The 72,089-nt window shown below is 46.6% G+C and overlaps 2 protein-coding genes and 1 pseudogene across 2 annotated transcripts; 2 read left to right on the plus strand and 1 right to left on the minus strand.

The window, feature by feature from the left end:
• Positions 1-19,000: 19,000 nt before the first annotated feature.
• Positions 19,001-44,885, plus strand: LOC123428693 (ER membrane protein complex subunit 7 homolog). The gene is made up of 5 exons (XM_045112876.1): positions 19,001-19,098; positions 19,592-19,659; positions 44,298-44,413; positions 44,558-44,666; positions 44,881-44,885. Exons 1-5 carry the CDS (start codon positions 19,001-19,003, stop codon positions 44,883-44,885), a joined length of 396 nt encoding a protein of 131 aa, XP_044968811.1.
• Positions 44,886-45,489: 604 nt separating this feature from the next.
• Positions 45,490-56,692, plus strand: LOC123428694 (annotated as a pseudogene).
• A 1,300-nt stretch (positions 56,693-57,992) lies between these two features.
• Positions 57,993-59,357, minus strand: LOC123430687 (expansin-B5-like). The gene is made up of 4 exons (XM_045114534.1): positions 59,192-59,357; positions 58,987-59,099; positions 58,706-58,896; positions 57,993-58,578 (listed from the first exon to the last, which is right to left on the minus strand). The coding sequence occupies exons 1-4, from the start codon at positions 59,325-59,327 to the stop codon at positions 58,233-58,235; spliced, it is 786 nt and encodes a 261-aa protein (XP_044970469.1). The 5' UTR covers positions 59,328-59,357; the 3' UTR covers positions 57,993-58,232.
• Between the last annotated feature and the right edge of the window lie 12,732 nt (positions 59,358-72,089).

Genomic DNA, 72,089 nt, shown 5'->3' on the forward strand with positions numbered 1-72,089 from the left:
GACAGAGACGTGATCGACTTCCGAGGTGAAGACCGTAACCGACGCCGAAGACCGTGCACCGACGACAAGAGAACGAGTACCGTCGACGTGACCCGAGTACCACGACGACCACGACTTCCACGACGTCCGCGCTGACTCGATCCCCTCCGATTTGCACGCCTCGAAGGTATACCGATGAGACGTGTCGTGACCATGTGCATGTGTTGTATGAGATGTATCGTGTGTTTGCACCATATGTTGCCCGTTGCACGTTGTCCCTCTTATGTTGTGCCTCGACACATGGGAACCCGGTAACCGGGATCACCCCATCCTTATTTAACGTTCCCGCACACGCTCCCTATACGTTGGCACCATATCTTGACGAGCTATCGGGATAGGAACGTTGCCGTGGCATCATTTTCGATTTGCCGCCATGGTCCCCTTTCGCTCGCCGTGGCGACACTTGTTTCTATCTCTTCTTGCCCGTGATGTTTGAACTCGCATGCATGACGCATTCATGGCATAATTATCTTGTGTTGCATGTTCTTGTGCCGTAGCTCCGTTCTTTGTTCCGCGAGTTAAACCGTCTAGGATGCCATGTAGGATCACTGCTTCACCCCTTGCCATGATAACAACAATTTCATATTGCCGTGTAAATAATCGGGAATGAATTAAATAATTAATTGTGGAGTTTCGTCGATATGCAACCCGTTGCATATCGAGCTTCACTTAATGTGTAGTGTTTTCGTGAGGTGATTCGCCATGCCATGCCTTGCATCTTTGAACTGATCATGCATCATCTTAGGTTGTGCTGCATGTCGTGCAATTGCAGTGGTGAATATTTGTGTTGATGCTTGTTTCCGGTTTGCTTCGTCTCGATAGAGATCCGCAAGCGTGTCAGATTGTGAGGACCCGTTCGACTACATCGGTTCGTCTGCTTCACGGAGTCATTCTTCTTCCAAGCGGGATCTCAGGCAAGATGACCATTTCCCTAGATACCATTACTATCATTGCCATGCTAGTTTTACCGCTTCTATCGATTATGTCTCGTTTCCTACCACATGTTAAATATCAGCCTCTCAATCATGCCATGATAACCTTCAACCTGTTCGACCTAGCAAACCACTGGTTGGCTATGTTACCGCTTGCTTAACCATGTGTTAGCGTTGCTAGTTGCAGGTGTAGTTGCTTCCATGTGATAACATGGGTTCCTTGTTATATCACCATATTAAATGCTATTCATTTTAATGCACCTATATACTTGGTAAAAGGTGGAAGGCTCGGCCTTTCTAGCCAGGTGTTTTGTTCCACCTTTGCCCCCTTAGTTTCGGCTACCGGTGTTATGTTCCATAAACGAGCGCTCCTAACACGATCGGGGTTGTTATGGGACCCCCTTGATAATTCGTTTTAGATTAAAGCTGGTCTGGCAAGGCCCAACATTGGTTCTACATTTTCCCAACATAATAATTCTATTAACACTGAAAAGCATAGGGCGTCATGAACTCGAGGAGTAATTTCAGATAATACACGGGGCCAGTGCTGTTGGTACTGGTCCAAAACTAGAGCCGTTTGCGGGGCCAACCCGGGGCAACTCGGGAGATTTCTATCAGGCCACCGTACGTTGTGCTTATCCGTCGTGTCCTGAGAACGAGATACGCGGCTCCTATCGGGATCGTCAACACGCCGGGCGGCCTTGCTGGATTAGTTTTACCTTTGACGAGATATCTTGTGCATCGGGATTCCGGTGATGCTTTGGGTAATCTCAGAGTTGAGGTTTTCCACTAAGGAATCCGACGAGATCGCGAGTGTCGTGATCGTGGATTTCTATGCGGCTTGTGGTAATTTGTGATGGACTAGTTGGAGCACCCCTGTAGGGTTAAATCTTTTAGAAAGCCGTGCCCGCGGTTATGTGGCAACATGGAAACTTTGTTTAACACTGGTTCTAGATAACTTGAAGTTAACTTAATTAAAATATGCCAACTATGTGCGTAACCGTGGCTGTCTCTTTCGTGATTTCTTTCTCCAATCGAGGACACGGTGGGGTTATGTCTGACGTAGGTAGGTGTTCATGATCATTCATTTGATCAACCGTAGTTCACGTCCGCTATGCGTAGATCTTCCCCCTCTTTATTTCTCGTACTCGTAAGTTAGCCACCATATATATATATGCTTAGCCGGTGCTGCAACCTCACCACTTAACCTTACCTCACCGAGTAAGCTTTGCTAGTCTTGATACCTTTGGAAATGAGATTGCTGAGTCCCCTGTGGCTCACAGGTTACTACAACACCAGTTGCAGGTACAGGTAAAGGTTACTTGACGCGAGCGCGTTGATTGTTCAATTGGAGTTGCTTCTTCTTCTTCTTCCTCGTCGATCTAGGATGGGTTCCAGGCCGGCAGCCTTGGATAGCAAGGATGGACGTCGTTCTTCTTTTCTTGTTTTTGTTTTCGTCCGTAGTCGGACCCTGCTCTTTTTCTTGATGAATATGTAATGTACTGTTGTGACTCTGATGTAGCTTGTGGCGAGTGTAAGCCAATTCTATATATATATATCTCTTCTTATCAGTACATGTACTTGTAACGATATCCATTCTTGCGACGACGAGATGCGCTTCTATCCCTGACGAGGCCCCCATGCCAAATTGAGGATAGGGTTGCATCTTCGGCGTGACAAGTTGGTATCAGAGCAGTACCGACCTAGGACCCCCTTGATTGATCGAACTTGGCTGAGTCGAGTCTAGTGAAAAAACTACTTTGAGTCTAGTTATATATCAGAGAGTAGGATTCTTTTTTCTCCTCTTCTATGCTCTGGTGAGGAATCTTGACGTAATAATTTATTCTACTCCTCTTCTCACTCAAATTTTTTTTAGGATCACGCGGATATTTTTGGAATCTATATGATGCCGATGTGACGGAGTTCTGTCTTGGTGCCTCATCTGCTTTGATTTTCAGGGGAGTTGAGTTCCTGGGGATTCTTGAGCACATCGTTATCATTCAGATTTCTTAATATCTCAGGACGAAGGATGTTCGTAATTTCTTTAATACTAGTAGTGGCGAGATAACCCCGATGTCCTCAGTACTGGTGCAGATTGTTCGGGAGTACTGCCATACTTTGTATCGTTGTGATCACGAGGGTCTGTTGTAGATGAAGGTCCGAGATTCTGGCCGTGTGTTGACGGATGTGATACAGGTGACGGGTTAGTATAGGAGTTGTGTGATTATTACTCCTTGTATCCGTGTACCAGATTGCATGACTAGATATTTCGGGAATTCATAGGTGGGAATTCAAGTAGTTACTTATAGGACGATCTTCCAACAAATTCGTGTTGCTTCGATGTCAAGTGGTGATTTCAGATCTTTTCTAAGAGGTGTTCTCATATTTTTATGAGAGTATTAATTCTTTTGCTCTATCAATTGTCTTATCAATTCCTTTCAACCGGAGTCATCGTATCAATTCCATTCAACCGGTGTGCTTCTCTTCAACTGAATTCAATCTTATCTAATTTTGCAAGATCATTCTCTCTTTTATACCGGAGTTCATCTCATTTGTTCCAAGTCGTCTTTGTTTTTCCCCGCCCTCCCACCCTTTTCTTCAGTGATTGGATTTTCATCCAAGAGTTTTCTTTTCATTGTGCTTCCGCTGTCTGTTCTTTTCTCTCTTATCCGATGATTCATTGTGAAGATTATCAGGAACTTCATGTTCATCTTTATTCAATTGTGTTATCTTTTCCGGTGAATTTAATTCAGCTATCCGTGTTCATTATATCCTATTCATCCTTGCTATTCTTTCCGGTGTTGGAGATTCTTATCAACATATCCTGTTATTCATTCCTCTCTTTTCTATCCTGAGTGTTGAAGATATCCCAGTAGTTTCTTATTTTCAATGCCTTAATTATTTCGGGGTGCTACCTCATCTAGTTCTCTTCATACCGGTGCAATATCAATCTTTCCAGCAATCTTTTCTAACGGTGGTTTCTTTGAGTGGGCCCATAACCCACAGGTTTTCCCAGGATCTTATCTGGCTCTTTTAATCTTTTCCCGGAGATCATTAATTCTTTTCAACTATGACGTAAGTATGATTTCTATCAGTCATATTACTTCTTCAAGATCTATTTGAATTAATTCTCATATTGGCTCAACATTTCATTCTTCTTTATTCCGGAGTGTCTCATTAATTCTTGGTGGTGTTCTTCTCATCATTCAATTCTTTCAAGACCGAAGGAGTGTTTCTCTCGAATCTTGGTCCATTCTCTTGCAGATTCTTCATTTCAGCTTTTTGGCATTATCTTATTTCTTCCAATCATGAGTAATCCCTTTCGTGCTATCCCGTGCTTCTCTGAGTTGTTTTTATTTCTCGTTCCTCCGAAGGCCATCATTTTAGAAGAATCTTCGTTCTCAGCTTTCAGCTTTCATCCTCAATTCTTCTTAATTGTTGTCTCTTCGTTCGTCTCTCGATTGTCCGGTGCCTTGTTTAAGTTTTCTTCTCTCAGGTGGATTATGATCTCTTCATTATCATGTATCTCCATTAATTCGTGGTGTTCCCATTCAATTGTGAATTCTTACCGGTGCTTCCTCAATTATGCCTCAAGTGGTGCTTATCTCTATGCCTCCTCAAGATTCATTTCTAGAAGAATAAGTGGTACACTAATCCGTTGCTTGTCATCAATTAAACTTGATGAAGGATAAGCATAACATAATTCTTATTCTTACTTCATCAATGGTTTCAATTCTTCGTCCGGAGTGGCTCATGATATCGATTCCTTTTTCTCAAGTGTTCTTATCTTTTATTTTCCGGAGTTCCAAGTTTTATCAAGTATCTCTTCGTGAAGCTTCATCGAAGACTTTGCAAGGCTTCAATCTTATTCTTTCATCCTTCATATCTTGCATCATCCTTTTGATACGAAGGCTCGTCATGGTGGTTCTTCAAGGATGTGATTTTTCTCAAAGTGTTCTTCAACATTCCTCTTGGAGTACCTCAAGTTTTCTTATCTTGCATTCGCAAGTGCATTTGTTCTTCCTTTATCCTTTGAGGTGGTACTATAGCCTTCTTGTTAGTGTAGGAGCCTCGAAGAGTTTTCCTTTCAATAATGAGATAATTAAATCCACCAATTCTTTGATCATGAGATATTTCAACCCATGATTTATTCGTTGAGCTATCTTGGTTTAGACTTCACCTAAAGTTTTTCCTTAGGATTGTGGCTATTATGGTGTTTATCATTGATCCTAGTTCTCAATGCACCCTCGGTGTAAGAAGTTTTGATATCTTTGCTTTCATCTATCCTTGTTTCTTTTAGTGGTTGGTTGTCACCTCATATATGTTGAGATGATCTTCATAAGCCCACTACTATCTTGTTCTTTTCGTTGTTGGTTTAACAACTACTATGCCAATTCTCTGTCCGGAGGCTCTTCAACTCTATTGTGATGATAGTTGTCATTATTTTCTTCATTCTCTTCTTCCGCTTGAGCTAGTTCCTATTGTATTGTTCCGGAGGCTTTGTGATATTGCTCTTTTGGGTCAATGTTGTTGTTCTATCAAGATCATGGTGTTCCCTTGCTCTACTTAGTTGTTTGTTGTGCATATTGTTTAATTCTCTCTTCTTATCGAATTTTTTGTCCCATTTTCCTACCAAAGTGCTGCCGAAATTTTCCGTGAATTCTTGCTTCTTTCTCATGTTAGTCCTCATCTCTTTCCAACTTTCAAGGATCATTGATGTCACTCGTTTATCAAAGAAGCGACTAAATTTTTACCTCTTGTTCTTTCTCATCCTCTTCCCCGTTCGTTCTTGGATCTCGGGTCGAGATCCTCTTGTAGTGTAGGAGAGTTGTGACAGCCCGAGACCGACGCCCAGAAGATTCCCCCTTTTATTTCCGTTTCCGTCGTGTGATTAGTTTTATTTGTTGCATCGTCATTTAGTCTGCATCGTCGCATCATGCATGGCATCTTGCATCGTCTGTCACGTGTGGTGTTTTGAGTGTTGTGCTTCGAGTGATCACCGAGTCGTAGTGCGATAGTAGCTCCCCCTCCTCTCCCTTCTTATTTCGTTTTTGTGGTTTTGCTGAAGCCTTCAATTAAACCCCTATTTAAAAAATGCGTCTTCTTTTAAAAACCCTTTTATTAAATGTGGGGCCACCCCTTGGGTTTCCTTTATTTTTCCCTTTTGTTTATTTTTCTAAAACCGTCTCATTTTCTTTTCTCCTTTAAAGAGCTCTTATTTTATTCTTTTGTAAAAAAAGGGTTTTATTTTATTCTTCAAAATGGTTTTAATATTTATTTATTCAAAAGATTTTATTTTATTCGTTTGAATAAAAATGCCCAATATATTTTATAGTTGGGGTATATTTTTCAAAGGAGCCCAAAAGCCTTTTTATATTTTGTTTAATCCTTTTTTTCCTTTCTTGTGTGTGTTGCTGTTTTTAAAAAAAAGGAAAAACCAAGAGTGGGGATGAGGAGCACCCGAGGCCCAAGGCCCACCTACTGGCCCAACCCTAGCCTTCCCTCGCTCGATCCCTCTGTGACCCTCGTGCGTCGTTGTTCTCCCCTCCCCCTCTCGATCCCATCTCTCCCTCTCGTCCTCTCGTGCACCGTCTCCCTCCTCCAGCCCGAAGCCCCTCCGGAGCTCGCCTCCCGATTCCCTCCCCAGCGCCCCTCGTCGCGAGCCGCCTCCAGCGCTCCACCCCGCCGCCAGCAGCTGGCCGCCCCGCCCGCCTGCACCGTCTGACCGCGCCGCTGCGCCGCCTCGCAGCTCGCCAGCCCCGCCGCCGTGCTAGCCTCGCCCCTGGCCTCCTGTGTCACGCCGCCCCGCGCGTCCCTTCCTCCTCTTGCCGGAGCCCGTGCTCCCCGCCGCAGCCTGTGCCCTCTCGCCGGCGCCGCCTCGCCATGGCCGCCCCTCGACCTCTCGCCGGAGATGCGCTGCCGCCCGCCTGCCGGTCCTGCGCCGCCCCGTCGAGCCGTAGCTCATCGCCCTGACCGTGCCGCCCATCGTGGTCTCCGCCTCCAGGACCCCGGCCTTCTCCTGCCGTAGCTTTCTGCTGCTTGCCTGTTTGCTGCAGGTTGCTGTTGTTATTGTTGTGTCGTGTTGTTGCTGCCTATAGTTGTTGCTAGTGCTAGTCGCTGCTGTGCTGTTGCTGTTTTTTTTCATGCTGCCTGATGCGCCGCTACTTGCCGTAATGATGTTGTTGTTGTGTGATGCCTGCGGGCCTTGCTCCTGCCATTGTATTGCTTGATGCTGCCGAGTTTGATGTTGCTGTTGGTCTGCTTGCCGTTGCCTATAGCTGCTGCTAGCTGTAGCGGCCTGCTAGGTGCTGTAGCATGCAGATGCTATCTATTGCTGTCGTTCCTGATGCCGGTTGCCGTACGATGTTTGCCTGCTTGCTGCTACCTGCTCCTAGGCAGCTTACTGCTATGTTGCTGCTATTGCATCGCTGGTTACCAACGCCGAAGGCCGTGTGCACCTTCCCCGCCTGCCGTGGTTCATCGACAAGTTCACCGGGAACCACGACATCCTCGACGAACCCCGAACATCGACGGAGACGTAATCGACTTCCGGGGTGAAGACCGTAACCGACGCCGAAGACTGTGCACCGATGACAAGAGAAGGACTACCGTCGACGTGACCCGAGTACCACGACGACCACGACTTCCACGACGTCCGCTCTGACCCGATCCCCTCCGATTTGCACGCCTCGAAGGTATACCGATGAGACGTGTCCTGACCATGTGCATGTGTTGTATGAGATGTATCATGTGTTTGCACCGTATGTTTCCCGTTGCACGTTGTCCCTCTTATGTTGTGCCTCGACACATGGGAACCAGGTAACCGGGATCACCCATCCTTATTTAACGTTCCTGCACACGCTCCCTATACGTTGGCACGATATCTCGACGAGCTATCGGGATAGGAACGTTGCCGTGGCATCGTTTCTGATTTGCCGCCATGGTCCCCTTTCGCTCGCCGTGGCGACACTTGTTTCTATCTCTTCTTGCCCGTGATGTTTGAACTCGCATGCATGACGCATTCATGGCATAATTAACTTGTGTTGCATGTTCTTGTGCCGTAGCTTCGTTCTTTGTTCCGCGAGTTAAACCATCGAGGATGCCATGTAGGATCACCGCTTCACCCCTTGCCATGATAACAACAATTTAATATTGCCGTGTAAATAATCGGGAATGAATTAAATAATTAATCGTGGAGTTTCGTCGATATGCAACCCGTTGCATATCGAGCTTCGCTTAATGTGTAGTGTTTGCGTGAGGTGATTCGCCATGCCATGCCTTGCATCTTTGAACTGATCATGCATCATCTTAGGTTGTGCTGCATGTCGTGCAATTGCCGTGGTGAATATTTGTGTTGATGCTTGTTTCCGATTTGCTTCGTCTCGATAGAGATCCGCAAGCGTGTCGGATTGTGAGGACCCGTTCGACTACATCCGTTCGTATGCTTCACGGAGTCATTCTTCTTCCAAGCGGGATCTCAGGTAAGATGAGCATTTCCCTAGATACCATTACTATCATTGCCATGCTAGTTGTACCGCTTCTATCGATTATCTCTCGTTGCCTACCACATGTTAAATATCAGCCTCTCAATCATGCCATGATAACCTTCAACCTGTTTGACCTAGCAAACCACTGGTTGGCTATGTTATCGCTTGCTTAACCATGTGTTAGTGTTGCTAGTTGCAGGTGCAGTTGCTTCCATGTGATAACATGGGTTCCTTGTTATATCACCATATTAAATGTTATTCAATTTAATGCACCTATATACTTGGTAAAAGGTGGAAGGCTCGGCCTTTCTAGCCTGGTGTTTTGTTCCACCTTTGCCCCCTTAGTTTCGGCTACCGGTGTTATGTTCCAGAAACGAGCGCTCCTAACACGATCGGGGTTGTTATGGGGACCCCCTTGATAATTCGTTTTAGATTAAAGCTGGTCTGGCAAGGCCCAACATTGGTTCTACATTTTCCCAACATAATAATTCTGTTAACACTGAAAAGCATAGGGCGTCATGAACCAGAGGAGTAATTTCACATAATACAGGGGGCCAGTGCTGTTGGTGCTGGTCCAAAACTAGAGCCGTTTGCGGGGCCAACCCAGGGCAACTTGGGAGATTTCTATCAGGACACCGTACGCTGTGCTTATCCGTCGTGTCCTGAGAACGAGATACGCGGCTCCTATCGGGATCATCGACACGCCGGGCGGCCTTGCTGGATTAGTTTTACCTTTGACGAGATTTCTTGTGCATCGGGATCCCGGTGATGCTTTGGGTAATCCCAGACTTGAGGTTTTCCACTAAGGAATCCGACGAGATCGCAAGTGTCGTGATCGAGGATTTCTATGCGGCTTGTGGTAATTTGTGATGGACTAGTTGGAGCTCCTCTGCAGGGTTAAATCTTTCGGAAAGCCGTGCCCGCGGTTATGTGGCAACGTGGAAACTTTGTTTAACACTGGTTCTAGATAACTTGAAGTTAACTTAATTAAAATATGCCAACTGTGTGCGTAACCGTGACTGTCTCTTTCGTGAGTTCTTTTTCCGATCAAGGACACGATGGGGTTATGTCTGACTTAGGTAGGTGTTCAGGATCATTCATTTGAGCAACCGTAGTTCACGTCCCCTATGCGTAGATATTCCCCCTCTTTATTTCTCGTACTCGTAAGTTAGCCACCATATATATATCCTTAGCCGCTGCTGCAACCTCACCACTTAACCTTACCTCACCTAGTAAGCTTTGCTAGTTTTGATACCTTTGGAAATGAGATTGCTGAGTACCCTGTGGCTCACAGATTACTACAACACCAGTTGCAGGTACATGTAAAGGTTACTTGACGCGAGCGCGTTGATTGTTCATTTGGAGTTGCTTCTTCTTCTTCTTCGTCGTCGAGCTAGGATGGGTTCCATGCCAGCAGCCTGGGATAGCAAGGATGGACGTCGTTCTTCTTTTCTCGTTTGTTTTCTTCCGTAGTCGGACCCTGCTCTTACTCTTGATGAATATGTAATGTACTGCTGTGACTCTGATGTAGCTTGTGGCGAGTGTAAGCCAATTCTATATATATATATCTCTTCTTATCAGTACATGTACTTGTAACGATATCCATTCTTGCGACACGACGAGATGCGCTTCTATCCCTGACGAGGCCCCCGTGCCAAATTGAGAATAGGGTCGCATCTTGGGCGTGACAGTTAGTCAAACTCATTGCATCTCGATGACTATTGTCGCTCTCTAGTTGGTCGCTTCCCAGTCTTTTGCTAGCCTTCACTTGTACTAAGCGGAATACTGCTTGTGCATCCACTTCCATAAACCCAAAAGTTTTTCCATGAGATTCCACCATACCTACCTATTTGCGGTATCTACCTGTTGTTCCAAGTAAATTTGCATGTGCCATTCTCTAAACCTTCAAGAAATAATCTGTTTTGCATGCCCGAACCGCTCATGTGGTGACAGAGGGCTATTAGTATCTTCCATGCTAGGAGTGTTATCCTCGACATGTGTTTATTCACAGTCATTCACGAGAAAGGGGCCGGTAATTGGAATGCCCAGTTCCATGCTTAAATCGAAAACATAACTGTAAAACAAGACTCCCCCCGGATTGATGTTAGTATGGATGGTACCCGAGGATTCGGCTAGCCATGGAATGTGATTGATTGGTGGTGGGGGAGTTAAAACTTTACTTTTCTGTTTGGGAACCGCCTATAGCATGAGTAGCATGGAAGATATTGAGAACTCTTGGTCATTGCGTTGACAATGAAAGCATGCCACCCAAAATTATTATCTCTGTTTTCAAAGCTTGAGCTCTGGCACCTTTGCAAATCAATGCTTCCCTCTGCGAAGGGCCTGTCTATTTATTTTCTTGTCGAGTCATCCTCCTCTTATATAAGCACCAATTAGAGAGCACCTCTGTCATTTTTATGCTTTGCTTTTGATTGATATTGAGTATGACTATGACTGGATCTTTGTTGCTATGAATCACAATGTTTAGTCAGCCCTTGATCTTTGAAAGTGCTCTGCATTTTTGTTTTGCGGTCTCAGAAAGAGCTAGCGAAATACCACCTATTCATATTGCTTCATGCTCGTTTTGATTGAAGTGTTGGTAGTTGAAACTCATTATTATTTGCTCGTTAGCTGATTATGCCATTGATATTAGTTTACCGTGAGACCTTTGTGTCATTTGCTTATGTGGTTAACTTGTGATCTTGCTGAAATTCTGGTTATGAGTTAGACATAGTTGCAACAACAAGATCAAACAGAGTTTGTCAAAGTTTTTCTTTCTCTCTCAGTTTGTCAACTGAGTTGCTTGAGGACAAGCAAGGTTTTAAGCTTGGGGAGTTGATACGTCTCCATCGTATCTACTTTTCCAAACTCTTTTGCCCTTGTTTTGGACTCTAATTTGCATGATTTGAATGGAACTAACCTCGAATGACGCTGTTTTCAGCAGAATTGCCTTGGTGTTATTTTTGTGCAGAAATCAAAGTTCTCCAAACGTCCTGAAAATTTACGGGGAGCAGTTTTGGAAAATAAGAAAAATATCTGCGCCAAGTTCCACCTCAGGGGGTGGGCCAGTGGGCCACAAGCCCTTGCTCCGCCACCGCCACCCTGGTGGCGGTGGGCAGGCTTGTGGGGCTCACACGGCTCTGCCGCCCCCAATCTCAGGTCTATAAGAACCCTTTCGTCCCAGAAAAAATTAAAAGAGAAATTTTCGTCGCGTTTTCGATACGGAGGCGCCGCCACCACTTGTTCTTCATCTGGAGGGAAGATCTGGACTCCGTCTTGGGCTCCGGAGAGGGGAAATCGTCGCCATCGTAATCATCAACCTTCTTCCCTCTCCAATTCGATGAAGCTCTTCGTCATTCGTGAGTAATCTATCCGTAGGCTCACTGGGCGGTGATGAGTAGGATGAGATCTATCATGTAATCGAGTTAGTTTTGATGGGGATTGATCCCTAGTATCCACTATGTTCAGAGATTGATGTTGCTACTACTTTGCCATGCTTAATGCTTGTCACTAGGGCCCGAGTGCCATGACTTCACATCTGAAATTATTATGTTGTCACCAATATATGTGTGTTTTAGATCCGATCTTGCAAGTTGTAGTTACCTACTATGTGTTATGATCCGGCAACCCCGGAGTGACAATAACCGGAACCACTCCCGGTGATGACCATAGTTTGAGGAGTTCATGTGTTCACCAAGTGCTAATGCGTTGGTCCGGTTCTTTATTAAAAGGAGAACCTTAATATCCCGTAGTTTCCTTTTGGACCCCGCTGTCATGGGAGGGATGGACAATAGATGTCATGCAAGTTCTTTTCCCTAAGCACGTATGACGACATACGGAATGCATGCCTACATCACATTGATGAACGGGAGCTAGCCACATATCTCTCTGTGTTATAGCTGTTGCATGATGAAGATCATCCAAACAAATCACCGACCCATTGCCTACGAGTTTGTCCTACTGCTGTTAGTTGTCTTGCTTTGCTGCTACTGTTGCTACTCTTGCTACTTGCTACTACTGTCACTACTGTTGTTCCTTGCCACTGCTGTTACTTGTTACACTGCTGCTACCTGCTACTATACTTTTTCGTTGACCGTTGACGGGAATTGACAACTTCCTTCAACGCGGCAACGGAGGCGCCATTGATACAATCGTTAGGAATAGTCTGCCGTCAACAGATCGTTTCTGACACCATTGTTATCATATTACTTTGCTGCTACTACTGTGCTTGCAGATACTAATCTTTCAGGTGTGGTTGAATCTGACAAATTCAGCTGCTAATACTCGAGAGTATTCTCTCACCTCCTGCCTGTCAAACCAACAAATTGGGTTGAATACTCTACCCTCGAAAACTGCTGCGAACCCACACGCTGGTGGGCCGTCAACAACATTCTTCTAGTTTCATTGCTGGGGAGTGCTAGTAGCATTCTTCTGGTGCCGTTGCAGGGGAAGGTTTGTTGTCATCAGCATTCGTCTAGCCATCGCCAGAGATTGCAATCAATAAGCAGTAGAGTCAACTATAGAGCACAAGAACAAAGATATATCTAGAATCCAAATCTTGAGGGGATTATATTGCTTAGTTTGGTGTATTTCACTAAGTTATAACCTTATTTTTACTTGAGCTTGGGTCAGAAATTCAAAGTCTAATCTCAAACATTGGCCTATTTGAGTAGCATAATTGGAACCCACATGTATAAAAAGAATTGAAAAACCACATGAAAATTTGACATGAATTGGTTGAATCGTAGAACACAAAGAGGAGAGCAATCTAAGTAACAACAATCCAACACCAAGTAGATTTATCGACACTTGCATTATTCTTGGCCATGATCCTACACAAAAGGAATAAAAATAAATGGATGCTAAGTTTCTTACATTTTTCCTATGAAATATCATGCAAAGAAAATCCTTGTGATTTCCCTTTGCTTCATTCATAAATCAAACGATACTATAGTGAGCAAATGGATATGAATTCTAAACCTCTGTTTTTGTTTGAAATCAAAAAGGCTCTAATAGGATGATCACGAGGCAAATTTCACCCTTCAATTCCCAAGGAAAGTTCACCAGCTTGGACGCTCTCAAACAACTTTGGACATTTAGAGTCCTCCCATTTATTGTTGGTGAAGAACTCGAAGTCAAATATAACATTGTCTTGGTTAGATCCGTGATTTGGGCTTCAATCTCACTTTTACCCACTTAAAGGAAGCTTGTGCCTTTAGTGGAGGAGTTCGAGCTAAAAACTGGCGAAACTATCAATAAGTCTCTATGCTATTTTCCCGGAAAAGCAATAACTTCTCAATCTTCGAGGACATAGCAAGCGTGAAATATAAAACATATAATAAGTAACACCAAAAAGTACTCCCTCTGGTCCCTTTCACTCTGCGTATAAGATTTGTGTCAAGTCAAACTTTGCAAACTTTGAACAAATTTATATAGAAAACATCAATATCTATAATACCAAATATCTCTACTATTAAAGGGGGATCTGCCATCTGCCGTGATGGTTCGACCTCCAGCGATCCCCCTCCTACCGCTAGCCTTTCCACCGTTCCACCGATTTTTGTCAACCCCTCCATAAACCAGGCGATAAACCAGCGATTAGTTCAATAAAAAACCATCTCGGCTCCTCTTATCTCGGCTCGAAAAGCCGGCCGGAAAAAGGACCAATGACCCACGCACCCACGTCCCAGCCCTCACCCACGTTGCTCTCGATCCCATCTTGTGTGAGGTCCCAGGGGCGAATCTGTCGTGTGCCGACGCTCATGAAGGGGATGTGGAGGAGGGCCAAGAGGGCGATGGGCATTGGCATCTGCGCACACCTCCCTACCATCACCGGCGACCGGGACAACTACGCCAGCGAGTGCCGCGCGTCCGACGCTTTCTCGCAGGACTCGGCAGTGATGGCGGCGGCCGCCACGCACGCGTTCGCGCCCAATATGCCGGCGCAGGCGGAGGCAGCCGACGCGCCGCACCACCACCCTCCGCGTCTTCCCCAAGTTCAGTTTGCCTCGAGCCCTAGCGCTAACCGCTTGCCGTGCCACAGAGAGAGAGCCCCGCCGTCGCCCCCCGCGAGTCCGGCGAGATGGTGCTCGCGCAGCTCGGCGGGAGCCTCTCCCGCGCGCTCGCGCGGATGACGAACGCCATGTTAGCAGATCCCTGGCAATGGCTAGAAAAATGATGTTCTCGATTGCTCAACAATTAGAAATTATCTTGCAATAGCCCACCAGCGCGTGGGATCGAGGCAATTTTCGAGGGTAGAGTATTCAACCCAAATTTGTTGGTTCACACGACGGGAAGCGGAAGTATATTCTCAAGTATTAGCAGCTGAATGTGTCAGATTCAACCACACCTGAAAGATTAGTATATACAAGCAAAGTGTCAACAGCAAAGTAGTATGATAACAACGGTGTCATAAACGATCTGTTGACGGCAGACTATTCCTAACTGTCGTATCAATGGCGCCAGAAGTTGCCCGTGGACGGGAAATATTCTTTCCCGGCAACGGTGCGAGAAAAAGTATTGTAGCAGGTAGAAGCAGTGTAACGAGTAACAACAGTGGCACGGAACAGCAGTAGCAAGTAGCAACAACAAGTAACAGTAGTGGCACCAGCAGCAGGGCAGAGCATGTAGCAGCAACAGCAAGTAACAGTAGTAACAGCAGCAGAGCAAAACAAGAACATCAGCAGCAAGTAACAGTAGTAACAGCAGCAAAGAAAAACAAGTAACAACAGTAGTGGGACAAACTCGTAGGCAATGGGTCGGTGATTTGTTTGGATGACATTCGTCTTGCAACAGTTATAACACGGAGAGATATGTGGCTAGCTCCCGTTCCTCAATGTGATGTAGGCATGCATTCCGTGTGTCTTCATATGTGCTTAGGGAAAAGAACTTGCATGACATCTATTGTCCATCCCTCCCGTGGCAGCGGGGTCCAAAAGGATACTACGGGATATTAAGGTTCTCCTTCTAATAAAGAACCGAAACAACGCATTAGCACTTGGTGAACACATGAACTCCTCAAACTATGGTCATTATCGGGAGTGGTTCCGGTTATTGTCACTCCGGGGTTGCCGGATCATAACACATAGTAGGTAACTACAACTTGCAATCGGATCTAAAACACACATATATTGGTGACAACATAATAATTTCAGATTTGAAATCATGGCACTCGGGCCCTAGTGACAAGCATTAAGCATGGCAAACTAGTAGCAACATCAATCTCAGAACATAGTGGATACTAGGGATCAATCCCCGTCAAAACTAACTCGATTACATGATAGATCTCATCCTACTCATCACCGTCCAGCAAGCCTACGAATAGATTACTCACCAATGATGAAGAGCTTCATGGAATTGGAGAGGGAATAAGGTTGATGATGATGATGGCGACGATTTCCCCTCTCCAGAGCCCAAAACGGACTCCAGATCTGCCCTCCAGATGAAGAAAAGGATGTGGCAGCGCCTCCGTATCGCAAACGGGACGAAATCTTCTCTCATTATTTTTTCTGGGACGAAAGTGAATTTATAGAGCTGAGTTTGGGGGCGGCAGAGCCTCGTGGGCCCCACAAGCTTGGTAGCCGCCACCAGGGGGGCGGCGGCTACAAGGCTTGTGGCCCACTGGCCCATCCCCGCCGGTGGATCTTTGCGCAGGTATTTTTCATATTTTCTAGAAATATTCTCCATAAATTTTCAGGACGTTCCGAGAACTTTCATTTCTGCACAAAAACAACACCATGGCAATTCTGCTGAAAACAGCGTCAGTCCAGGTTAGTTCCATTCAAATCAAGCAAATTAGAGTCCAAAACAAGGGCAAAAGAGTTTGGAAATGTAGATACGATGGAGATGTATCACGCCACGGTCGTTGACGAGAGCGTGGCGTTTATCTGGGGGCCAAGGCGATCCAGCTGTTGGAATTATGCCCTAGAGGCAATGATAAACAAGTTGTTATTATAATTCCTGTATCAAGATAATCGTTTATTATCCATGCTATAATTGTATTGAATGAAGAATTAGATACATGTGTGGATACATAGACAAAACACTATCCCTAGCAAGCCTCTAGTTGGCTGGCCAGTTGATCAAGGATAGTCAGGGTCTTCTGACTATGTACAAGGTGTTGTTGCTTGATAACTGGATTGCATCATTGGGTGAATCATCTGATAGACTAGACCCAAACTAATGGACGGAGCATGTTGATCATGTCATTTTGTTGCTACTGTTTTCTGCATGTCAAGTATTTATTCCTATGACCATGAGATCATATAACTCACTGGCATCGGAGGAATGCTTTGTGTGTATCAAACGTCACAACGTAATTGGGTGACTATAAAGATGCTCTACAGGTATCTCCGAAGGTGTCCGTTGAGTTAGTGTGGATCAAGACTGGGATTTATCACTCCGTGTGACCGAGAGGTATCTCGGGGCCCACTCGGTAATACAACATCACACACAAGCCTTGCAAGCAATGTGACTTAGTGTAAGTCATGGGATCTTGTATTACGGCATAAGTAAAGAGACTTGCCGGTAAACAAGATTGAAATAGGTATGCGGATAGTGACGATCGAATCTCGGTCAAGTAACATACCGACGGACAAACGGAATGACATACATGATTATATGAATCCTTGGCGCTGAGGTCCAAACGATAAGATCTTCGTAGAATATGTAGGATCCAATATGGGCATCCAGGTCCCGCTATTGGATATTGACCGAGGAGTCCCTCGGGTCATGTCTACATAGTTCTCGAACCCGCATGGTTTGCACACTTAAGGTTCGGCGTTGTTTTATGCGTATTTGAGTTATATGGTTTGTTACCGACTGTTGTTCGGAGTCCCGGATGAGATCACAGACGTCACGAGGGTTTCTGGAATGGTCTGGAGACAAAGATTGATATATAGGATGACCTCATTTGATTACCAGAAAGTTTTCGGCATTATCGGGAATGTACTAGGAGTGACGAATGGGTTCCAGATGTTCACCGGGGGGTCAGCCCACCCGGGAGAAGCCCATAGGCCTTAGGGGTGCCGCACCCGCCCTTAGTGGGCTGGTGGGCAAGCCCAAGAAGGCCCGCGCAGAAGATAAGAAAAATCAAAGAGAAAGAAAAAAGGGGAAGTGGGAAGGAAGAGAAGGACTCCACCTTCCAATCCTAGTTGGACTAGGATTGGAGGAGGATTCCTCCTGCCCCCCCTTCGGCCGACCCCTTGGGGCTCCCTTGAGACTCAAGGCAATGTCCCTCCCCTCCCTCCTATATATACTGAGGTATTAGGGCTGATTTGAGCCAACTTTGCCACGGCAGCCCGACCACATACCTCCACGGTTTTTCCTCTAGATCGTGTTTCTGCGGAGCTCGGGCGGAGCTCGGGCGGAGCCCTACTGAGATAAGATCACCACCAACCTCCGGAGCGTCGTCACGTTGCCGGAGAACTCATCTACCTCTCCGTCTCTCTTGCTGGATCAAGAAGGTTGAGATCATCGTTGAGCTGTACGTGTGCTGAACGCGGAGGTGCCGTCCGTTCGGCACTAGATCGGAGCGGATCATGGGACGGATCGCGGGACAGTTCGTGGGACGGTTCGCGAGGCAGATCGAGGGACGTGAGGACGTTCCACTACATCAACCGCATTTCTTAACGCTTCCTGCTGTGCGATCTACAAGGGTACGTAGATCGGAAATCCCCTCTCATAGATGGACATCACCATGATAGGTCTTCGTGCGCGTAGGAAATTTTTTGTTTCCCATGCGACGTTCCCCAACACCAACTCCATGCTCGAACCGGGCCAATCTGTTGGAACTGTCTCTGGGGTCTGTGCATGGACGCTTGATTGAAGCATGGCCGAGTGTGTCGCCGCTACCGATCTCTATGCTACCATGGACTTTGGACCGTTTCCTCGCCCCAACTTCGCCGTTGCTTACCTGGCGTGCTATATAGTAGTGACGGATTTTACCCTGTCTCATCTTTCGATTCTGAACCAAGATGGGATTGTCTTGTGGCTGTTGTTTATATGTTGTGTCCTTTTGTTCTAAAGTAACAGAACCAATCAACAGATGCAGGAAACTAATTATTCGGTAGCTTCCCGCGGAGAGAGGAGAAAGGGGGAATCATACTGGTCCACATGGCAAATCAAAGTGCCTCTCTCTTTCCCTTTGTTTGTTTTGAGCAAATGTGTTGACACGGGCCTCCAAAGCCCCAATGTTTCTTGGCCAGCACTGGGAGTATTTTAAAACGCGTTGAGGAATGAACATTGCATCATGTTTCTTTGACCAGTTCTTAGTATCGCCTTACTGGTACCATTTTTAGCATGCGCGCAACACATCGGGATTTCGGTGCCGGATTATTTCAGCTCATTGTGAATCACTAAGGCGGGTTACTATGTTGGTTTCTTTGCATCCAAATAACTTATTAGGATCTAAGACCTTGCATTTTGCTTCTTGAACTGCACTTAGAGATTAAGTTCTCAATATTTGCGGAGCTGAATGGTGCTAATGTTCTCCCGTGAGGTCCACCTGATGTTGTTTTTTTATGTGTTGTGCTTATAGCTGCAATGGGCATTGGTCTTCCAGCCAAGACATCAAACACGAAAGTGATACTTAATGGTGGTCACAAAGTTACGTTCGCTAGGCCAGACGGCTACTTTGCTTTGTATCCTATGAGAAACATGTTATACCAGGCCCTTCCAAATTCTATTTCGACTTCTCTTATGAGGGGAAATCTGCTTTTATTTTGATCAAATCAATTTAGTGTGTTCTTTCATGCATCATTGTTTTGAATTGTCCATTTTTATGAGGATGCTTTTCTTCTCGATGAAGATGGAAGTGAATCTTGTGGGAGTGCTATGTCAAGAATTTTCTGATGTCACTATGTGTCTATTATACTCCTTCAGTTCCTAAATATAAGCCTTTTTAAAGATTCCAATATGGACTACATATGAAGCAAAATGAGTGAATAACTGAATATACACTCTAAAATACGTTTAGTCCATATTGAAATCTCTAAAAAAACTTATATTTAGAAACGGAGGGAGTAGTTTATTGCGTTCGTATAAATGTTTTACTGTTGTCAGCCCATGGGCAATGTTAGCAGATCATCCTGTGCTTATTGTTACCCCTTGACCAAATATCCTAATATCCTTAAGTCACAACGTGCCTGCTGGGACTCATTTGATCGAAGTTTTCTCACTTGGCTACTTCTTCTCACCAGTGAGTATTTGTCGGTGAATACTCACAACATATGCCATAGGTAGGCTAAAGTCGGTGAGAACCAAAGGGACAAAGGTGGATGCTGGGAACGAGGTTGGTACATGCATGGGACGCACGATGTACCCAGGTTCAGGGCTCTCCGTAGAGATAATACCCCTAATCCTGCCGGAGTGTTTGATGTGTATGAACAGAGTACAAGGTTGCTCCTGGAGCTGTGTTGGGAGGAGGAAGAGGGGAGAAGCCGGCTCGTCTCTGCCTCTCTCTCTGTGGTTGGCGAGTGTGTAATGTTGTATGACTGTCGAATGATCGCCCCCCTGCATGGAGGGCGAACGGGGGGTTTTATAGACGAACCCGCCGGCCTACAATATGGATAAAGGTTACAGGTGTGGGACCCGGCTGACAGCCTCGCCAACTGGCCAGGGGGCCACTAGAGTCTTGTCTTGTCGCTTGAGGGGCCCGCCGACTGCATGGTCTCGATTGGCAGTGGGACCCGCCGGCTGGCCAATGAAGCTGTCGCGTAAGGTTGACGCCGAGCACGCGTTGTACGTCAAGTATCGCCCCGCGAGATTCGTCATGGGCAGGTAGTACGGCCGCCTCCACTGTTCCCCACGCCGAGTGCAGTAATGGAGTGGGAGTGTGACGGTCCGACACTATGCTAGGTGATGGATTAGAGCCGGGGTAGGTCAGCGGCGTGGACCCCGACGCTCGTACCTGCCGGGCGCCTCGATCCATTACCTTTGCTGACGCGTAGCTATCTTTAATCATAAGGTCTTATCCTGACCTACGATCTAATGTGGCTTGTGATCTTCGGCCGGTAGCATGCTTGGCTAGCCGGCTTGTGTGCGGCCGCCTCATTCCTAGCCGGGCTGGCGGGACCAGGCCGACTTAGAACAGGTAGCCGCCTCGACTCTAGCCGACGGGGATTGCCTGGCCGGCCAGAGGGATGGCCGCCTCGTCCTCTAGCCGGTAGGCACTGCATAGCCGGCCAGACGACTTGGGCCTTGGGAATCTGCATACGTTCATGTCCTTTGGGCCGGAAATGAAGGAACAGGCTTGATGAGCCTACCCCGGGGTTATTCCCCCCGACAGTAGTCCCTGAAGCTGGCGAGGCCTGCCGCCTGCAGGTGGGCGGCCTCACCGGCTTGTCGATTTGTCTTGATATTTTTGCCGCCACTTGCGAAGGGCGCCGGCTTCGAAACCGATTGGCTTCGAAATGACGCCTCGGTCTCATCGCAATTCGCTCGGAGAATGCCACGTGCCAGGCCCCGCCTGGCGTAATGATGGTGATTACTGATGACGGGACCGGGCCTGGGCCCTGGGTCCCGCCACGACGCCCCCTCGGCTTCCGCGCGGGAGATCTTCTGTGGATTTACTCCGTGACGGTTGGGCTTAGGGAAGCGTTACCGCCCGTAATACACAGAGTTAATGGGGGTCCGGTGCGCACCGGATCCCCCCCACGACGCTTTGTGGTGGTTTAAATGGGATGCGGGGGTTCCGAGGAGGCCATTCGCCCCCTTCTTGCCCCGCATCCGCGCTCTCTTCCTCCCTGCACCGAGAGAGAAAGAGCTCGCATCCTTCATGTTCTTCGTCTTCGTCGCCGCGAAGTCGTCGACCCCTTCGGGTTCCCGTCACCCGCAGCCATGGCCGGTGGTTCTTCCTCGAAGAATCCCTCGGCGCAGAAGGTGTCCTTGCAGGGAGCCTGGTTGGGCAGTGATGTCGGCGAGGGGCACATCGAGGCGCTCCGTCACCACCGACTGCTGCCCCCGGCCTCCCAAGCGCTGGTGCGACTCCCTGGCGCCGAGACCGCTCCCACACCCGCCGTGGGAGAGGTCATGGTCTTCGTCGAGCATTTCTACCGGGGCTTCGGGCTTCCGGCCAGCACTTTCTTCGCTGAATGGCTCCACTTCTTTGGCCTGCAGCCGCATCACCTGGCGCCGAACGCCATTCTGCAGCTGGCGGCCTTCGTGGTCCTGTGCGAGGGCTTCATGGGGATCGAGCCCCGCGTCGATCTGTGGCGCAACCTGTTCTTCTTCAAACAGCAATCCATCGCCATGGAGAAATCCGAGGTGTAGAAGCTCAAGGGGTCGCGCCCGATGATGCCGTGCGGGGCCGCGTTGGTGCATCATTGCTCGAAGTCTGGCTTCCCCCAGATGCCTTTGCAAGAATCCATCAAGCATTGGCAGAAGGGTTTCTTCTATGTGAAGAATGCCGACCCTGCCCTGGATGCCCTCAACATGCCCCCATTCGACATCGCTCCGCCGACGAAGCGGAACTGGGATGCGAAGACCCCCAAGCCGATTCCCGAGGTGGCGCTGATCTGCGTCCACCTTGATATTTTGGAGAAGGGCGGCCTCCTTGGCCGCGACCTGCTCACCACCATGGTGGCACGCCGGATCCTGCCCTTGCAGAGGCGGTCGCATCTGCTCTGCCAGATGAGCATCCGGTTTGATCCATGTCGGCTATCCACCAAGAGGTTCACCCCTAGCACAGTAGCGCGAAGGGTGAATCTGATCTCCACCGCCCGCATGGACGAGAGCGGGGAATGGACGTGGGGGATGTCCCCCTTCAACAGGACCCGTCCGCCTCCGATGGTAAGCGGCCTCTTTACTCTTTGTTGTTTGCTTTGTAGCCGGTCGTGTTGCTGAGCCGATGATCGAATCTCTTTCCGCAGCTGTACGAGAAGCTGCAGGGGTCCCTCCGTCCGCCTGCTCCCGACGTGGATGTGTCCGACGCCTCGGAGATTGAGGACGAGGGCATGATTGAGTCCCACTCGGACTCCTCCGCTGGCTCGGAGAATCCCCTGGAGTCAGAAGGGACAGAGCCGTCTGGTGAGTACGCACGGCCCTCCGTTGCAGACTGGACGGATGAAGACGAGATAGCCTCATTCTATTCTGGTGTAGCCTTCAAGGAGGACTCTGATGGGGTGGAAGAGGTCACCAGCCCGCCACTGACGCACGGCAGGCGCCAAAGGGGCGGAGCGACCGCTGCTAACGAGGCAGCCGGGAAGAAGGGCAAGGGTGCCGCAGCTTCCCGGCCGGCTCCTAAGCGGCCGGCGCCGGGTCCTCCAGCCGGACAGCGGGCAGGCGGCGCCAAGAGACGCCATGGTCCTGGTCGGAGGCAGGTCCCTGTGGTAGCGGGGTAAGATTTCCTCCTTGTTTTCTTTGTTTATCTTGCGAGGAACTTTGTTCCTTAGGAGCCTTGCTTGACAGGGAGGCGAAGGATGTGGAAGAGGACACCGCCTTCGCAGCCGAGCGGGCTGGCTGGGCAGCAGCCGATGCTGCACAGAGGGAGCTTGAGATGGAGTCCAAGCACCGTTTTGACGTGGCTGTGGGGAAAGCGGTCGTGGGCCAGTCTCGCCCCAGCCGGGTCGAGAGGCCGGTGGAGAAGCGTGCGAAGGCAAGACATGACCCCTTGATAGAGCATAATATATCTCCATATGTGGTTTTGGTAATTGATGACAATCCCTATGGACTAATGGTTGCCTTAAGTTATATTTATAGGATTTGTCCATAGGCACTTCTTGAAGTCCATCTGTTGGGTTCAAGGAGTTTATATGTTGACCAAGATGTTATTCAAGTTATTATCCAAAGAATGGTCATAGAAACACTAGGTTGATCAAGATCTCAGACAAAGAGTAAATCAAGATGATCAACACACAAAGCGTATAAGATGTACCGAGAGGGATAAGTGATCCCATGGTATGGTAAGCATTGTCCATTACGTGTTTTGTGTACTAACCCATGGTCTTTGTGAGACTCCTATGTGGGGGTTAGGTGCGTTTCCATTGGGCTTGCGTCAAAAGGAAGATCTCATACAACCCATGAAGGATGACGTCAAGTGGTGATCGTCATCAAGATTGTGGTGTGCAAGTTCAAATGGATCAGCATGAATATATCATTGAAACTATTGTCAATGATCATGTGCTAACAAGGACAAGATCAAGATAAGCATTCCTGAGCACTACATGCTTGATTCTTGTGGATGTTCACATGGTGGATAGGACAAGATCAAGATAAGCATTCTTGAGCACTACATGCTTGATTCTTGTGGATGTTCACACATGGTGGACAAATGAAGATAAATACATAAGCTAGGCTTTCCGCATTGTGTATGGGAAAGCTACTTGAAGACTTCATCATGTCTTGCTTTCAACTTGAGCCAAGAAGGAACAACAACATCAAGCTCAGGTGAAAGGGCTAACTCAAAGGTATCAGTTCCTTTGATGTTAGTTGTGCGGAGTGATGATCAGCGAATAAAAGTATACACTCAAGTATGGATCATCAGTACTCTTTTATGATTCTTGAGTCCTTAGGGATCCCGCACTATTAAGAGGGGATCACAGGTTTTGCGGTGAACTTGCTCAAACTACATCATCACTTCCTGCTCAGACCACATCTCCACTGTTTTGTTGTTATCTGAAAACAGAACCAGTGCCTCGGACATCCGGCTTTCTCCGAACGTCCGAGGACTGGACGACTGACTAGTTCGGAAATCCGGAATCCTATACCAGAGAAATCAGAGCCATATAACTCGGACTTCCGGCTACCCCCGGACGTCCGAGGCCCGGATGTCCGGCCAAGTCCCGGGAATCCAGAAGCCTGCACCAGTAGATGTTGAGTTCTATATCTCGGAAATCCGGCTCCCTCCGGACGACCGAGCGCCGGACGTCCGACACCCATCGGAAATCCGGATACTACCACCAGTAGAAGTTGAGCTGTATAACACGGACTTCCGGGCCACTCCGGACGTCCGTATGCTGATGAATTCAAATATGTTCAGGCACATCTACAGGCCTCGGACGACCCACCCCTGTCGGACGTCCGGCCGCTGATGAATTCAGAAGAGTTCCAGTCATGCCTAAAAGTCTCGGACGTCCGACCCCGGTCGGACGTCCGGCCCCTCACGGACGCCAGGACTTCCGACAACTGTCGGACGTTCGGACCCTGTGTGACTTAAAGTGTCCCCAACGGCTCTTTTTCTCTCCACACTATAAATACCCGCCTCCCACTTCGTGAGAGGGTTGCCCAACACAGCCTTATCCTCATAAGAACACATTTCCACCTCACACACATTTTCTCACTCCAAATCTTAGATCCCAAGAGCATTTGTGAGCCCCTTTGAGAGTTGTTCCAATCAAAAGATAGATCTTCTCCCTCTCCTTCTCTCAACCCAAGCTATTTGTGATTTGAGCAAGTTTTGAGCATTCCCGTGATCTTGTTACTCTTGGAGGTTGGAGACTCCTAGGCGGTAGGAGTTCTTCGGAGAGGAATCAATCCGTGTGATTTCCCCCGGAAAAGTTTGTGAGGGTTTGGAAGCCACCTCAAAGGCTTACCACTAGTGGTTGAGAAACGCCTTCGTGGTGTTATCTCAAAGGGAGAATAGGGTGAGCCTTCGTGGCATTGGTGTGCCTTCGTGGTAACATCCACCTCTCTAACGGTGACTAGCTTCCCTCCAAGGAAGTGAACATCGGGATACATCTTCGTCTCAGTGACCTTGGTTATCCTTAACCCTAACTCCTTACTTGTGGTTTACTTGTGTTATTTGAGCATACATACATTGCATATTGCTTGTGCTCATTATATTGTGTTGGCCATTTCTTGTACAAGATTAATCATTCAAGCATACCCTCTATATTCACACGTACATACTTGCAGCCCTTGATATATCGTGTGATATAGTGTGATCTAGTATCTTGTGTTGTTCACCTACTTGTCGTGTGATATAGCTCAAGTAAGTTTGTGTAACTTACTTGTGCTTGTTAGTAACTGCATTGTGTCCATCTTAGTAGATCGTGTTGCTGATACACGTTGCAGTGCCTAGTGCATTTAGGATTTGTGCTTGACAAGTACCCTCTTAGTTTATTTCCGCATCAGGTTCAAGCCAAATCTGAAGAAGTTTCTAAATAGCCTATTCACCCCCCCTCTAGGCGTCATCGAGGTCTTTTCAATTGGTATCAGAGCTAGGTCTCTCTTTAATTAGGTTTCACAACCTAGAGAGTATCGATGTCGACTATTGGATTAGTGCACAATGGCATCTTTGACTTTGATGGCACAAATTATACCCTATGGAGAATTCGTATGCTTCATCACTTTCGGGCCATGGGCCGAAATACTTTTCGAATTGTTCTTGTAGGGATTGCCGACAAAAGGGATGATGCATCTTCATCTACTAATGAAATGTATCTTGATTGTGAGGCCTTTCTTGCCATTCATCGAACCATAAGTCCTGAAGTGTTCAAGTCTATCTCGACTTGCAAGTCAGCTCATGAAGTTTGGACTAAACTTGAAGATATATATGGTGGGTCCAATCTTGATGAATACGGTATTATGATGAAGGAGTTGGTGCATGAGCTCTTCACTCTTTTCGATCTTAAAGAGTCCACCACTACTCCCATATCCGATTGCTTGCACACCTCAGCATCTTCAATCTCACAAGGTAATGACATGGTGAGTGAAGAAATATATGTTGATGAAAATGGCATAGCCTCTATGGACACGAGCATATCTAGCACCACACATAGTGTAAATTATTGTGCTGATAGGTCATGCATTTCACCTAAAGATTCCTTGACAAATGTCTGTGGTGATATGCCTGCTTCCTCGTGTCCTCTTGATCAAAATATCTTGGTTCTCCCTAGTTGCTCTATGACCAACCATTTAGGGGAAATCAAGAAATATGAAGTACTTTTGACTAATGAAGAATCTGATTCACCAAAAGAATCATCATCAACTCCTCCAGTTCACATGTGCCTCATGGCAAGAGGTAATAATGAGGTATCATCTTCCCTATGCAATAACGATGATATTTGCGATGAGGATGATGATGATGACTTGACTGAAAATATCTATGTGATCAGTAAAATTCTTCATAAAGCTAAAAATAACTCTCTTCAAAGGTTCCAAGATGTTCTTGCTTACTTTGAAAACTGTAATGATTCACTTAATCATGAACAAGCTAAAAGTGAACAACTTGAACATGAACTTGAGAAGAGTCATCAAGCATGTAGAGACTTAAGATCTTCAAAAGGAGAGATTGAAGTTGCTCATGATAAACTTAAAAGGGATTTTGAGGTCCTTCTCCTTGAATGCAATAATGTCAAGCGAGAGCTCATCAAAACCTCTAAGATCTATGAGGAGCTTCAATCTACTCATGAGAAGTCTCTATTTGCTACTTACTCCTCTCATATTGTTGATCATACTTGTACATCTAACTCTACCTCATTTGAAGTATCAACATTGAAGGAGAATGTTGAGCTACGTGCTCAACTTGATTTACTAACTAGCAATTATGGGAAGTTGGAAGAAAACCATGTAATGCTCACAAGCTCTCATGCCGATCTTCTAACATCCCATAATGTGCAAAAGTTAGCTTATGAGGCTATCATCACCAAGGTAACATCAAGCGAGCCTCATGTGGACAATGGCACTACTTCTAGTCAAAGTACTATATTTCCAGGTGCTAGTCCTCGTAATTCGTCTACTCATAATGTTGCTACCTCGTGTGATGAATTACTTTCCTTGCCTTGTTGCTCTAACATTGAAGCTTACACTTCCTCTAGTACTTGCATTGATACTAACCGTGCAGAGGAAATCAAAGAGCTCAAGGCCCAAGTCACTTCTTTGAAGAAAGACTTGGAACAGTGTCATGAAGGGATGCCCACACTCAACAACGTCCTGTGTGAGCAAACATCTCCGAATGACAAAAATGAGTTTGGAGTAAACTCAAACAAGAACAAGAGGGGCCTAGAACAAGTCAAGAATTCGGCCAAAATCATTTGCTTCAAGTGCAAAGTTAAAGGGCACCATGTTAGATCTTCCCTCTGAAGACGAAGTCTCAAAGTCACAAGCAACAAGGGAAGCGGCCACAAACTCAATCACATATTGAACTACAAGTTGAAGGAAGGCCTCTTCCCAATAAGACCCAAGCCAACACTCCCCAAGGTGAGAAATCAACTGGGAAGAAAACAAAGGGTAGATGTTGCTACTTATGTCGTGAGAAGGGTCACATCGCTTCGTCTTGCACGAAAGGTAACTTATCCAACCCAATCACTATTGATGATACATATTCCCTTGGTAAGGATAAGGTTGGCAATGTGTTTGCCAAGTTTGTTGGTACTCAAAATGGTGTCAAGAAACGAACCATTTGGGTTGCCAAGCCTATTTTGATTAACCTCTTAGGACCCAACGTAGTTGGGGACCAACAAGCTCAAACTTGATCAATAGGTGACTATGGAGGACATTAGAGACTTGGATACATAATGAAGAATTAAGGGGTCTTCATCATTCATATTATCTCAAGCCAAGTCATTTGGATTATCGAGTTTCTATCTTATATCCAATGTGCCTCCTTACGGTAACTTATACTTAAACTGTCTACATTGTTAGGTGCTTGCCCCTTTGCATGTTGTGGTTTTGTACCTTGCATGCGTTTGTATATGTTGTGCTTCCAACTTGCTTATCTTGAGTAATCGAGTATGGGTATGTTGGTTCGCATATCATGTACATATGAGTCTTTTATTGAGCCTTTTGTGTCTTGTTTGTATTTTTGTTGGCTCTTGTGAGAGATTAATGGATTATCCCATTGTGGGGGAGTGATGTGCTTTTCACACCTCTCAATCCTATAAATGTGTATACATGGGGAATACCACTTAGTTTTGATATTTCAAGATTATCTAGTTTCTATGTGGTATGTCTTACTCATGAGAAATTCAAATTCTATATGGTCCATTAATTATCTCTTGTTGGTTTCAATTTGCCACTTGTTAATATTGTTGGTTTATCACATTATGGGGGAGTAATATGCTATGTGCATATTACAAACCTAGAAAATGTGTACATTTGAGGTGTTGCCACTTAGCGTTGATATTGTAAATTATCTTGTTCCTAGGTGGCATGTTAGCTCTACAAGTGTCATTTGCTTGCGTTTTATGGGTAAAGATGATCTTGGATATATTTGTGATCTACCAATGAGTATCATTTCAAAATACTTCTTGTCCTTGACAATTGGTATTCCCATCATATGATTGGAATTGATAATCATCTTTACATTGGATTTTGTGTTTCGTTTGTCCTTCTTGCCTCTTATGAATCTATTTTTAACATGTCTAGTGTGGTTATAGATATAGAGAAAGTGATGATCCCATCGTGTGCGTTTGTATTCAAATGCAAATTCTATATAATGCACGTCCCTTGGGGGAGCTATCCTATTCCCTTTAAAAACACTCTCTTTATTCACCCATCATAAAACCATTTGATCCCCATCAAGTGTGTGTTGATGGGAGGCAAGTCTTGCTCTTTATGATGCTTTGTGCCATCATGAAAATTTGTAGAGGGCTTTGTTTGTTGGAACCTAGCTCTCTCTTAGAAACTAGATATCTCTATTTGTTTTTCTTCAATTGGTTTCTTGTTGCCTTCTATTTGACATGTGTCAATGGATATCTCATTCCTTGATGTATCTTTTAATTGATATCTTTCAAGTGATAGTTCTTTTGTTTTAGGATCTTATTGTCACTTGATATCTTGTCTTTTGATGACTTATCAACTTTGTGTTGAGTTGATTCTTGAGAGTCTTGAGCATGCATATCTAGCTACTATATACAACTTCTTTTGCTTGCTTTCCTCCTTTGACCCAATATATAAGGGAAACTCCACCCTGTCATAAATAGGCTAAAGTGTGCATGAAATTCAAATTCATATCTATGTGCACATATGTGTGTGGAGTTTGTCCTATGTATTGTTGGTTTTCTAACTCTTTGGTCCCAATGAGTTTGGGCACCATTTTGTTTGTTTTGTCGTTCCAGGAATAACTGGAGATGCATTGGATGCTCGGCTCACCTATAAGGAAGATGTTGAGACCATGTGATTATTGGAGCCAAGTTAGGATGATCAAAGAACAACTATCTACTACATCAATCCAATGTTGTCACGGTAACAAGTATCCACTTCATGCATTCTTTTCTTGCAAAGGACCCAACCTGTCTTTTCTTTTCCAGGTTGCATCATGGCATGAATCTCTTGATTTGTTCTCGTAGTACTTGTTTGCCTTCTCAAAGCATCCGAACGATGATGTCTTACTGCTAGTTGGGATGTCTTTGATGTTCGTATGTTGGAAGTTCATATTATACAATAAGAAAATATTAGGCCATGTACTATGCTTCCAAGCAAAAGATCTCATTGATATATTTATGACTTCCCTTTTTGGATATCTAGTGTTCTTCCTTCTTGTAACCATTTCGTGTGTACATCCTTCTTTGTGGATATATATATCATCATGATTGTCTCCTACTTAGAATCTTGGTCACATGAGAGAAGTTACATCTCTAATTGATATCCTCTTTTCTTTCACGTCCACCGCTTCATTTCCTTTTTCGGTTTTGGTGGCAACGTGAAAGGATTTGTTTTGAGTGTGTATCTTATTTTCCTACATCTTGGTGCACTCTTTGACCGTGAAGATTATTTTTCCTCATGCTTGTCTTGATGAGGGTTTTGCCATTCTCAATTAGTATCCCTCCTCTTGACAAGATTCTTACTTCCTATCTTCACAATGGGTTGTCACAAGCGTTGGTTCTTATTTTGTTTATTAGTAAGCTTGTGAACCCATTTTCTAGTATGTGTGTGTGGGAATGATATGTCTTGCACTTTGTATCTCATATTCATCAAGACTATGTTAATGAGCAATGCTCATCCTTATCTTAAGTCTTCTCAAGTGCTTTGCCATGACTCACACACATTACTTTGGTTGAGCTTATTCTTAAGTTTCTTCCTTTACATGTTGCTCAACCATTAGTTTTGTGCAATTGATATGCCTATTGTCTCATCTATCTTCTTGCACTCGTTGTGTGTGTCTATTAATTGTGGGGGAGCAACGATCCTATTTTATGCACCTGTGTCAAATACAAAAATCTCATATTAGTGCACAAATCATGGGGAGCTTCTCTAGTTTTTTGATAAAGAACTATGTTGCCTTTATCATAATATCTTTTACTCATGTGGTTCGAAGGACCATACGATTGTTTGTTCCATCTGGGATCTTTTGATTGCTTGCCTCTATCTTTGTATGTCTTTGTGGCATACGATTCTTATTGCAATCTTTGGGTCCTTAATATAGTTTGTTTTCCTCCAACTACTTATCATTGTATTTGTGTATTTTTCTGCACTCATTTGCTGAGAAGTACACACTTTTTGGAGGACCACCTAGTATATTTGCTTTCTAAACTTTTCGTCCATTTTGGCAATCGATGCCAATGGGGGAGAAGTTCAGAGAGTTTACTTTGGATATGTTTAGAGGGTTTTGCTTTTATTGCGTAAGCATTTACATCTTGCTCACATGCACTATTACCTTGTATGTGTGCGCTTGGTTATGCTTATTTCCTTATATAAACTCTCTTGAAGTGGTTGTCTTCAATTACCAAAATGGGGGAGATTGATAGAGCATAATATATCTCCATATGTGGTTTTGGTAATTGATGACAATCCCTATGGACTAATGGTTGCCTTAAGTTATATTTATAGGATTTGTCCATAGGCACTTCTTGAAGTCCATCTGTTGGGTTCAAGGAGTTTATATGTTGACCAAGATGTTATTCAAGTTATTATCCAAAGAATGGTCATAGAAACACTAGGTTGATCAAGATCTCAGACAAAGAGTAAATCAAGATGATCAACACACAAAGCGTATAAGATGTACCGAGAGGGATAAGTGATCCCATGGTATGGTAAGCATTGTCCATTACGTGTTCTGTGTACTAACCCATGGTCTTTGTGAGACTCCTATGTGGGGGTTAGGTGTGTTTCCATTGGGCTTGCGTCAAAAGGAAGATCTCATACAACCCATGAAGGATGACGTCAAGTGGTGATCGTCATCAAGATTGTGGTGTGCAAGTTCAAATGGATCAGCACGAATATATCATTGAAACTATTGTCAATGATCATGTGCTAACAAGGACAAGATCAAGATAAGCATTCCTGAGCACTACATGCTTGATTCTTGTGGATGTTCACATGGTGGATAGGACAAGATCAAGATAAGCATTCTTGAGCACTACATGCTTGATTCTTGTGGATGTTCACACATGGTGGACAAATGAAGATAAATACATAAGCTAGGCTTTCCGCATTGTGTATGGGAAAGCTACTTGAAGACTTCATCATGTCTTGCTTTCAACTTGAGCCAAGAAGGAACAACAACATCAAGCTCAGGTGAAAGGGCTAACTCAAAGGTATCGGTTCCTTTGACGTTAGTTGTGCGGAGTGATGATCAGCGAATAAAAGTATACACTCAAGTATGGATCATCACTACTCTATTATGATTCTTGAGTACTTAGGGATCCCGCACTATTAAGAGGGGATCACAGGTTTTGCGATGAACTTGCTCAAACTACATCATCACTTTCTGCTCAGACCACATCTCCATTGTTTTGTTGTTATCTGAAAACAGAACCAGTGCCTCGGACATCCGGCTTTGTCCGGACGTCCGAGGACCGAACGACTGACTAGTTCGGAAATCCGGAATCCTATACCACAGAAATCAGAGCCATATAACTCGGACTTCCGGCTACCCCCGGACGTCCGAGGCCCGGATGTCCGGCCAAGTCCCGGGAATCCGGAAGCCTGCACCAGTACATGTTGAGTTCTATATCTCGGAAATCCGGATCCCTCCGGACGACCGAGCGCCGGACGTCCGACACCCATCGGAAATCCGGAACCTACCACCAGTAGAAGTTGAGCTGTATAACACGGACTTCCGGGCCACTCCGGACGTCCGTATGCTGATGAATTCAAATATGTTCACGCACATCTATAGGCCTCGGACGACCCACCCCTGTCGGACGTCCGACCGCTGATGGATTCAGAAGAGTTCCAGTCATGCCTAAAAGTCTCGGACGTCCGACCCTGGTCGGACGTCCGGCCCCTCACGGACGCCCGGACTTCCGACAACTGTCGGACGTCCGGACCCTGTGTGACTTAAAGTGTCCCCAACGGCTCTTTTTCTCTCCACACTATAAATACCCCCCTCCCACTTCGTGAGAGGGTTGCCCAACACAGCCTTATCCTCATAAGAACACATTTCCACCTCACACACATTTGCTCACTCCAAATCTTAGACCCCAAGAGCATTTGTGAGCCCCTTTGAGAGTTGTTCCAATCAAAAGATAGATCTTCTCCCTCTCCTTCTCTCAACCCAAGCTATTTGTGATTTGAGCAAGTTTTGAGCATTCCCGTGATCTTGTTACTCTTGGAGGTTGGAGACTCCTAGGCGGTAGGAGTTCTTCGGAGAGGAATCAATCCGTGTGATTTCCCCCGGAAAAGTTTGTGAGGGTTTGGAAGCCACCTCAAAGGCTTACCACTAGTGGTTGAGAAACGCCTTCGTGGTGTTATCTCAAAGGGAGAATAGGGTGAGCCTTCATGGCGTTGGTGTGCCTTCGTGGTAACATCCACCTCTCTAACGGTGACTAGCTTCCCTCCAAGGAAGTGAACATCGGGATACATCTTCGTCTCAGTGACCTTGGTTATCCTTAACCCTAACTCCTTACTTGTGGTTTACTTGTGTTATTTGAGCATACATACATTGCATATTGCTTGTGCTCATTATATTGTGTTGGCCATTTCTTGTACAAGATTAATCATTCAAGCATACCCTCTATATTCACACGTACATACTTGCAACCCTTGATATATCGTGTGATATAGTGTGATCTAGTATCTTGTGTTGTTCACCTACTTGTCGTGTGATATAGCTCAAGTAAGTTTGTGCAAACTTACTTGTGCTTGTTAGTAACTGCATTGTGTCCATCTTAGTAGATCGTGTTGTTGATACACGTTGCAGTGCCTAGTGCATTTAGGATTTGTGCTTGACAAGTACCCTCTTAGTTTATTTCCGCATCAGGTTCAAGCCAAATCTGAAGAAGTTTTTAAATAGCCTATTCACCCCCCCTCTAGGCGTCATCGAGGTCTTTTCACCCCTCCGCACATGCTCGCGCGGAGGAGCCAGCTAGCGAGGCCGCTTCGAGGCTGGCCCCAAGGGCTGAGGTGGCCCTGGTGGACCTGGAAACGGCGCAGGTGGACCTCGAAACGGTCCCCGACTCCCCCACGGCCGAGGCGGCACCCGACGCGCCGGAGCTGGACCTAGCTGCGCCGGACACGGCCCCTGATGCACCAGGGGCGGCCATGGATGCGCCGGAAGCGGCCCATCTGCCTCCCGCCAAGGAGGTAGCGCCAACCGAGACGGCGCCAGAGCCGGCCATCGAGCCGGCACCAGGAGCCGGTGCCATCGTCATTCCCCCAGCACGGCCCTGTTGCGCCCGGAGCTGGGGGCCGGGCTGGGAGCCGGCCCATGAAGACATGGCGGGCGGCCAACCTGTCCCGCGTGCGACTGCCCGCCGGCATCGCGCTTTCCGGCGTCCCGGAGCTGGTGTCGATGTTTACCAGCAGCCGGTCCAAGGTGGAGCAGTCGGCCCGCGTGGTGTGCAGCGACATGGAGCGCCTGGAGGCCCGCACCCAGGTAGGTGTTTCCTCTTTGGCTTTTTGAACTTTTTTTCTTCCTTTTGCGTTAGTGGGGGCACGACAACGCACCCACTGGGTGTAGCCCCCGAGAATCGGGCCGGTCGATCGTCGACCGGTCCGAATCTCTTGGAGGTTCTTTTCCCTGTGATGTCTCTTTAGTGGGGGCACGCTAGCGCACCCACTTGGTGTAGCCCCCGAGAATCGGGCTGGTTATGTCTTAACCAGGCCGAATCTTAATCCTGTTCCTTTTTGCTTTCTTGGCAGGAGCTTTATGACGCTCAGGCGCAGGCTTACAATGAGCTACGGGCCCAGCACCTGGGAACTGATGGCCGGATTGCCGAGCTCGAAGTCTGGCTGGGCGAAGCCGCCACGGAGCGGGATGCCCTGCGTAGTGCCGGCAACCGGCTCCAGCAGCAGCTGACCCTTCTTCAGACGGAGAAGAAGGAGCTCGATGCGGCCAGCCGGGTCGAGCTGGAGCGACTGCGCGATACGCTGAAGGAGAAGGAGGCCTCCTACTCTGCCAACGTGGATCGCCTCGTGTTGCTTCATCTCGAGGAGATGAACGTCAAGGACGCCGCCTTGAGGGAGAAGGAGGAGGCCCTTGTCCAGAAGCAATCGCAGCTGGCCAAGGCCTTGGAGTCTGCGGCGAATCTCCAGGAGGAGGTTGCCCGCCTTACTCATGCGAGTAAGGTGCAAGAGCTCGAGGTCCTCGAGAGCTCCCACGAGACCGATGGCGCCTTCCATCGTGAGTCTCTCGTCTTGTTTTTGGTCTTTTTGGTTGTCTCCTCTTTTTACTGTACTCTTACGTCCTGGCTATTGCCTTTCCAGGTCTCTTTCTCGAGACCCAGATCGCGGCCGACACCGCCGTCGAGGTGAGCCGCGAGGAACGTCGCGCTGTCGGGCAGGAGGTGGATACTACCTCCGGCTGGAGCGTGGACGAGATTGGGGTGGCCCTTCGGGCCCGCCTGCGCGCCCTGGGTGAGTATGTGGTTCAACCCCAGATCACAGGCTCGTGGATGGTGGCGGCCTTGTGGCCAGAGGGCGTGGAGCCAACGTCAATGAGTCGGCTCGCCCGCTGGCTTGCAGCAGGCGGAGAACGCCTGGATGCTTGGCGCGCCTCTGCCGCGCGGGCTGGGCCTATATGGCCCTGCGCTTGGCCAAGTCCTGGTATCAGAACCTGGACTTGGGCAAGCTCGTCGCCCAGCGCAATGGCTCGGAGGCGGAGCTACAAGGCATGGAGGAGGCGCTTCGTGTGAGGGCCTGCGACATCGCCGAGTACGCATCCTGGGACGACTTTGTTTTGGAGCGGGGTGAAGATGGCGGTGTGATCGCTGAGGATCTGCACGGCCTTCAGCCCTGTGATCCTGACGGCAGCTCCGACGAGATGGCCCGAGCTAGGGAATCTGCTGCCGCCTCCGGTGGTGCGGCGTACGCCGACTCCGGTGCGGACGGAGCCGGGAGCCCTCGCGAAGGAGACGGGGCAACCGCCTCGGGAGCAGCCGGGGATGGTGATGCTACCACATCAGGAGCAGTGGCGGGGCGACCGATGAGGCCGTAGCCCCGTAGCCGGTTTCCTTTTGTGTATTGTTCTACCACCGGAGGAATGTAATGAACGTGGGCCGTGGTCCAATGCTTTTGTGAATGTATATGTTCAGCATTATATTCGTATGCCAAGCGTGCTGTCTTATGATCTTGTCTTTTGATTCCTGGTTGACTCCTTTTTCTCCAATCCGCGTATTCCTAATCTTCCACCACGCCAACCCGACAGCCGGTCTGTGGCTGGGTCGAGGTTTCTGACTTTAGAATATGAGACTTAGATTTTTCGAAGCCATCAGGACTTAAAGAACAAGACATAAACCAGCAGAGTCTGGCTTGAATGAGATTGTATATATGATCGAGCCAGCCCGAGCCGGCGACCCTTTGTAGCCGAACTTTGCATGTATCCGACCTGACCTGGCGTCACCTCGCCAACCAGGCGGCCGGAGCCAGCCCGCAGGCTCGTACGAGGTGACCAGGGATCAGCCGGTTACACTATGTGTTCTTTTACAATAGGGAAGGTGTCCGAGCGGCTAGCTGCCCCCGAGCTTGTTAAAGCCAGCAAGGGGCGTTCGCTGCGTAGCCTCCGAGCTTGATAAAGCCAGCAAGAGGTGTACGTGGTGTAGCCCCCGAGCTTATTGAAGCCAGTCAGAGGGCGTACACTGAGTGAAAACTCTCAATAAAAAGAAACATGAAGCATGCTCTTTTTATTGCATTTGTTGTTGACCCCTGAAATGGAGAAAGATACATGTGCATGCTCTTTCCCTTGCTTGACTCTTTCCTTTTAGCAATAGAACGGGCGAAGCAACGCCGCGTTCCACGGACGTTCCGTTTCTTGGCCGGAGTCGTCCCTCTTGCCCTTCCTTGGCTTTTGGGCATCGATCAAGTAGTAAGCATTGTTGTGCAATGCCCTACTGATGATGAAGGGTCCCTCCCATGGGGATGAGAGCTTGTGCTGGCCGGCAGTGCGCTGGATTCTTCTGAGGACCAAGTCTCCCTCCCTGAAAGAGAGAGGCTTGATCTTTTTGATGTGGTAGTATCTCAGCTTCTGTTGATAGATGGTCGTCCGGCTCAAGGCCAAGTCCCTTGCTTCTTCGAGAAGATCAACACCATCTTCTCTTGCCTCCTTCGCCTCCGTTTCTGTGTATAGGGTGACCCGAGGCGAGTCGAACTCGATATCCGTGGGAATAATAGCCTCGGACCCGTATACCAGAAAGAATGGAGTGAAGCCGGTCGAGCGGTTGGGCGTGGTGCGGAGGCTCCATAGCACAACCGGCAGTTCTTCAATCCAGCAGCCGGTTGATCTGACCAGTGGTGCCACCAGTCTTGGCTTGATGCCGGCCAGAATCAGGTCGTTGGCCCTCTCTGCTTGGCCGTTCGACTAAGGGTGTGCCACTGATGCCAAATCGAGCCGGATGCCTACCTTGGAACAGTAGAGCGCTAGAGCGCCTTTGGCAAAGTTGGTGCCGTTGTCGGTGATGATGTTGTGGGGAACGCCATGTCGGACAGAGATGTCTGTGATGAAATTGACAGTGGTGGGGCCGTCAAGCTTTTTGATAGGTCTGGCTTCGATCCACTTGGTGAACTTGTCGACGGCCACCAAAAGATGTGTCATCCCACCGCGAGCCGTCTTGAAGGGCCCTACCATGTCCAGTCCCCAGACGGCGAATGACCATGACACGGGAATGGTTTTGAGGGCCGAAGGCGGCATATGGTTGTGCGTGCTGAAGCGTTGGCAACCTTCGCGCTTGTCGACCAGATCCACGGCCTCCTCGAGGGCCGTGGGCCAGTAGAATTCATGGCGGAATGCTTTGGCCACCAGGGTTCTGGAGGCGGCGTGATGCCCACACTCCCCCTGGTGGATGTCTCTGAGGATCTCTTGTCCCTTTTCTGATTCGACGCAGCGTTGGACACGCCGGTCACGCTGCGCCGTACCAGTTCGCGATTGATGATGGCGTAGGCGATGGACCTGCGCTGGATCTGTCTCGCCTCCGCCTCGTTCTGAGGAAATTCGCCGCGAAGGAGGAAGGCCAGAATAGTTTGAGCCCATGATGGAGCCGACACAGGGGTCGCCTCCGCTCTGTCTTGACTGTTGGGGGCTTCTGCAGCCCCCGAGCTTGATGGTGTCACGGTTGTGGGCTCTAGACAAGGTGTCTCTGGTGCTGCCGCGGCAGCCGGCTCACCGTCTACCTCCATGACGTCCACCCACTAGGAGGATTCGAGTCCAGGCAGAGCCGGGGCTGTTGTCGTAGCCGGTGCCGCCTTTGGAGTCGGTGGGGCCAACAGAGCCGGCATAGGAGCTGCAGCCGACGTAGTTGGTGGAGCCAACGGTGCTTGCACCGTGGATTTAGCCGGTGCCGCTTTTGGAGTCGGCGTAGTCAGCGCAGCCGGCGTGGGAACCGCAACCGGCGTAGTTGATGGAGCCGACGGTGCTTGCCCCGTAGAGTGAGCTGGCACAAAGATCGATGCCGACTCGGGAGACGGCTTGATAGACGGCTTATGGAGTTGCTTGAGGGAGACGCCGGCTGGAATGGCCTGTCTCGTGGAGCCGATCTTCGCTAGTGTATCGGCCGCCTCATTTTCTGCCCTGGGAACGTGGTGGAACTCACAGCCCTCGAAAGGGCCGCTGAGCTGCTGAATGAGGAAGCGGTAGCTTGCCATGTTGGCGTCCCTGGCGTCCCATTCGCCAGAGACCTGCTGAACCACTAAGTCCGAATCGCCGAAGCATATGAGCTGCCGGATGCCGATCTCCTTGGCGAGCCGGAGGCCATGAGCCAGTGCTTCGTACTCGGCGACGTTGTTGGAGGCGGCGAAATGGATCTGGAGAGCGTACTTGAGCTGGTCCCCTTTCAGAGACGTCAAGACGATGCCGGCTCCCAGTCTTGTCCGCATCTTTGAGCCATCGAAGTGCATCCGCCAATGCGTGGAGTCTGGAGGCGGTGGCTCAAACTGGGTCTCGGCCCAGTCGACTAAGAAGTCGGCCACCACCTGAGATTTGATGGCGGTACGGGGCTCGTACCAGATATCGTGATCCGCCATAGCGATGGACCATTTGGCAATCCTGCCCGAGGCATCACGGTTGCCCATGATCTCTGAAAGTGGAGCAGTGCTTACCACAGTGATGGCATGCTCTTGGAAGTATTGCTTCAACTTCTTTGCAGCAAGGTAAATACCATAACACATTTTTTGATAATGTGGGTAGTTCTGCTTAGAGGCGGACAAGACCTCGCTAAGGTAATAGACGGGGCGCTGCACTGGCAGTGCCTTGCCCTCCTCTTTACGCTGAACTACCAACACTACGCTAACCACACGAGTGGTCGTCGCAATGTATATGAGTATGGGTTCCCTTTCAGACGGCGCTGCCAAGATATGCAGGCTCGAGATTACCCGCTTGAGGTCGCGGAAGGCTTCGTCCGCCTGGTCGTTCCACTCGAACTTCGTTGTCTTCTTCATGAGCTGGTAGAGTGGAAGGGCCTTCTCGCCAAGCCGGCTGACGAACCGGCTAAGGGACGCCAAGCAGCCGGCGAACTTCTGGACGTCGAGGATTGGAGCCGGCCGCACCATCCGCTCGATGGTGCCGGTCTTCTCGGGGTTCGCTTCGATACCGCGGGTGGACACGAAGAACCCCAAGAGCTTGCCGCCTGGAACCCCAAAGACACACTTCTCCGGGTTGAGCCAGATCTTGTACTCGCGTAGATTGGCGAACGGCTCCCGCAAGTCGTCGAGGAGGCTGAAGTGCTACTTCGTCTTGACGACGATGTCATCCACATAGACGTGGATGTTTCTGCCAATCTGTGGCAGTAAGCACTGCTGCATGCAGCGTTGGAATTTCGCACCTGCGTTCTTCAGACCGAACGTCGTGGTGGTGTAGCAGTAGGCCCCAAAGGGCGTGATGAAGGAGGTCTTCAGGCGATCAGCTGGATCCAGCTTGATTTGGTGGTAGCCTGAATAAGCATCCAGACACGACATCAGTTCGCAGCCTGCAGTGGAGTCGATCACTTGATTTATCCTAGGCAACGCAAAAGGGTCTTTCGGACAGGCCTTATTCACGCTAGTGTAGTCAATGCACATTCGCCATGTGTTGTTCTTCTTCAGCACCAGTACTGGATTAGCCAGCCAGTCCGGGTGGAAAACCTCCATGATGAAGCTGGCTGCAAGGAGTCGGGTGATTTCTTCTCCGATCGTGCGCCGCTTCCCCTCGGCGAAGCGGCGCAAGGGTTGTTTCACTGGCTTTGCATCCGGTCGCACGTGAAGTTTGTGCTCGGCGTACTTCCTCGGAACACCCGGCATGTCCTTGGGGGACCACGCAAAGATGTCCCGATTCTCAAGGAGGAAGTCGACGAGCTCGCCTTCCTATTTGGGGCCGAGGCCAGCCCCGATGGTGACACACTGCTTTGGGTTGGCAGGGTTGAGTGGGACCTGCTTTGTCTCTTTAGTCGGCTTGATAGAGCCCTCGCCAGCCGATTGGGACAGAGGAGAAGGAATCGCCGGCTTCTCGGTAGCCTGGGCCACGAGCCGGTCGATCTGCCGCTTCTCCTTAGCAATCACCAAGGCATCGGCGAGGCGGCTGCTATCTTGGGCACACTCGAGCGGCTTCTTGTAGTCGCTAACAACAGTGATGATGCCCTTGGGTCCCGGCATCTTCATCTTTAGGTAGGCGTAATGCGGAATAGCCATAAACTTGGCTAGGGCCGGTCTTCTGAGCAGCGCGTGATATGGGCTGCTGAGATCCACTACCTCGAACCATATGGACTCTCGGCAGAAGTGGGCTTTGTCACGGAAGAGGACGTCCAGCTGGATCTTGCCAATGGGCGAGCAGGACTGCCCCGGCACAATGCCATGGAAGATAGTACTGGTCGGTAGGACATCTGTCTCCTTGAGCCCGAGCTTGAGGAGAGTATCGAGGTAGAGGATGTGGATGCTGCTGCAGCTGTCGACCAACACCCGGGAGAATCGGCAGGTGAGCCTCTTGGAGGCAAAGGTGGGGTCGAGGACGAGTGCATATGATCCCGGGTTGGGCATCACCGCAGGATGGTCCACCCGGCTCCATGTGATTGGTTTGTCGGACCAATGCATGTACCGGGGAACCGGGGGGACAGTGGCGTTTACCTCGCGCTGCCTCTAGCGTAGGTTGTGCTTGTCGTCGCCTTCACTTGTGAAAACGACGAACGCTCCGTCTTGATGAGGGTAGTCGTCTTGGTGGTGGGCATCGTCGCGAGGCGACGGCGGTGGAGCCGGAACTTGGGCAAGAGTCGGTGCACAAGGTGCCGCCTGCGCACCTAGAGGAGCCGGCAGGCCATCCCCTTGCGACAGCCGGCGTGCAAAGTTGCACTATCGAAGGGTGTGGGAAGACGGCTGCGCCCCAGAATGTATCTTGCAGGGGGCATCGAGCAGCTGCTCGAAGGACTGCTTGGGCAGATAGTTGGCGTTGCTTCTGTTGGGGCGCTTTCTCGGAGGGCCGGCTTGAGGAGCCGATGTTTCGCCCTCCACGATGGTAGTTGTAGTTGTTCTGGCCGCTTCGGTTGTCCCCGTCCGGATTAGGAGTAGCCGGCGTGGGGTACAACCTTGTCTGAGGCGGTCATCTTGATGTGCATCGCCGAGTTGGCCATGGCGTATTTGTCCGCCTTGGCCATGAGCACCGCCAGAGAGGTGGGCTCAGAGCACATAAGCTTGTGCTTGAGGAGGGTGCCGTCTCGGCAACCGTCGATGAACTACTGGATGGCTTGTACCTCATGCACCCCCTCGCAGGAGTTACGGAGCTCCGTGCACCGGGTGACGTAGTCGCGAAGGGGTTTGTCGGCCTTCTGGATGCAAATGGCCAGCTCGCGGGGCCGGCCAGGGCGCTTGTAGGTCCTAGCGAAATTGCGGACGAACGCCTCCTCGAAGTCCACCCATGAGTTGACGCTGCCGACCGGGAGGCTGTTAAGCCAAGTCCGGGCCGAGCCGGTCAACATGAGTGGCACGTAGCGGACTGCTACGCGCTTGTTGCCCGTGGCAATGCCGACGGGTGTGGTGTAGTCAATCAGCCAGTCCTTTCGTTTGGCCATGCCATTGCATTTTGGCGTGTCCCGAGGCAGGGTGAAACCTCGGGGGAACGGCTCCCCTCGGATCCGGGGGCCGAAGCAGGCCGGACCGACGGGACCGTCTTCCTCTAGGAGGGCTGACTGGGCCAGGACGATGAGTCATCGGTGAGCGTCCCGATCATCCTGGGTGGCGTGAGCGCCAGCCCTAGTGGCGAGAGGGGAGGCGCCTCGTGAACCAGAGACGTGAGTTCTTCGTGGGGGAAGAATCTCACACTCTGAATCGCCCTCATCGCCTCCGCGAGGCAAGCCCCAAGTGTGCTCGCTCTGGTGCTGAGAGCGCCGGTCTTGGCTTCCCTCGCCTCTCCGGCCGGAAGGGCGATGCGAGGAAGATCCTTCCGCGTGATGCTGACCGCTAGGGTTGCGGCGTGCCCCTGGGTTGGGCCCCGGGGACTCCGATTGAGCCTGACTGGGGTCAACTGGAGCGTGTTGCTGGTTGGCGGCGTCAAGGAGGTCCTTGATCCGCTTCTCCTGGAAAGCGCGCTCATCGCCTTTTAGGCTCACCATCTCCTCCATGGCTGCCTGAGCCGCTCGCATGTTGGCTGCAGGGGTCTCGTAGGTGGGCAGATCGCCACCTAGGACTTCGACGATGAACCGGCCGCGGCTGCGGACCGATCCAAGCCGGCTAGGGGCCTCGGAAATCGGAGTAAGGTCGTATGCAGAGTTATACTCGCGCTGCGTAGCCTCCAACCGACGTTTTGCCGAAGCTACGACGATGCCCTCCTCCAAGATACGCTTGCGAGCCTCCTCCAGCAAGGCCCGCGCGTCAGCAGGGTTTGCGGAAGCAGTGAGGGGTGTCTTCAGGCCGGCGATGGCATCCCGAAGGGTATCGGCGGTGGCAGCGGCGGGCTCGCCAGCGCGTGCTGAGGCCTTGCCGGGAGCAGTGCTGGTGCCGATGCCGATAACCATCACTTCCACGGTGTTGGAGACGGCAACCACGTGGTAGGGGGTAAAGAAGCCCACCGACGGCGGAGGGTCGTCGAAGATGAGGACGTTGCTGGGATATATGTCGTGGGCAGGCATCTCAGCGATAGAGAGCCTGCTGAAGCTGGCGCAGAGCGCCTCAACGTCGAAGTCCTCGTCGAAGTACCGAGGACCCTCGTTGAGACGTAGGTCACTGAAGAGAACGCTGAGGTTCTCCATAGCAGTGACGATGACGCTAGGGAGCGCCTCGTCATCAGAATCTTCGTCCGAATCCGCATGGCGGACGGGGACGTCGATGATCATGGGTGTTGCCTCGTCGAAAGCGGGCTCCACGGGCATGCAAACTGATCCGGACGCGATGCATCCGGCGATGTAGGTGCGGGGCCCCGCCCAGCGCGTAAAGCCAGCCAATGCCGCGATCGGCCCCACGGTGGGCGCCAAATGTCGGTGAATACTCACAACATATGCCATAGGTAGGCTAAAGTCGGTGAGAACCGAAGGGACAAAGGTGGACGCTGGGAACGAGGTTGGTATACGCATGGGACGCACGATGTACCCAGGTTCAGGGCTCTCCGTAGAGATAACACCCCTAATCCTGCCGGAGTGTTTGATGTGTATGAACAGAGTACAAGGTTGCTCCTGGAGCTGTGTTGGGAGGAGGAAGAGGGGAGCAGCCGGCTCGTCTCTGCCTCTCTCTCTGTGGTTGGTTAGTGTGTAATGTTGTATGACTGTCGAATGATCGGCCCCCCTGCATGGAGGGCGACCGGGGGGTTTTATAGACGAACCCGCCGGCCTACAATATGGATCAAGGGTACAAGTGTGGGACCCGGCTGGCAGCCTCGCCGGATGGCCAGGGGCCCACTAGAGTCTTGTCTTGTCGCTTGAGGGGCCCGCCGGCTGCATGGTCTCGATTGGAAGTGGGACCCGCCGGCTGGCCAATGAAGCTCTAGCATAAGGTTGACGCCGAGCACGCGTTGTATGTCAAGCGTTGCCCCGCGAGATTCGTCATGGGCAAGTAGTACGGCCGCCTCCACTGTTCCCCACGCCGAGTGCAGTAATGGAGTGGGAGTGTAACGGTCCGACAATATGCTAGGTGATGGATCAGAGCCGGGGTAGGTCAGCGGCGTGGCCGCCGACGCTCGTACCTGCCGGGCACCCCGATCCAATACCTTTGCTGACGCGTAGCTACCTTTAATCGCAAGGTCTTATCCTGACCTACGATCTGATGTGACTTGTGATCTTCGGCCGGCTAGCCTGTTTGGCTAGCTGGCTTGTGTGTGGCCGCCTCATTCCTAGCCGGGCTGGCGGGACTAGGCCGACTCAGAAGAGGTAGCCGCCTCGACTCTAGCCGGCGGGGGTTGCCTGGCCGGCCAGAGGGATGACCGCCTCGTCCTCTAGCCGGTAGGCGCTGCCTAGCCGGCCAGACAACTTGAGCCTTGGGAATCTGCATACGTTCATGTCCTTTGGGCCAGAAATGAAGGATCAGGCTTGATGAGCCTACCCCGGGGTTATCCCCCTCACATTATTCATTAGAAAATTTCATTGTAATATGAGTAGAATGGGCACTAAACAGTGTATTTTATATTCTGCTGTGTGATAAGTTCGAGTGGACATGAGGGCCAGGAATCTTGGGCATATTCAAGCCGCATTGACTGAGAACAGAAGAGTCCTAAATGAGCTGGTTTTGGAGCCTCTGAAAGAAGAGAAATACTACGAGGTGTCTAATGCTATAGTTATTGTTAACTTGTTTCCTAGTTGCTTGCTGTTATCAAGTCCTTTCTTAACCAACATATGTATCAGTATCTATTTTCTATCAAATCTTTTCTTAACCAACATATGTGTCTGTATCTACTTTCCTCAGATGAGGAAGGCTTTCAACATTTTGTCACTTTTGAAGAGCCCCATGGGTATGATGGTCGGTTCTATGGTCGTAATGGTCTTTGTTATGCCCAAGATGACGGAGAACATAGGTACGTCACATATAAACACATTTCAAACCTTTTACATGCAAGAAAAAACTAGAAGCTTCATGTTTGTATATTAAGCAAGCAGAACCTTAGCAGATCAAGGTTCATGCTTAATTAGTTCTCTACACCACGTAACTCTTTTAAGCTTATACGACAAGATATAAAATCCAACTTTGTTGCGCATGTGATGTTTCCCATCCTGTTCCATTTGTTATAGTTTGAGTCCATTCACAATTAACAGTAACATGAAATGACATGCTTGGCAATAATGTTTTTAAAATAGATAAAAGCAACGTGTGCTCATTTTTATGTAGTGTATCTGAATCTTCGTTGTTATAATATATGCACTACACAGTAGCTGCCTTTTCAGCTGTTGTATCTACAGTCTCTCGCTTGCTACTAAATGCTTTTGTGCCGGGTTGTTTGTTTCGTTTTGATACTATATGGTTTTATAGCAGCGACGCTTACAATCATAGTTGTTTGTTTCTCTAATCAGCTCTATAATTTACGCAAAACACATACTGATAGAAACTAGAAGGTGTTATCTCTACTATTAAAGAGGATGTGCCGTCTGTCGTGATGATTCGACCCCCAGCGATCCCCCCTCCTACCGCTAGCCTTTCCATCATTCCACCGATTTTTTTTCAATCCCTTCATAAACCAGGCGATAAACCAGCGATTAGTTTAATAAAAAACCCTCTCGACTCCTCTTATCTCGGCCCGAAAAGCCGGCCGAAAAAAAGGACCAACGACCCACGCACTCACGTCCCAGCCCCCACCCATGTTGCTCCCGCTCCCAACTTGTGTGAGGTCCCAGGGGGCGAATATGCCGGGTGCCGGCGCTCATGGAGGGGATGTGGAGGAAGGCCAAGTAGGCGATGGGCATTGGCATCTGCGCGCACTCCCCGCCGTCACCGGCGACCGGGACGACTGCGTCAGCGAGCGCCGCGTGTCTGACGCCTTCTCGCAGGACTCGGCGGCGCTGGCGGCGGCGGTCGCGTACGCGTGCGCGCCCAATACGCCGGCGCAAGCGGAGGCAGCCGACGCGCCACACCACCACCCTCTGCGTCTTCCCCAAGTTCAGTTCACCTCGAGCCCTAGCGCTAACCGCTCGCCGCGCCGCAGAGAAAGAGAGCCCCGCCGCCGCCCCCCGCGAGTCCGGAGAGGTGGTGCTCGCACAGCTCGGCGGGAGCCTCTCCCGCGCGCTCGCGCGGATGACGAACGCCACGGTCGTCGACGAGAGGGTCCTCGGCGACTGCCTCAACGAGATCACCCGCGCGCTCCTGCACGTCGATGTCCAGTTCGACATGGTCCGCGACATGCAGGCCAGCGTCAAGTGCACCGTCTACCTCGGGGCGCTCGCCGCCGGCACCGACAAGCGCCGCGTCATCAAGACGATAATGTCCACAACAACCAGGCCCTCGCCCCGCCCGCCCGCACGAACACGCCCTAACCTGACGCAAATTCTCTCGTGTGATTTCAGGGAGAGGTTTTAATTGAATTGCCTTCCGTGTATGTCGTGGGTTCTGTAGGCCGTCTTCGATGAGCTATGCAACATGTTGGATGCCGGGAAGCCCGCCTTCGCTCCCAAGAAAGGGAAGTCGTGCGTGGTCATGTTTGTTGGTTTGCAAGGTCAGTCTGCCCTGCCTGCTGCCACGCTATTACTGTATGTCCGAATTCTGTCTTGATATATGATGTTTTAGCAATTGCATCCGCCCAAATGAACATATGCAGTATCCGTTATTCCTTAATTTGGAGGACATTGTTTCACGGTTAAATTCCATGAGAATAACGTTATCTTTCATAGTGACTTGATTACTTCTGATTAAGCTGTTTACCAGCTTGTTTATATATTCATTTGATGGGGGCAAACCATGGAAACAAATTATTATAGGCCAAGCCTTAGTCACCTTCAATGTTTTTTTCACTTTGTCGAGCTACTGGCATGTGATTCTCTCCAGCTGATTTTTTTGGTGATACAAGAAGCCATGTAATTGGAGACTTGGAGTTGTAGTGATTAACCATTCTTATGTTCCTTTGGGGTGGATACCTGATGTGTTGCAAATTTTGTTCTATTCTAAAACAAAGATACACTTTATATTGGAAGTTTTCTCATCTTGGATGGGTAGTTTGTAATGTTGGAAATATGCCCTAGAGGCAATAATAAATTAGTTATTATTATATTTCTTAGTTCATGATAATCGTTTATTATCCATGCTATAATTGTATTGATTGGAAACACAATACTTGTGTGGATACATAGACAAAACACTGTCCCTAGTAAGCCTCTAGTTGACTAGCTCGTTGACCAAAGATGGTCAAGGTTTCCTGGCCATAGGCAAGTGTTGTTACTTGATAATGGGATCACATCATTAGGAGAATCATGTGATGGACTAGACCCAAAACTAATAGACGTAGCATGTTGATCGTGTCATTTTGTTGCTACTGTTTTCTACGTGTCAAGTATTTGTTCCTATGACCATGAGATCATATAACTCACTGACACCGAGGAATGCTTTGCGTATATCAAACGTCGCAACGTAACTGGGTGACTATAAAGATGCTCTACAGGTATCTCTGAAGGTGTTCGTTGAGTTAGTATGGATCGAGACTGGGATTTGTCACTCCGTGTGACGGAGAGGTATCTCAGGGCCCACTCGGTAATACAACATCACACACAAGCCTTGCAAGCAATGTGACTTAGTGTAAGTTGCGGGATCTTGTATTACGGAACGAGTAAAGAGACTTGCCGGTAAACGAGATTGAAATAGGTATGCGAATACTGACGATCGAATCTCGGGCAAGTAACATACCGAAGGACAAAGGGAATGACATACGGGATTATATGAATCCTTGGCACTGAGGTTCAAACGATAAGATCTTCGTAGAATATATGGGATCCAATATGGGCATCCAGGTCCCGCTATTGGATATTGACTGAGGAGTCACTCGGGTCATGTCTACATAGTTCTCGAACCCGCTGGGTCTGCACACTTAAGGTTTGACGTTGTTTTATGCGTATTTGAGTTATATGGTTGGTTACCGAATGTTGTTCGGAATCCCGGATGAGATCACAGACGTCACGAGGGTTTCCGGAATGGTTCGGAAACGAAGATTGATATATAGGATGACCTCATTTGATTACCGGAAGGTTTTCGGAGTTACCGGGAATGACGAATGGGTTCCGGGTGTTCACCGGGGGGGAGCAACCCACCCCGGGTAAGCCCATAGGCCTTGGGGGTGGCGCACCAGCCCTTGGTGGGCTGGTGGGACAGCCCAAGAAGTCCCTATGCGCCAAGGATAGAAAATCAAAGAGAAAAGAACAAAAAAGAGGTGGGAAAGGAGAGAATTACTCCACTTTCCAATCCTAGTTGGACTAGGATTGGAGGAGGACTCCTCCTCCCTTGGTGGCGCAGCCCTTGGGGCTCCTTGAGTATCAAGGCAAGCCTCCCCTCCCTCCTCCTATATATATGGAGCAATTAGGGCTGATTTGAGACAACTTTTAAGGCAGCCCGACCACACACCTCCACGGTTTTACCTCTAGATCGCGTTTCTGCGGAGCTCGGGCGGAGCCCTGCTGAGATTAGATCACCACCAACCTCCGGAGCGCCGTCACGCTGCCGGAGAACTCATCTACCTCTCTGTCTCTCTTGCTGGATCAAGAAGGCCGAGATCATCGTCGAGCTGTACGTGTGCTGAACGCGGAGGTGCCGTCCGTTCGGCACTAGATCGTGGGACGGTTCGTGGGACGGTACGCGGGGCGGATCGAGGGACGTGAGGACGTTCCACTACATCAACCGCGTTGACTAACGCTTCTGCTGTGCGATCTACAAGGGTACGTAGAGCGGAAATCCCCTCTCGTAGATGGACATCACCATGATAGGACTTCGTGCGCGTAGGAAATTTTTTGTTTCCCATCCGACGTTCCCAACAGTGGCATCATGAGCTAGGTTCATGCGTAGATGTCCTCTCGAGTAGAACACAAAAGTTTTTGTGGATGGTGATGTGCGTTTTGCTGCCCTCCTTAGTCTTTTCTTATTTCCGCGGCATTGTTGGATCGAAGCGGCTCGGACCGACATTACTCGTACGCTTACGAGAGACTGGTTTCATCACTACGAGTAACTCCGTTGCTCAAAGATGACTGGCGGGTGTCGGTTTCTCCAACTTTAGTTGAATTGGATTGACCAAGGAGGTCCTTGGATGAGATTAAATAGCAATTCATACATCTCCGTTGTGGTGTTTGCGTAAGTAAGATGCGATCCTACTAGATACCCATGGTCACCACGTAAAACATGCAACAACAATTAGAGGACGTCTAACTTGTTTTTGCAGGGTATGCTTGTGATGTGATATGGCCAACGATGTGATGTGATATATTGGATGTATGAGATGATCATGTTGTAATAGTTAATATCGACTTGCACGTCGATGGTACGGCAACCGGCAGGAGCCATAGGGTTGTCTTTAAACTAACATTTGTGCTTGCAGATGCGTTTTCTATATTGCTAGGACGTAGCTTTAGTAGTAATAGCATGAGTAGCACGACAACCCCGATGGAGACATGTTGATGGAGATCATGATGATGGAGATCATGGTGTGACGCCGGTGACAAGAAGATCGTGCCGGTGCTTTGGTGATGGAGATCAAGAAGCACATGATGATGGCCATATCATGTCACTTATGAATTGCATGTGATGTTAATCCTTTATGCACCTTATCTTGCTTAGAACGACGGTAGCATTATGAGGTGATCTCTCACTAAAATTTCAAACGAAATTGTGTTCTCCCCGACTGTGCACCCTTGCGACATTTCTTCGTTTCGAGACACCACGTGATGATCGGGTGTGATAGACTCAACGTTCACATACAACGGGTGCAAAACAGTTGCACACGCGGAACACTCGGGTTAAGCTTGACGAGCCTAGCATGTGCAGACATGGCCTCGGAACACATGAGACCGAAAGGTCGAGCATGAATCGTATAGTTGATATGGTTAGCATAGAGATGCTTACCACTGAAACTATTCTCGACTAACGTGATGATCGGACTTGAGATAGTGCATTTGGATCATGTACCACTCAAATGACTAGAGAGATGTACCATTTGAGTGGGAGTTCTTAAGTAATATGATTAATTGAACTAATTGTCATGAACATAGTCTCATGGTCTTTGCGAATTACGATGTAGCTTGCGTTATAGCTCTACTACTTTTATATGTTCCTAGAGAAAATTTAGTTGAAAGTTGATAGTAGCAAACTTTGCAGAGGATTGTCCTCGTTGCTGCGCAGAAGGCTTATGTCCTTAATGCACCTGTCGGTGTGCTGCACCTCGAGCGTCGTCTGTGGATGCTGTGAACATCCGACATACACGTTTCTGATGACTACACGATAGTTCATTACAAAATACTTAATGGCTTAGAAGCAAGGCGCCGAAGACGTTTTGAAACGTCACGGAACATAAGAGATGTTCTGAAGAGATGAAATTGTGATTTCATGCTTGTGCCCTTGTTAAGAGGTACGAGACCTCTGACAAGATTCTTTGTCCAGAAAGTAAGGGAGAAAAGCTCAATCGTTGAGCGTGTGCTCAGATTATCTGAGTACGACAATCGCTTGAATCAAGTGGGAGTTAATCTTCCAGATGAGATAGTGATGGTTCTCCAAAGTCACTGCCACCAAGCTGTGAGAGCTTCGTGATGAACTATAACATATCAAGGATAGTTACAATGATCCTTGAGCAATTCAAGATGTTTGACACTGCGAAAGTAGAAATCAAGAAGGAGCATCAATAGTTGATGGTTAGTAAAACCACTAAGTTTCAAGAAAGGCAAGGGCTAGAAGGGATACTTCGTGAAACGGCAAAACAATTTCTGCACTAATGGAGAGACCCAGGATTAAACCCAAACCCGAGACTAAGTGCTTCTGTAATGAGGGGAACAGTCACTGAGGCGGAGCAACTCTAGATACTTGGTAGATAAGAAGGCTGGCAAAAGTCGAAAGAAGTATATTTGATATACATGATGTTGATGTGTACTTTACTAGTACTCCTAGTAGTACGAGGGTATTGGATACTGGTTCAGTTTCTAAGTGATTAGTAACACGAAATGAAAGCTACGGCATAAACGGAGACTAGCTAAAGGCGAGGTGACGATACGTGTTGGAAGTGTTTCCAAGGATGATATGATCAAACGTCGCACGCTCCCTCTACCATCGGGATTGGTGTTAAACCTAAATAATCGTTATTTGGTGCTTGCGTTAAGCATGAACATGATTGGATCGTGTTTATTGCAATACGATTATTCATTTAAAGAGAATAATGGTTACTCTATTTGCTTGAATAATCACCTTCAATGGTTTATTGAATCTCGATTGTAGTATTACACATGTTCATGATATTGGTGCCAAAAGATACGAGGTAATGATGATAGTACCACTTACTTGTGGCACTGCCGCTTGAGTCATGTTGGTATAAATTGCATGAAGAGGCTCCATGCTGATGGATCTTTATACTCACTTGATTTTGAATCACTAGTGACATGCAAATCAAACCACATGAGCAAGGCCTTGTTTTCATTGAGATGAAACAAGATAGTAACTTGTTGGAAGTGATACATTTTGATGTATGCAGTCCAATGGGTGCTGAGGCACGCAGTGGATGTCATTATGTTCTTACTTCAATGACGATTTGAGTAGATACAAGAGTATTTACTTAATGAATCACAAGTCTGAAATATTGAAAAGTTCAATTCTGTTTCGGAGTGAAGTTCGTCGTAACAAGAGGATAAACTGTCTACGATATGATCATAGAAATGAATATCTGAGTTACGAGTTTTGGTACGCAGTCAAGACAATGTGGAAATTGTTTCGCAGTTCTTGCCACCTGGAACATCATAGTGTGATGATGTGTCTGAACGTCATAGCCACGCACTATTTGGTATGGTGCATGCTATGATGTCTCTTATCGAATTACCACTATCGTTTATGGGTTATGCATTAGAGACAACCGCATTCACTTTAAATAGGGCACCGCGTATTTCCGTTGAGATGACACAATATAGACTGAGGTTTAGAGAAATCTAAACCGTCGTTTCTTGAAAGTTTGGGGCTTCGACACTTATGTGAAAAAGTTTCAGTCTGATAAGCTCGAACCCAAAGCGGATAAATGCATCTTCATAGGATATCCAAAATAGTTGGGTACATCTCCTATCTCAGATCCGAAAGCAAAGTGTTTGTTTCTAGAAACGGATCCTTTCTCGAGGAAAGGTTTCTCTCGAAAGAATTGAGTGGGAGGGTGGTAGAACTTGATAAGGTTATTGAACCATCACTTCAACCAGTGTGTAGCAGGGCACAGGAAGTTGTTCATATGGCGCCTACACCAATTGAAGTGAAAGCTGATGATGGTGATCATCGAGCATCGAATCAAGTTACTACAAATCTCGTAGGTTGACAAGGTCGCGTACTACTGCAGAGTGGTACGGTAACCCTGTCTTGGAGGTCATTTTGTTGAGCAACAATGAACCTACGAGTTATGGATAAAGCAATGGTGGGCCCGGATTCCGACAAATGGCTGGAGGCCATGAAATCCGAGAGAGGATCCATGTATGAAAACAAAGTGTAGACTTTGGAAGAACTACTTGATGGTCATAGGAATATTGAGTAAAGATGGATCTTTAAAAGGAAGACAGACGATGATGGTGATAAGTCACTATTAAGAAAAGCTCGACTTGTCGCAAAGATGTTTCCGACAAGATCAAACAGTTGACTATGATGAGACTTTCTTACTCGTAGCGATGCTAAAAGTCTATTAGAATTATGTTAGTAGTTTCTGCATTATTTATGAAATATTGCACATAGGATGTCAAAACATTGTTTCCTCGACGGTTTCCTTGAGCAAACATTGTATGTGATACAACCAGGAGGTTTTGTCGATCCTAAAGATACTAGCAAGTATGCAAGCTCCAGCATCCTTCAATGGACTGGTGCAAGCATCTCGGAGTTGGAATATACACTTTGATGAGATAATCAAAGATTTTGGGTTTGTACAAGGTTTATGAGAAACTTGTATTTCCAAAGAAGTGAGTGGGAGCACTATAGAATTTCTGATAAGTATATGTGGTTGACATATTGTGGATCAGAAGTAATGTAGAATTTCTGTAAAGCATACAAGGTTGTTTGATGTTTCCGACAAGATCAAACAGTTGACTATGATGAGACTTTCTTACTCGTAGCGATGCTAAAAGTCTATTAGAATTATGTTAGTAGTTTCTGCATTATTAATGAAATATTGCACATAGGATGTCAAAACATTGTTTCCTCGACGGTTTCCTTGAGCAAACATTGTATGTGATACAACCAGGAGGTTTTGTCGATCCTAAAGATACTAGCAAGTATGCAAGCTCCAGCGATCCTTCAATGGACTGGTGCAAGCATCTCGGAGTTGGAATATACACTTTGATGAGATGATCAAAGATTTTGGGTTTGTACAAGGTTTATGAGAAACTTGTATTTCCAAAGAAGTGAGTGGGAGCACTATAGAATTTCTGATAAGTATATGTGGTTGACATATTGTGGATCAGAAGTAATGTAGAATTTCTGTAAAGCATACAAGGTTGTTTGAAAGGAGTTTTCAAAGGAATACCTGGATTGCGCTACTTGAACGTTGAGCATCAAAGATCTATGAAGATAGATCGAAAGCGCTTAATAGAAGTTTCAACAAGATGCATGCCTTGACAAGTTTTTGAAGGAGTTCAAAATAGATCAGTAAAGAAGGAGTTCTTGGTTGCGTTGTGAGGTGTGAATTTGAGTAAGACTCAAAACCCGACCCCGGCAGAATAAAGAGAATAGACGAAGGTCGTCTTCTATGCCTTGGCCATAGAATCTGAAGTATGCCATGCTGGGTACCGCACCTGATGAGTGCCTTGACTCAAAGTCTGTTGAGAGGTAGAGAGAGTGATCCATGATTGAATCACTAGCAGCGGTCAAAATTTATCCTTAGTAACTGATGGACTACGGAATTTTTCTCGATTATGGAGGTGGTAAAAGAGTTTGTCGTAAAGGTTACGTCGATGCAAGCTTTGACACTAATACGAATAACTATGAGTAGTGAAACGGATTCGTATAGTAGAGTAGATATTTGGAGTATTTCCGAATAGCACATAGTAGCAACATCTATAAGATGACATAAAGATTTGTAAAGAACACACGGATCTGAAAGTTTCAGAACTGTTGACTAAAACCTCTCTCACGAGCAAAACGTGATCAAACCCCATAACTATATGGGTGTTGGATTCGTTGGAATCACATGGTGATGTGAACTAGATTATTGACTCTAGTGCAAGTGGGAGACTGTTGGAAATATGCCCTAGAGGCAATAATAAATTAGTTATTATTACATTTCTTAGTTCATGATAATCGTTTATTATCCATGCTATAATTGTATTGATTGGAAACACAATACTTGTGTGGATACATAGACAAAACACTGTCCCTAGTAAGCCTCTAGTTGACTAGCTCGTTGATCAAATATGGTCAAGGTTTCCTGGCCATATGCAAGTGTTGTTACTTGATAATGGGATCACATCATTAGGAGAATCATGTGATGGACTAGACCCAAAACTAATAGACGTAGCATGTTGATCGTGTCATTTTGTTGCTACTGTTTTCTGCGTGTCAAGTATTTGTTCCTATGACCATGAGATCATATAACTCACTGACACCGGAGGAATGCTTTGTGTGTATCAAACGTCGCAACGTAACTGGGTGACTATAAAGATGCTCTACAGGTATCTTCGAAGGTGTTCGTTGAGTTAGTATGGATCGAGACTGGGATTTGTCACTCCGTGTGACGGAGAGGTATCTCGGGGCCCACTCGGTAATACAACATCACACACAAGCCTTGCAAGCAATGTGACTTAGTGTAAGTTGCGGGATCTTGTATTACGGAACGAGTAAAGAGACTTGCCGGTAAACGAGATTGACATAGGTATGCGAATACTGACGATCGAATCTCGGGCAAGTAACATACCGAAGGACAAAGGGAATGACATACGGGATTATATGAATCCTTGGCACTGAGGTTCAAACGATAAGATCTTCGTAGAATATGTGGGATCCAATATGGGCATCCAGGTCCCGCTATTGGATATTGACCGAGGAGTCACTCGGGTCATGTCTACATAGTTCTCGAACCCGCAGGGTCTGCACACTTAAGGTTCGACGTTGTTTTATGCGTATTTGAGTTATATGGTTGGTTACCGAATGTTGTTCGGAATCCCGGATGAGATCACGGACGTCACGAGGGTTTCCGGAATGGTCCGGAAATGAAGATTGATATATAAGATGACCTCATTTGATTACCGGAAGGTTTTCGGAGTTACCGGGAATGTACCGGGAATGACGAATGGGTTCCGGGTGTTCACCGGGGGGGGGGGGGGCAACCCACCCCGGGGAAGCCCATAGGCCTTGGGGGTGGCTCACCAGCCCTTGGTGGGCTGGTGGGACAGCCCAAGAAGGCCCTATGTGCCAAGGATAGAAAATCAAAGAGAAAAGAAAAAAAAGAGGTGGGAAAGGAGAGAATTACTCCACTTTCCAATCCTAGTTGGACTAGGATTGGAGGAGGACTCCTCCTCCCTTGGTGGCGCAGCCCTTGGGGCTCCTTGAGCCTCAAGGCAAGCCTCCCCTCCCTCCTCCTATATATATGGAGCAATTAGGGCTGATTTGAGACAACTTTTAAGGCAGCCCGACCACACACCTCCACGGTTTTACCTCTAGATCGCGTTTCTGCGGAGCTCGGGCGGAGCCCTGCTGAGATTAGATCACCACCAACCTCCGGTGCGCCGTCACGCTGCCGGAGAACTCATCTACCTCTCCGTCTCTCTTGCTGGATCAAGAAGTCCGAGATCATCGTTGAGTTGTACGTGTGCTGAATGCGGAGGTGCCGTCCGTTCGGCACTAGATCGTGGGACGGATCGCGGGACGGTTCGTGGGACGGTTCGCGGGGCGGATCGAGGGACGTGAGGACGTTCCACTACATCAACCGCGTTCACTAACGCTTCTGCTGTGCGATCTACAAGGGTACGTAGATCGGAAATCCCCTCTCGTAGATGGACATCACCATGATAGGACTTCGTGCGCGTAGGAAATTTTTTGTTTCCCATGCGACGTTCCCAACATGTAATCAGCGAGTCATTTGAAGGGCCAGTTGTAAGTGATAGATCACATTCTTATCGTACTATTTGGCTTCGATGTGGGGCTGTTGTTGTTTAGCTGACTGACTCACTAATGATCGGTTATATGTCTTCTGCACTTTAGTTGCATTGCTTATAATATACTGTTCACAAATCATAAGGCATCGTCTTGTTCATGCAGGTTCTGGAAAAACTACCACTTGTATGAAATTTGCCCATTATCATCAAAAGATAGGATTTAAACCGGCACTGGTTTGTGCTGACACATTCAGGGCCGGTGCTTTTGATCAGCTAAAACAGAATGCGACAAAGATCATGGTTCCTTTCTATGGAAGGTACACTAGCACCTCTTTACCACTTCGACCGCTAATATTATGATTTGCTATCTCTTGTTTTTCCTAATTGTTGTGTCACTGCAGCTACATGGAATCAGACCCAGTAAAAATTGTTGTTGAGGGCGTGGAGAGGTTTAGAAAAGAAAATTGTGATCTTATAATTGTAGATACAAGTGGAAGGCACAAACAGGAAGCGGCTCTGTTTGAAGAAATGCGCCAAGTCAGAAGCAACGGTAATACACTTAGAACCCTTACTTTCAGTTGTAACCTAAACCAAATGAAAAGCTCACCTTCATTGTCATGATATCATGCAGAAACTAGACCTGGTAATATTTGTGATGGATGGTAGCATTGGTCAGGCTGCATTTGCTCACGCCCAAGCATTCAGGCAAAGTGTTCCGGTTGGTGCTGTAATTGTTACAAAAATGGACGGCCATGCGAAAGGAGGTGGCGCACTTACCGCGTTAGTATTCACTCCCCTTATCTTACACTACCCTCTTGGTGCCATTTAACTGGAGCTCGTTGATGCTCACAGTGGCTTTGAGAGGAAAGCAAGCAAGAGCAGGAAGAAAGTTGCACGAAGAAGAGGGGATTCAAGAGGTTCTACAGATAGGCAGAATAATGAACCTAAGGAAAATTCAAGTGCTTCTTTGCTGAAATTACATGAAAAGAGGGGGGAATTTATGAATTCAACTTCGTATATACACATGCAATTTGGTTTCTTTTGTATTTCGTTGTAAGAAAAAAGAGACAATGGTTGAGCAGGAGTAAATAGGCCAACAAAGAATTGGTATCTATTATTTTACTCCCTTCATTTTTATATAAGGTCTATAAATTTCAGCATAGTGACCAAAACATATGACTATAGATAATTTAGGCCAAAATTACCGCTGTCTAATTCATGGATTAGCGTCAAGTAAATTATTTAGGCTAAAAAAGTAAGAGATACATACAATCAGAAGAGAGATAGTTTCATTTTTTTCTCATTTTTTCTCTACAAGAAGAGATACATGCAATCAGGGGAGATATACTTTCTTTTTCTCTAGAGGGTCAAGATGGGAATTATGAGAAACTAGAACAAATGCACCTTATATTATAGATTTTTATAAAAAAACAAATGCACCTTATATAAAGGAACGAAGAGAGTATTGATGAATACACATATACACTTCCAAATAAGAACAATTATTTGACTCATTTGATTTTTTGGTCCGTAGCAACGCACGGGCAACCAACTAGTATATAATATAAAGATACATTCCATAATGAATCTAATGATATTGATTTGGTATTGTGAATGTTGATATTTGTTTCTATAACTTTGGTCAAAATAAAGATATTTGACTTCACACAAAAATTATGCACAGTAAAAAGGGCCAGAGGAAGTATATAAATGGACGATCACACTTGTAGCTCTAGCACACAAGCGACCATGGACAACCATTGTATGACATTTTAATTTCCATTTATCAACATTTCTATATATTTGGCATTTGTTGTTCTAACCATATTTTATATTGTGAATCTTATTGGGATATTCTCCTCTTGCAAGCATCAGGACTTGAATCCTAATGGGCTGTGGGTACCATTGTTCCTCTAACCATCCAGCCATAGATTCACACTTTAAAGTAATTCTCTTGAGCTAAGACAAAGTATGAGATGTTGTTTTTTTATGCGTGGGGAGGATATGAGGTGTTGTATTTTTATGCGTGCGGAGGATATGAGGTGTTGTATTAGGTGTTCTTAGGGCCATTTCCTCTATATGTTGATGCATACATTTTTCATCCACGTTAACCAATGATCTTTTTTCATCCGTAAGAAAAAACCAATGATCTTTGAATTAATACTAAACAAAATAAGTGAGTGCTAATTTCCAACAGATCTCCGAGTTTGTTATTTTGTACTTATAATTACATGATGAAATGTATCCATCCGATTGAGGATCACGAATTGTTCACCATTTTTAAGGTACTCATATCGGTTGTTCGCCATTTACTTGGCTTGTGGCTTGTCCACGCTCGAAAGAGTCCTGGCTCCGCCACCAGCAGGCCTTCAGGCGGGGTAGTTCACGTTGGACTGGTAAGCCTTCCCAGCACTCCACCCGGCGGGGACGACATTGTTGGCGACGAGCACCTTGCCGGAACCCGAGGTGAGCCGGAAGGAGAATGGGGCTTCGAGAGGCTTCCCGCTCTTGGAGTCCATGCACCACAGGGCGCCCCACGACTGCCGCATCTTTTCCCACTTGACGCTGCCTTTTTTACCGCCTGCCTCCATGACTTCCACTGAGGCGAGGTCTCCGTCGCCGGCCTCGTATTCGACCAGCATGGCGAGGTAGTATGGGTTGGCACCCGAGTCCATCTTGAAGCTAATCTTCTTGCCATGGTACTTGCACGGCACCCTGATGAATGAAAAGTAAGAAACCAACATCTGATGCTCGCCCTATCACAGTACGTACGTGCATGTGAAGAACGTTAATAGGACGGACGGGGTCGATTTATAAGACAAAACTCGAATGCGTTTTTCACCTCTCGAATTCGATATTGAGGACTCCGGCGTTACGGAGTTTATCGGCCATGCCGGGCTTGGCCAAGGCGCCGAAGGCGGTGCCGCTCATGTCGAAGTGCGGCCTCTTCTGACACTGCGCGTCGGGGCACTCGTCGGTGATGACGACGGTCACGTGTTTGCCGGAGCATTCCGGGTTATCTTTGCACCTTACCTGCAGGACATTTGATCAATTAGCTAGCACACCAAAATAATCTGAACGTGAACCGTGGCACATGGAACAAACGATCGACTGTGTCATCACCTGATAGCATGCACCGCAGCCTTTGCCTTTCTTGAAGAGGGCCGCTCCGGCGGCGGCGATCATCGACGAGAACGGGTCCTGGCCGACGTCGCTTTTATAACCACACGCGCCACCTGCGTATCGCATTGGTGTAGTGGAGTGAATTTTCCTTTGCGTTGTCGCCAGTTATCGTGCGTCAAATAATACCCATGAATGAATAATGTACCTTCGCTGCCGTCGCCGGACGGGCCGCCGTACCACGTCGCTCCGCCGTTCGCCCAGCCATGCGTCGCCCTTGGGAGTGATAGGATTGACAGGACGGCGAGGGTGGCAAATAGGAATGTGCCTCGACTGCAAGCCATTGTTTCTCCTGGTTGACGGAATGAAGAGAAGGTACTATTTGATGGCCTGTATATATAGGTACCGTTTTATAGTAACCATAGGTTAACTTGCAAAGCTATATATAGGGACTATTTGGGTGGTACATGTAGGATAGTTTTAATTATAGGATTATGTATATATATGAAAAGAGTTTTATTCCAACATAATAAGGTTACAATCGAGAGACAAAAGATCCTTTATAAATGATGGTGCGTTACGTAGCCATACAACAATACTACTTTCTACTCGAGTATACAACATCAACTGATCTGCCGGCCTATTTTCATGATGGTGTGTTACGTAGCCATACAACAATACTACTTTCTAGTCGACTATACAACATCAACTGATCTGCCGGTCTATTTTGCTCACGCTTGATTTTCATGAGAATATTAAACTCCTCTTCCTTGCATAAGGAACTTTATTATCTCTGCCACCAAATGACCATGTCTGATCTTGAGAGACCTTCCCACGACAAAGCTAACAATGTTTCCGAGGAGTCCGATTGGACAAGAACAAGAGTTTCAGTATATATGTTGCAATGCCAACGCCACACCTCACATTATAGCATGTAATTCTCTCTCAAGAGAGTAGTTGCAATTAAAATATGCGTAGAAGATAACCCAACCGTCGTCTCGTCTCAAGATCATGCCGGCTGCCGCCGTGCTGTCCACTCCTAAGAAAGATCCGTCCACACAGGTCAGCATGATCTGCTATAGGCAGCGGCCACGACAAAGTTTTTGCTGCTTTCTTTCTTTCTAGCGTCACTTACACCACCGGCATCTCCCCCTTTATAAGCTCCTCTATACCATACCTCCTAGAAAGTTCAAATGATAACATATTGCTTTGGAGATAATCAGCAAAGAGAGCCTTGACTCAGTGGTTGGGCATGCGGTTGTGCAGCCTAACGACCCAGAAAATTAACAGGTGATGTGCAGGGGTTTTCCTCCATTTATTAAGGATCAAGTTTGATGTGTGATGAAACTACTCATCAAGAAATATCTTGATACTCATTTAAAAAAATTCTAAAAACCATGTTTATCTTGGTATTCATACTAATATGGTTGTATGCATCCTTAGAGCAACTCTAGCAAACCCCGCATCCCGCCCCGGCCCGTAAAATAACCGCCAAAATGCGGGTCGGGGCGGGAAAACCAGCCCGATCAGACCCCGCATCCCGCCCCGGCCCGCAAAAAAATTTAGGGGGCGCGGCAAAATCCCGACCCCGATCCAGAAAAACACGGGTTTCCCCCTCGCGGTTGCGGTGCCCTGCATATAAGTGGAAGCGGTTGGTGGGGGACATTTCATCCCGCACTTTCTCCCACCAACCACCTCTCCTCTCCCCTCTTGCGCCGCCGCCGGCCGCCTCCCAAGATTCCAGCGACAGCAGCCGGCAGGAGCACGCCGGAAGGCCGCCGGTTGCTGCCCAAGGCGATGGAGTGGTCGGGGAGCCTCTCTCGCAGCCCAGGCAAGGGAGCATCGCCGCATGCAGGCACGGGTTCGTCCGCTCGCCGCTGCCGAATGTTTGCGGGCATGGACTCGTCCGGCCGTCCATCGAGCTCGGCGCTCGCGCAACGTCTTTGTGACCTGCCGATGCCGCTCATAGAGTGCGACGACTGCCGGCGCCAAGTGTTGCGGCTCACTTCGGGCACGCCGACGCACCCCGGATGGGTGTTCTACAAATGCGAAAACGACGGGGTGCGTGCACTTGCGGTAGCTCGTTCCATAGCTCATTCTTTAGTTCAATTGCGGTAGCTCACTTCGAGCTTGCTCATTCTTTTGTGTAGGACGATGGATGCTCATTTTGGTTTTGGGAAGGCCAATACATTGATTTGTTGATATAAAAAAACTTAATAGATGTTAGTGCACTCTTTAGTACAATCGAATGCAATGATGCGGCTGCATGTGCAACTAGAGGGGAAGCAACGTCTACTTCTTTGGAACCAAAGATGAAGAATGAAGAAAACAAGATCAAGAATCCGCAGATCAACAATGAGTGCATGGAGAAGATATTGCTTCAACTAGTGGGAGCAGTTATGAAAGTTGGAAATCTTCTGAAATGCATACTTGTGGTTCTTGTTTTCTTTGGTTTTGCTATTCTAGCCAAGATTTGATGATATCTTTTGTATCTATAATGTTGTTGCAAAAGCAAAGAAAAGCATTGTGCTAGATCAATTTAAGTTGCAAATCTAAGTTCTACGGGTCGGGAGGAGCTGCGCCAGATCAGAACCCGCAGAAGCCGACCCGTAAAAAAATATATTCCGCGAATATACTTTTTTACGGGTCCATTATGCGGGGTCTGCATCTATGTCAGCCCGCATCGGCCCGCAAAAGCGGTTTTGCGCGAACTGTAAACGCGTTTTGTGGACCGGCGGGATGCGGTGTCTGCTAGACTTGCTCGGTGCAGAGGCCGGGGGTCTTAACCTCCTTTTGTATAAAAAAGTACTCCCTCCGTTTCTAAATATTTGTCTTTCTAAGTATTCAACTACGGACTACATAAGAAGGAAAATGAATGAATTTATACTTTAAATTATGTCTATATACATCCGTATGTAGTCCATAATGAAATCTCTAAAAAGACAAATATTTAGGAACGGAGGGAGTAGATTCTTGAGCTGTTGGGACATCTTTCCTATGTGTACTGTCCGTTCTTTTTATTACTCCCTCCGTTCCACCCCACCAGAATGTTGTACTGTCCGTTCTCAAGCACCAAATCCTCCAGACTAGCATAATGATGCAGTCCGCTCATATGTTTACCATGGAGAAGAAAATTAGTATCGCCCTAGCTGTACTCGGATCGCCTTAGCTGTATGCGGACTGGCGCCGAATTTCAGTATCACATGTTCACCAAAAGCCAAAATTCGATCTGAAGTTTGGGAAAAGCCATTAAAGGGATACATGAAATTAACGTTGATGCGGGGTTTGATGAAGATCTACTTGAAGGATCTGTGGGAGCAATCATTCGCGATCAAAGTAAACAATTCATTGCGGCGGCGAACGAAAAAATAGGCATTTGTTTTGATTCTTTCACATCAAAGGCTCTCGTCGTCAGGTTTGGACTAAACCTTGCAAGAACTGTCGGATGTAGCAAGATCGTGGTAAGCTCGGACAGTTTGGAGATTGTGGAAGCCATAAAAGACGGTAATTCTTTTTTCGGTTGCTTCTGCAATTATTGACGATTGTTTCTTCATGTCCTCTGATTTCAGTCATGTTATTTATGATCATTGTATTAGAGAGAGTAATACAATAGCCCATGAACTTGCTAGTCTAGTTAAGTTTTCTCCTCCTAGTTGTTGGTTGCACTAGTAGAAACAGGGTCTTTAGCCCGGGTTCGTTTGGGCTATCATCCGAGACTAATGCTAGCCCTGAACCGGGGCTAATGGCCCTTCACGTGGCGGGGCCGTGAGCGAGGGGGAGAGGACCTTTAGTCCCGGTTCTAGTTACAAACCGGGAGTAAAGGATCCGTCTATTTATTTTGTTTGTTTGACCCGAAAAGTTAGTAGAAAAAAGGGCTTTTAGCCCTATTTTTGAATATTTTTTGATTTGTTTTTATGTTTTATTCCAATTTTCAAATCTTTGCATTATTTGACAATTTAAATCACCCATCATCACTACTATAGCGTGGATCACTCATTCCAAATCGTCTAACTTCCCGGCCGGTCACCCATCCTCTCACTCATTCAGCCCGAGCACACTTACCTTTCTGGTTCTATCGCCCCTAGTTGCCAAGTCTACATTTGTTGTTTTCCTGACAATAATAACCTATCAATCCTAAATAACCTGGGTCTTGATGTCATGTCACATGATTTATTTTTTTGAATTACAAACAATTATTAAAATAAACCTAATAAGTAACAATAATAGTGAATTTCAATGAAAACCACCTAATATTTTTAAATAAAATTATTTTTTCTTATTTTTTTGGAAAAAAACTTCTTTTTGAAATAATTTTTTTTCCATTTGGAATTTTGAGCATCTGAGAAAACTTCATCGGGAAAGCCCGGTGAAATCGAGTCCCAATTTTTCTCTAGTTTTTTTGATATATTAATTTTTTTTTGGACGTCGTATGCAAAAGTTATGGCCGTTTTACATTTTTTCCATTTTTTTCAAAAACGGTCAAAATTCATATAATGAACTCTGGAAATGTTGAAACTTGGCATGGTATCATCATTTGACCCACATAGTTTGTGCTAAAAATTCGAAAGGGTTACGGCTAAAACTGCATACAGTTCGCGTACAAAGTGGACCACTAGTGGGGACATGGCCTATAGCCCCGGCCCGTGAGGGGCTTTAGTCCCGGTTCACCAACCGGGACTAAAGGGGCGGGACTAAAGGCCTAACCTTTCGTCCCGGCCCTCTTACAAGCCGGGACTAAAGGTGCTCCACGTGGGCGCCTCGTAGCGCCCCAGGGGCAGGCCCTTTAGTCCCGGTTCGTTACACGGATCGGGACTAAAGAGTTCCAGATTTTGTTTATTTTTGGTTTTTTTTTAATGAAATTATTTTTGGGTTTTAGGGTTTTAGGGTTTAGGTGTTCGGGAGATTAACGTGATGCCTCGTTTGGTGTTCGGGAATTAGTTTTCATATAATTTAAATAGAAATAATTATGCATATATATATATATATAAGATTAACTTATCTTACAAGCGAGCATATATATACAATTATATGGAGATCTGAATTATCGGGACTAGAGCCCGTCTATTCGATTACATGGACGAACATCAGTAATGGCCCTTAGCTACACTAAATCGTCCTTTGAGCTCTATAACTTCCGTCCTCAGAAATCTCGCAAGCTCCTGTGCAACAGCAATCGCGCGTTGCTCTGGTAGGACCTTCGTCCTCATGGCCATGTGCTATATAAGAAGAGGAGATAAATATGAATATCAATCATGATAACAAAGAATGACGGGTAAAAATAGAGGTGTGAATGTTCATTGCTTACGTCGAATCTGTGATCCTTGAGCTCAGAGGTAAACGTGTGAATGGTCTCGCAAACATAGTATCCGCATAGATGCGTTCCCCGTGGCTGCTGGTCGCACTTTACGAGAATAGAATATATATAATCAAAATAATAATCTAGCATCATAAATGTATTGAAAATTAATAGAAGTATATCATACTACTACTTACCTGAGCCGCTGTAAAGGTCAGCTTCTCAGGAAAGTTACCGAGAGTCACGCAATTGAACGGCTTCCAAACCCTGCCCGACAAGGATAATGATTTGCTAAGTTTTTCATTAATTGATATATCAGAAAATCATCGAAGGAGACCGATAGAGCGCAAGAATGATTAAAATTACCCTTGGAGCATGTCCTGCAGGCTTTGGAACTGTTCCAAGGGTCTCGATAATAGGTCGAAGGTATCAACTCTTCCCTTATCAATTTGAATGTCCAACAGAATCCAATGGAAGCTGCACATGTATATATATATATATATATATATGTATATATACATATATATATATATATATATATATATATATATATATATGTGTGTGTGTGTGTGTGTGTGTCAGTAACTTATCAATTACACTTATAAGTGAATGGACACAACAGATAAAGACCCTCACCTGAAGTTGTATGGAAACAGTATGTGGTCACAGAAATTTTGATCTATTAGAAACCTTAGAAGGTTTTCCTCCGTCTCCTTGGGTTTATCAGTTAGCGTCGCTATATGTATTTTATCTGGGTCAATAAACCCAATATTTAGGATGCTCTTACTTATACAATCCAGAATCTTCATTCTGCATAATAGAGTACAAGTTATATATAGACAATGAATTGAAATAACTAAACAAGTTATATGTAGACAACAAATTGAAAAACTTACAGACAATAGCAACTCATAAGAGATTTGTCGAGGGCGTCGCCATTGTACATCTGGAAGAGTTCATCAAAGTCGATATGGATTTCTTCGGAGCGGCCGTAGTACTCCCGTGGGACACTCAACACGATCATCGTTCTCCCATTCTTTGATTCACTTAAGTACCATTTATGCAAGTAACACATATTTGTTGGAAGATCATCTTTGCTGACCAAAGGCTCTCCCATGACAAACTGTGGCTTAGGGGCTACCACAGCCTTGGGTATCCTGTCGTCTTGGGAAGCCAGCAAATCTTCAACCGAGATACCACATTCAGCCGCCAACTCCTTTGCTCTTTCAAAAGCTTGCCCCTGCACCGGAGGGGGAACATTCTCGGTTAACAGCTTGAGGGGTGGGATCGACTGTTTGGCCTGTTGTCCAAGCTGAGGAACGTCTGATTTTTTCTTTCTTGTAGTTGAACTTGATTTGCTCCCACTTGCACTTGCACGTGAGCTGCTCTTTTTCACTTCCTTCTGCAATGTGCGTGTATAGTCATCAGGCTTATAGTGTAAGTCATACTGTGATGGAAGGGTTATGAAGTCTTTTGCCCATGCTATTTGCTTCTCGGTGTATTCCGGGCGGGGCTCGGGTTCCTTCTTTTTCATCTGCGCATCATGTTGTTCCTTTGCTATCCTGCGTTCTCCTCGGGGGTACGATCATAAGGTCTGATAGGAAGATTAGCATGAGGTACCTTTGGGAGGGGCGACAGTTTGCGCTTTGGGGAGCTCCGTCGCTTAGAAATCGTCGACGGAGCGTTCTTGCTGGCACGCTTCTGCTTAGTATCATGTGCTCTTTTTCCCTCCTTAATTTCTTTCACTATCCTTTTCCAATTCTCCCTGGGTATCCTAAGACCATCATTCAGATGAGGTCCCCTGTTGTTTCGTCGTACGACCCACCATGCCCAAGGAACCAATTTCTTGCTCTCAATTCCCACTCATCACGGAGTGGTTCAGGTACGATGCCTTTATCTATCAGATCTTGCTCTTTCTTATCCCACTTTGGGATGGCAGTCTCATAGCCCCCTGGCCCCAGCTTGTGGTGATATTTCTTCTTGTCGGCATTTATCTTGTTCTTTTCTGATAATGCCTGGGCATCTTCTGACTCCTTGTACTCTTGAAATGCCTTCCAGTGATTCGCCTGCTTGGCTAGATACCCCTCGAATACTGGCACTTTCTTTGTCTTCAGATAGTTTTTCCATAGCTTCTTCTTCCAGCTACGGAACAGTTCGGCCATCTTCTTCAGAGTCCACTGCTTGACTTTGGCCCTCAGCTTGTCTGCGGTGTCTTCATTCTCACATTCTGGCAGGTTGAAATGTGACATGAGATCATTCCAAAGATTATCTTTGTACCTTTCGGCGACATAGTCACTATCGGCTGCCCCTTTGCGCTTGTTCCACTCCCGAACGCTGATCGGGACGTGATCCATAATGAGAACTCTGCATTGCTTCTTGAATGTGTCAGCAGCATTCTTAGGAAGCTTGGGTTCGCCCGTAGGAAATATCACCTCAAAGGTGTAATGCGTCCGTGCATCCAACTTTCTAGTCGAGCCTCGTTTCGTAGTTTTGCTCGATGTGGAGGCCTAAGAGGGAGAAACATTCGTCAAATGAATGTATATGTATACAATATAGAGCTATCTCCAATAATTTTCACATATTACAAGTGATTGTCGAACTTCATATGTATACCTCGCCAGACTTTATTATTTCTTCACCCGCTTCTCCATCAGTGGAGCTATCACCTTCTCCGTCATTGGACCTATCTCCTGTCCCATCGGCTTCATCTTCGTGTCGCTCGACCTCCATTCCAACGTCCTGGTTTAGATATGACGACGGAGATTCAGCTGGTTCAGCGTCGGGGCCGTCTTTGATTATATCTTCGAGAAGTTCTTCCTCTTCGAGGTTCCTGATATGTGGATCCATAGTTCTGCAAAAAACGGATTCTCTTAACCTTTGTACCAAAAAAGAATTATTCTATCAGGAACTCCGTTCCAAAACAACTTAAGTCCCGGGTCGTGGCTCCACCCGGGACTCCTAGATTTCTGCATAGTATTCAAAGTAGGAGTACTTTTCCAATTTTAGCATTCAATAAGCAAAACTAAATCGTAAAATAAAGTAGTATTCAAATTAACATGCATTCAATTATAAGCTAATACATCATCACTTTTGTCTGTACATCGTCGAATATTATCACTAATACTCCTCGAATACTATCATACATATAGCATCACTGATACATCTAGAACCGTAGCGCCCGACGGGTATCGGCGCGGGCGGTGGACACCCAAAGAGAAGGAACCATCACAGGATCATAGCTCCAGTGAGATCCCCGAAGAACCTGCCAGGTATGCTCGAACCTGCCCTCCAACGCAACCATGTAGCGATGGACGTGCTCATCCTCCTCGCTGACACGGTGACGTACCACCTCCGCGGTGTCCGGAAGCCTCGGCACCCTCACTGGCCCACGCGACTGCCACCAAACAAGGATCAGGTCAACGACGGGCTGGCTCCTCAGCAACCTACGCCCCCCGGAAGGTAGCACCTCCCAATACCAGCCGGGTGGAACCCAGTCCCGGACAGGGCCCCTCTGATCAAGCAGGTGTCCTCCGCCGAGTCAACGACGAGGATGCGGGATAGGCATCGTAAAATGAACTAAAAAAATAAACTAGTTCTATTAATTTTCTTGCTAAAAATAAACTATTAACACTTAAGCATATACAATAGCAAAATTAAACTATTAACACTTAAGCATATACAATAGCAAAATTAAGCAATAATCTAAGAAACACTATTAACACTTAAGCATATACACTATACAATAGCAAAATTAAATGACAAAAAAAATATATTTCTTCTTCTTGTAACCCTAAACTAATTTCTCCTCCTCTTCTTATTCTCCTTTTTCTTCTTTTCTTCTCCTCCTCTTCTTATTTTCATTTTTCCTAATCTTATTTTCTTATTTTTGTTCATATTTCTTCTTCTTGTAACCCTAACCTAATTCTAAATATTACTAACCCTAATAATCTAGCACAAACCTAATAACAATAGGAATTAAATGACAAAAAAATCTTTTTCTTTTTCTTCCTTTCTTCTCCTTTTTCTTCCTTTCTTCTCCTTTTTCTTCCTTTCTTCCCTTTTTCTTCTTTTCATCTCCTTTTTCTTCTTTTCTTCTCATTTTTCTTCTTTTCTTCTCCTTTTTCTTCTTTTCTTCTCCTTCCTTTTTTCTTCTTTTCTTCTCCTCCTCTTCTTATTCTCTTCTTCTACTTCTCCTCTTCTTCTATTTTTCCTGTTCTTCTCCTCTCCTCCTCTTCTTTTCTTCTCCTTTTTCTTCTTTTCTTCTACTGGCCGGAGTGTTGGGGAGGAGGGGGCGGGGGGCTTACCGACCGGAGGTGTCGACGGCGCGGCGCGCGGCGAGGAGGATGGCGGCGCGCGGTGAGGAGGACGGTAGGCGGCGGCGAGCAGGACGACGGGCAGCCTGACGGCGTCGTCGAGTTCGTCGCTGTGCCGCGCCAGGCAGGAAAACGAGAGGAATAGGAAGAGAAATGGATGATTTGGGTTGGAATTTTTCGAAGTCCCGCTTATATAGGTGGATCTATAGTCCCGGTGCGTGGCTTGAACCGGGACTAAAGACCCCCTTTAGTCCCGGGTGGAGCCACGGCCCGGGACTAACGCCCCTCGTTTCCCGCCTCCTCGCCTGCCGAAAAGGGGTCTTTAGTCCCGGGGCGTGGCTCCAACCGGGACTAAAGGGGGTCTTAGTCCCGGAGCGTGGCTCCAACCGGGACTAAAGCCCCTCCTCGGATGTACGATAAGTTTAGTCCCACCTCGCCCAACGAGGGGGACTAACACTTGTTTATAAGCCCCGTCGCAGCTTCTCCATCGAGCTCCTCTCTAAAGCAGTCTTACGGGCCTAAACTCACTGAAAATTGAAACTATATTAGAAATTATAGGGAAAATTCAATCTAAATTCAAATGAGAATTTAGATTGAATTTTCTCTATGATTTCGAATATAGTTTCAATTTTTTCTATTTCCATAATTAATAATTTTGACTATCCAAACTATTATCTATTTTGTTATTTTCAATTAAAAACTATGTTTATTAAAAATTCTTTTTGCATATTTGAGAATTTGACAAAACTATGATAATGAAAAGTTTTTCAAATTGAATAAATAATGCAAAACTATTTTTTATTTTCATAATTAATAATTTTGACTATCCAAACTATTGTCTATTTTGTTATTTTCAATTAAAAACTATGTTTATTAAAAATTCTTTTTGCATATTTGAGAATTTGACAAAACTATGATAATGAAAAGTGTTTCAAATTGAATAAATAATGCAAAACTATTTTTTATTTTCATAATTAATAATTTTGACTATCCAAACTATTATCTATTTTGTTATTTTCATAATTAATAATTTTGACTATCCAAACTATTATCTATTTTTTATTTTCAATTAAAAACTATGTTTATTAAAAATTCTTTTTGCATATTTGAGAATTTGACAAAACTATGATAATGAAAAGTGTTTCAAATTGAATAAATAATGCAAAACTATTTTTTTTTTCATAATTAATAATTTTGACTATCCAAACTATTATCTATTTTGTTATTTTCAATTAAAAACTATGTTTATTAAAAATTCTTTTTGCATATTTGAGAATTTGACAAAACTATGATAATGAAAAGTGTTTCAAATTGAATAAATAATGCAAAACTATTTTTTATTTTCATAATTAATACTTGTGACTATCCAAACTATTATTTATTTTGTTATTTTCATAATTAATAATTTTGACTATCCAAACTATTATCTATTTTTTATTTTCAAAGTAGCAGCGTTTCGAACGAGAACTCATCTCTTACAAAGGGATTTCATTTTTTTGAACTTAATTGAACTCCATACTTTTTGTGTGTTTAAAATGCACCATTCAAAGGCACATCACAAAATTTCAACAATTTCTGACTTCATTTGGTATTCTTCGTGCATATACTTTTTTTTTGAGCTAGGTGACCCTGAAATTGAAAAGCACTACAAATGAACTCTGAAAATGTTAAAAGTTGGCTTGCTATCATCATTTCATCCACATATCATGTGTTAAAAAGTTGAGAGGGCTACGACAAAAACTGGATGCAGTTCGTGTACAAAACGGACAATCTCTCTCGAAGTAGCAGCGTTTCGAACGAGAACTCATCTCTTACAAAGGGATTTCATTTTTTTGAACTTATTTGAACTCCATACTTTTTGTGTGTTCAAAATGCACCATTCAAAGGCACATCACAAAATTTCAACAATTTCTGACTTCATTTGTTATTCTTCGTGCATTTACTTATTTTTTTTGAGCTAGTTGACCCTGAAATTGAAAAGCACTACAAATGAACTTTGAAAATGTTGAAAGTTGGCATGCTATCATCATTTCACCCACATAGCACGTGTTAAAAAGTTGAGAGGGCTACGACAAAAACTGGATGCAGATCATGTACAAAACGGACAATCTCTCTCGAAGTGGGAGGGTTTCGAACGAGAACTCATCTCTTACAAAGGGATTTCATTTTTTTTGAACTTATTTGAACTCCATACTTTTTGTGTGTTTAAAATGCACCATTCAAAGGCACATCGCAAAATTTCAACAATTTCTAACTTCATTTGGTATTCTTCGTGCATTTACTTATTTTGTTTTTGAGCTAGTTGACCCTGAAATTGAAAAGCACTACAAATGAACTCTGAAAATGTTGAAAGTTGGCATGCTATCATCATTTCACCCACATAGCATGTGTTAAAAAGTTGAGAGGGCTACGACAAAAACTGGATGCACTTCGTGTACAAAACGGACAATCTCTCTCGAAGTAGTAGGGTTTCGAACGAGAACTCATCTCTTACAAAGGGATTTCATTTTTTTGAACTTATTTGAACTCCATACTTTTTGTGTGTTCAAAATGCACCATTCAAAGGCACATCACAAAATTTCAACAATTTCTGACTTCATTTGGTATTCTTCGTGCATTTACTTATTTTTTTTGAGCTAGTTGACCCTGAAATTGAAAAGCACTACAAATGAACTCTGAAAATGTTGAAGGTTGGCATGCTATCATCATTTCACCCACATAGCATGTGTTAAAAAGTTGAGAGGGCTACGACAAAAACTGGATGCAGTTCGTGTACAAAACGGACAATCTCTCTCGAAGTGGGAGGGTTTCGAACGAGAACTCATCTCTTACAAAGGGATTTCATTTTTTTTGAACTTATTTGAACTCCATACTTTTTGTGTGTTCAAAATGCACCATTCAAAGGCACATCACAAAATGGACAATCTCTCTCGAAGTATAAGCGACCCCCACAATAAGAGACGACATTCTTCTTCTCTCATATATGGTGGACACTAGCTCACCTGATTTTTCAACCGTCGATGATGGTCGCTACTCCTACTTCCCCTAGTGCATAACCAATATCTAGCACAAGGAGAAGAAGGAGAAGCGACCCCCACAACAAAAGTGGTTCCGCTGCACGTCACGTGGGACTAATGGTCTTTCATTTTTAAATGACTGTTTTAATCAAAAACAGATCTGTTACAAAAGGGATTTCATTTTTTGAACTTATTTGAATTGAAGACTTTTTGTATATATATGTGGTCGAAATGCATGATACCATGAAGTTAGAAAGGGCTAAACCATTCAAAAGTAGCAAATGAAGTTAGAAAGGGCTAAACCATTCAAATTTGGAAACTATAATGGCACAAACTGAAACTAGAAATATATAAATTGGTCCAAGCAGTACATGATACTAGTCCAAACAGTACATAATAATAGCTACCATAGATATATATACAAGTGTTCGACGTTGAGAACACTACTCGTCTGAATCAGAATGTCCACCTTCCTCGAGG

The sequence above is a fragment of the Hordeum vulgare genome, chromosome 2H (assembly GCF_904849725.1).
Source record: "Hordeum vulgare subsp. vulgare chromosome 2H, MorexV3_pseudomolecules_assembly, whole genome shotgun sequence".
NCBI lineage: Eukaryota > Viridiplantae > Streptophyta > Magnoliopsida > Poales > Poaceae > Hordeum > Hordeum vulgare.

Excerpts from the sequence above, each read along its gene's own strand:
- LOC123428693 (XM_045112876.1), top strand. The coding sequence starts at position 19,001 with ATGGGCATTGGTCTTCCAGCCAAGACATCAAACACGAAAGTGATACTT. Across the intron at positions 19,660-44,297 it reads CTACTTCTTCTCACCAGTGA|TTCGAGTGGACATGAGGGCC; the intron begins GTATTTGTCGGT and ends CTGTGTGATAAG. Across the intron at positions 44,414-44,557 it reads AAGAAGAGAAATACTACGAG|ATGAGGAAGGCTTTCAACAT; the intron begins GTGTCTAATGCT and ends TACTTTCCTCAG.
- LOC123430687 (XM_045114534.1), bottom strand. The coding sequence starts at position 59,327 with ATGGCTTGCAGTCGAGGCACATTCCTATTTGCCACCCTCGCCGTCCTG. Across the intron at positions 58,897-58,986 it reads GCTGCGGTGCATGCTATCAG|GTAAGGTGCAAAGATAACCC; the intron begins GTGATGACACAG and ends AATGTCCTGCAG. Across the intron at positions 58,579-58,705 it reads CTCAATATCGAATTCGAGAG|GGTGCCGTGCAAGTACCATG; the intron begins GTGAAAAACGCA and ends TTCATTCATCAG.